A 72089-nucleotide genomic window follows, 5' to 3' on the forward strand; every position below is an offset into this window, starting at 1 on the left:
ACAGTTGCGCGTGAGGGTCACTCATTAAAAATACAACGCTCATCTAAAAATATATCGTTTATAGATCTTCGGTGCCAAACCGAACAAATCTATATCTTATATAGTTTTCGAGCTTATAAATAAACAAATGAGGTACTTAGTAGACTTTTCAGCCTTTGCCCAAAAATTTGACAATTACATTACAGTAGTCATTTGTTAATTCTTAAAAAAATTGGATATATACATACAGTCTTACCGCTAAATACTCAAAATTTAACGACTGAGATACAACTTACTTACTTTTAAGTCTTTTACTGTAACAGAAGTCTCCATCGTGGGACTTGCCCGTGACTGTATACTATGCAGTTTATTTCTTTTAGAATCGTAGCACATCGCTCCAATCAGTTTATTTTTTTATGTTTCAGCAACGAATAATGTCATAGTTAAGCAAACCACTTCATATAATTGAATACTTCGCAACGGTCAACTAACTTAATAGAAAGTTATTCCCCAATGATACATTAATAGCATAAGAGAAATTTGACATTATGTATCAGTCATTCCTTAAAAAATCATGGGCTTTTAATTATAAATAATAAAGGAAATATATTATGAAGAAATTGGTCGCATATAGGGAATATTATTAGCAAAATATTAGAGGCGGCCGCACTGACCTCATAACACTCATTCACAGTCTATGCGCTTCCAGCTCCAAAACTCTGGAAGACATACTATTTCCGATTTGCCATGCCCTGAAATAAATTTGGGTACATCAATAGGGGAGATAAACAATAATTTATTTGTTAAATTTTGAGTTTCTAACTGCAGAACTGTAGTAGATTCAGTTTTTCTCCATTTCCCACTTCAGTAGTCTTAAGCATATCATTTTCGGCCAATCTTTAGAACCTGTCTCCACAATCAACCTCGACCGATGTGCACTTTTAAATATTATTTATATATTGTATCTAGCGTTTACATTAGGACACAAGGACTCGAACCGTTGAACAAGTAACTGCCAGGTAAACACGCATTGGGTCAGCCAACCCCGCCATTTGTTGCCAAATTACTGTTCGAAATATTTGTTGCAAATCTCAACCGCAATTACGTTTATTCAAATAGATAAGAATGCACACAATCGATGACACATGGTTAGGTTGACATGTTCTGGATTTCCCTCGAAGTTTGATTCTTTCGTAGGATGAGTAAGACGAGTTAACCGAACAAAAAGGGCATAAATAGGGCATTTCTGTGAAGGCGTTTGCATCTCTACCAAATCCATTAAGTAAAACAGAAGTTATTAAACAAATTTCTTGGAATTGCAAAAGCACATGTCAAGTTACGCCAAGCGCACGCATTTTTCCTATGCATGTGCAGACACACATTCAAATCCGTGTATTCTTTTCAATTCGAAGAATCGAATTATCAGCTGCTACTTAAGTTCAAACTTGCAACTCTTTGTACAAGCAGTGCAGTGATGGTATAGGCAGAGGTTGTGCTCGTTCCCCAAAAGTTCTATGTTCGAAACTAGGCGGAGAAAGTACGTTTTATTTGAAGTATGAAGTGGAGGTGTTAGTAGAGTTGATGCGGGTGGCGTTAGGCATCGGTGCCGTTATGTCGGTTTTTATGTGTTTTTTTTTAATACTCGATACAAACTACTGAAAATATTAAAAAATTTTCGCCTTTTAGTACATTTGTCAAAAATCTTGCAGTCGCGGCAAAATGTTTGATAAAACGTGGAATTGCAGTTTTTTCCTAAGAATGACCTAGGTTCAAATAGAGTTTTTGGATCAGGGTACTCCTGAATGGCTTTTACATTTTCAGGATTCGTTTTTGCGCCACGCCTTACAACGAAACCAATTGAGTTTTTCCCTTGAGATTATCATGTTGGCCCCGCATAGACTCCTTACAGCCCAGTCTTTTGCATTTTGAGAAAATATAATGACGTCATCAACGAAAACAGCGTGTTTTACCGATTTGTTCCATAGCTCTTTGGAAGATGCGATCCGCAACCCGACCGGCAATCGTCAAAGTTCATACTTTCCTCCATTAACGGAGAACGGAGTTTTCTTTCTGCTTTTTTGCAAGAAAGATTTGATTTGACTTTATGTCTGAAGTCGGTGACGAGACGATTCTTATTGTATTTGTCCTCGTCATATCCCTTTTGTTTGGATTGTTATAAGGGAATTTTAAAGGGCTTATTATGTTATTCCGGAGTAGGTCTTTGATTTCTCCTTTCACGAAATGGGTATAACTTTGAATAGATTAGTTTGTTCGACGGTGCGAATCGTGGCTAGAACAGCAGTATTGAAAGATAATGCCTCGTTAGAGGTTGAAAGCGCATTTTTCTATTAAAGATCATACTCTTGAGGTCGGTTTTAACCGAATTTGGGACGATTATGTCACCTACATTGGTGAAGTTGACGTCGACGCAGTAATGGTATTTTAGCATCTTGGATGCATTTTTATAGTCGATTGAGTTTCACATTAATTTTACATTAATATTGTAACATTAACATTAAAAGTTGCTCCAACATGCAGGTCGAAACTTATAATGCCGTCGAATGGGGTCAACAAGTTTAACAAATAGAAAGTAAATGGCTTACCAAAAGTGCTCAAACAACATTTCTGGCTGATTTTGTCAGAACCATGGGTGGAATTGACGGTGAATGGGGATTTTACCGTCATTACATCTCCTTTACGGATTTGATGCAATTTTTTGCTCCACCCGTGACAATAAAAAATTGTAGTCTTTTACCAGCCAACCGTCGTTCGATGAACGGTAAAAAATGTTACAGGCTATCATACAGAGACTCAAGTTCGTCGTTAATTCCAACACTTTGTACTTGTGCTATCTTATCGTACTTGGGGGGGATCCCTTTGCACAGTATTATTCACCCGCAGGCACCTCTGACTTGATACAATTTTGGATGAACTCTGCCTTTTTTTGGCTTGTTGCTGAGATAACGCAGCTCTTTAGGATGGCCTATGTATCTCTGGATAAAGCCAGTAAGACGGCAGATCTGCTACAGATTTGATGAGCAGGAAGATCTAGAGGCTAAGGACTAAGACCTCTGACAAATACGTAAAACGCATCTTCTCTAACCTCCTCGTTCAATGAGGCGGCCTTGTCTACGTCGTACGATGCTGCGACCTTGTTGGTGATCAGTGTAAGCTTTCGCTGGAGGCTATCATAGAACTCCATTAGCATTTCATTGTATTGCTTAACTCTCTCTAGGTCCTGTCTTAGGATCCATAGATGTGTTCCATCCGCATATGTGTCGTCTAATCTATCTATCATGGGTCAAAGGTCAACGGTATCTGATAAGACACCAATAGCAATTTCGTTTCTCAGTACCACTGCATGTACGATTGTTGTGCTGCATTTCTCCATGCAGATACTCATGATCACTATTGATCTCTGGGACAGTGTTCATGTGATATTCTTAGTGTTGTCAAGCTCTGAACTGGCTCAAGAACTCAAGAACTGGCTAGCAAATACTTGCGATGATTGTAATATATTAATCGGCACAAGACTTGAACTCGCTCCTTTGGAAACACAGAACAAATGTCACGCAAAAAAATACACACAAAAAAATAACCAAAAGCACATGTCAGCAGCGCCACGCGCACCCATTTTTCCTATACGTGTGCGCACATACATTCAAATTCGTGTATTCTTTTCTATTCGAAGAATCGAAATTGCGATTGAATTGTGCTGAATTATAAGCTGCTACTTAACTTCAAATTTGCAACTCTTCTTGCAAGCGGCGCAGTGGCTTTGTTGGTAGAGGCGGTGCTCGTCAGCGTTTAATCCCTGGGCTCAATCCTCGCGAAGATGAGGCATATTTTATTGTTTTATTTTTTTTTAATTTTGAAGTGGCGGTGTTGGTAGAGCTGATGCGCGTTGCGTAAAAATTGTGGATTCGAATCTTTGCGTGGTAATGTCAGTTTTTATTTATATTTTTTATAATACTCGATACAAGCTATGGAAAATATTAAAAAACGCAGATAGGACTGGGATCAGGGTATCTCCTAGTCGGGCACCCCGACTAGAGTTTTCTCACTTGTTTTTTTCTAATACGCGATACAAGATATTGAAAATATTAAAAAACACATAAGATTGGGAGAAATGTATCTCCTAGTCGGGCAACCTGACTAGAGTTTTATTATTTGTTGAATGTTATTATTAGAATCATAACTGCGATTTAATTTTGTTGTAGATTTATGACCTTTACAAGATAATGTATGCAGTCTTAGAAATGCAATTTAGTTTCCTGGCAGAACCGATTTCGTTTCATAAAATAAAATATTTTTCGGTAGTAAACAGCTGTTGATTGTGAATATGCGAGCTGAAATCATAAGAAAAACTTTTATTCCGATTTTTTAAGATTACACTTTATATGCTTCACTACCTACATATATAACATGTATATGTATAAATAAATACTATGCAAAATGTTTTAAAGAGCAGCTCGGTCTAGTTCGGGCCCTACCGATTAGAGCTTACTCTTTAAGTTATAAATTCGTGTATTAACTCTTCAATTTAATTACAGAAATCCTGACTTGAACTTAATAATAACATAAATTGATTTAGTTTTTGATAGTCATGCACACTTTAAGTATTTTCCTTTAATATTTTTCATTTTTGGGTTTGTTTTGTTTAGAAATCATTAAATAACTTTAAATCTTTTTGGTCTATTGCAATGGTGGGCTTCCAGTCCATTTCGGAATAATCATCAAAATTGGTTGTATCCCCATCATGATGTACATCAGGTAAAATTGGAGGCTGTAATTGACATGTTCTATTTTGATTAAAATTAACTTCTAAATGATATGTGAACTGCTATTATTGAGAATCAGTTCTGCAAATTAATATTTTTGCAGTCTATCAAAAAAAATTCGAATTATTTTAATGGTATGTATTACTTACCATAAGTTTTTTATTATATACATCATTCCAATTCAAGTTCTTAAACCAGCGATGCCTCTTAACGTCATCAGCACCATTCTATGGGTATTATGAAGTAAAATATTAAATTATTTTCCAAAAAAAACGTCAAAAATATGAAATATATATGATCTACGTTTTTAAATGTGCTGTTTTTATTTGCAATCTGTCTTATACTAGACAATAAACTAATTTGTTAACAATAATATTACGTAACCGGATGGCTTGGGCTCCAATGAGATCAATCCATATATTTACCTACTCTACATATTTATATATTTCTGTGGGGCAGGTCTAAAACATGAAATCTTTTGAGTCGCCTGTGGTTGCTTAAGTCATCCAGTAGTCTTAGTGCGTGAGCATTATCGTGGTTATGTAGTTTATTCATGTATCTGGTTGCATATAGTTGTATTTCTTCTTTTACAAGGGGCAGTTTAACTCAATCAACTCTAAACAAGTAAGAAAACTCTAGTCGGGGTGCCCGACTAGGAGATACCCTGATCCCAGTCCTATCTACGTTTTAAAATATTTTTCATAGGTTGTATGTAGCATTAAAAAAAGAAGAAAACCTAATATTACAATAGGACACCAGGACTCTGACTTACGCGCATCACCTCAGCTGACTATTCAAACACTATTCAATCGCAATTTCGATTCTTCCAATAGAAAAGACTTAACACATTCGAATGTATATGTGCAGATGTATTGAAGTATCTGACAGTTTAGTGAAAATGCAGACTCTTTCACATAGTGGTCTTCGCGGCTTTATAGCGACATACCATTTTATAATTTTATAAAAATTTCAGGTCTCAAGCTCTTAAATGTACTGAGATCAACACGTTCATATATACGGGCAGGCGGAAGGACGGTCAAACAGTCAAACACATGGGCATGGCTAAGTCAACGTATGTCGTCGACCTAATCACCTTTTATAGGCTCTTATAGTTTGGCACGCTACCTATGGGCGTGGATATATATTCTATATTTAATATATAATGGATATAGCCATTGGTTGTAACTAAGCTACCTTCAATATACAAGGATGTCAATGATATCAGGGACTGGAAAATACTAGATGATATTACTGGCAGTGACCATGAGTATATCTAATAAGCTTTGATGAATAATAGTCAACAAGCCTCCCAGCGTACCTCTCAACGACATCCCATAGATGGGATATAAATAAATTAGACAGCAATTGCTCAATGAAATATAAAACTAATGACGGTAGAATTCAAAAGTTATCGAAACAGTATGTAATACTTCAACGCCAAAAACTATCACAAGTATAAGGGCAGACGGAAAGGGTGGTGGGACCATGATATCACGGAAAAGGATAGGTATGCATTCAGTGCTGACGAAGACTAACAAGAACACGACGCTCTGGAAATGTTAACAGAAGATACACTGCCGGAGACCCTGCAATTAAAAGCAATAATACAGCCTACTTTTCTTCGAAGAATGTATAACGCATGCCTATAGAAAATTAATTTCCAGAAGCGGAGAAAGAATAGATACTTATCCTCATTAGCAAACGCGACACTAACAAATTATCGGCATATCGACCATTGTTGAAAAAGTTGCCAAAGCTCATAAAACCCAAGCTGTTTGCTGCAGTAGATTTAGCCACGGATAGCACGGCTTAGAGTAGAATCATAAGCTACCTAATCTACGAAAAATAATCTCCTATAAATAGATAGCATGGTAAAACGTCTTTTTTTGACACAATTGCTTTCAGGACATGGTTATTTTCGAAATGACCAATGACGGACCTGATAGCACCTTTATAGACAAAAACAAATTCATCAGTACTAAAATGCCATTTTTCAGTAGATTCCCATCACAATTATATAAGTTTTTCTCCATTGCTTTTTGATGCTTCGTCTAAAAGTACAAACAGCAAATACCTTAACGGCATTAAGTGGACTCAAACAGATTATATAAATTGTAAATTGTAAGTTATAGGCTCACCGGACGTTGGAAATATTTACCGTCAAATTAAAACAAGTAAAAACGTTGCAGGGTGAAGATAAGTATATATTATATAATCTGTATATTATTAGATGAACGCTACCTATTGGAAGCACTGTGTTATATTTTGAACATTTTTGTTGAATGTTACTTGAAATATTTTTTTCGATATTTCACGTTCCAACTATATTTCCTCATCCCATTGAAAATGGGAAATCAGGCTATAATGGTTTTGAACAAATTTATGTAACAGGCAGAAGGAGTCGTGACACACCAGAAAAAGTATATATATTTTTGATCAGGACAAGCCGAATAGATGAGCAGTCAGAGGTTTGTGCGCCCGTCCGTCTATTCGTATGTGTGAACGCGTCGATCTCAGCATCTACGACAACTAGACTTGAAATTTGTTGTAGATCAGGTTTGTTTCAAGTAATCGATAACTATTCCTGTTTTATTGTTATCGATTAAAAACATGATCGAAATATAGTTATTAAATAATCTCATACGGCTTAATAGCCAGAACCTGCAAATTTTATATTTATGTATATTTTTTACAATATTTATTTTTGTTATATATTGAATACCGGCTCCAAATTTCTCAAAATTCTTTAAATTTAAGCTTAACATTCAGATGCTGGGATCGACGGGCAGACGGAATATATATATACTTTATTGGGTCTGCCACGCATCCTCCCGCCTATTTACACAAAAATTATATTTCCCATTTTCAATGGGATCAGGGTATGAACACAGATACCACTAACATATCTAACTGTAAATAAAGTAAATCCTGTAAACTGCAGTTTACGCATCGGCTGCGCTAATGGGATCTAATATGACCTTTATGGTTGAATAACTATTGTTCTAGTTGGATTTAATGGCATTTTGGGAATTTAGCGAAACCTCTGTAATCATTACATTACGAAACCAAGGCTCAAACCAATATTGCCTACGCATCGCGGATCAAGTGTACACACATCGCTTCATAATTTCATAATTAAAAAAAAAAAACTATCAAAAATAACATCCGTTCGGTGCCCGGGATCGAACCCAGCGATTGCCGGCAGCAAGCGCTTCCTCTCCCAACATACCTTAAGTGACAGTTTACAATTCCACAGTAAAACGACGCGTTCACACATACGGAGAGACAGACGGACAGGGTTGAATTGACTCGGCTTGTCGTCCAGGAAGAATGAGGCGTGGCAGACCCCATAAACTATATATATTTTTAATGGAAGAATTTTTAATCATATATATAGTTTATGGGGTCTGCCACGCCTCATTCTTCCTGTTACATACATTTGCACAAAACTCCTTTCCCATTTTCAATGAGAACAGGGTATAAAAATATGTATTCAAATTTAATTATATATATATATATATATATATAGAACTTTAGCTGATGCTTTATTACCAAGCCCGTCTGTAGAAGTTAAATGCTCATAAAATGATTTTACCCTTACCTTCATATTACCCAGTCTCTTTGTTCTATCATTCACCAATAATTTTTTTATTAAGTCTTTTGCAATGGGATCCATATGGCGTTCCCATTCAATTTTACCGCTTAATATCTTTTCATAGATGCCGAATGGCTGCTCATCATAAAATGGCGGATAGCCTACAAGCATTTCATAAATTAATACACCTATAGGCAGATTAATAAGATTATAATACTGTGAAATCTGTGTTAAATGCAACGTACCCAACGCCCACCAATCGACTGCCTTGTTGTGGCCTTTAGATTGTATTATTTCTGGTGCTATATATTCGGGCGTACCGCATAATGTCCATGTCCGATCACGGAGCTTCTTAGCAAAACCAAAGTCAGTTATCTTTATATGACCATCTCTATTTATTAACAAGTTTTCTGGTTTCAAGTCCCGATAGATAATTTGCAGTGAGTGTAGATAATCAAGAGCGCTCACAATTTCTGCTGCATAAAAGTTTGCTGGAAAGAAAAATTAATAGTTTTTGGGACTTTGAGAAATAATTATTCTTACAGGTTTGACTAGAAAACTTCCCCGCATTGCGCAGATATGTGAACAGCTCGCCCCCACAAACATAATCAAAGATCATGTATAAGTTGGACTCATCTTTAGTGGACCATTCTCTGTAAAGTTAAAGATTAGATTAGATTAGTCTGTCATATTGAAATAACCGCAAATGCGATCAAATTGTATTTGAGTTGGCAGCCGCTACTTTAGTTTATATTTACTGAATACCGTTCGAAAAGTGGCGGTGTTAGGAAGGGAAAGTCAGTCTTGCTGTCTGTCCAACTGTACATATGAACGCAAAACTAAAGCTAGCAAGCAAAAAATTTGGAGTAAGTACTTGTTGATAGTCTCGGAATTTATATACTAATATATATATATATATATACTATACCTCTATACATATATACTCGGAATACATATATTATACCCCATCTGGTAAACCCTTCAGATTTTGCCGATACGCCTACGAGGGGCGTGACATATCGAGATAAACTAAATATGCTATATGAGAAACGCAATTTGTTAAAGTACTAAATACTTACAATTTTAAACATATTCGCGTTGACAACCGCAGATTATATAGAGTATGCTTATGGTATGTGGCAAATCGGGTAAACCTGTATATCTCATAGTTTAAAGTTACAGTTATCTGTAAGATTCTATACAAATGAAAAATTAATTTTCCTCGCCAATAAGGGGCGGGAAAGTCTGATCTTTCCCTATATTTATACAAATTCTGCTAGGGACTTAACATTTTGGGTACATACTCGCTGTGTATAGAGCCCACATCTAAAATATATAGATTATTTATAAATGCTCATAGAAGCGTGATAAGCCGCAAAATTCTATATCTTCTTAAGTTTTAGAGCTCGATACTTTGACCCCCTATATAGATGTACAAAAAAATAATGGCATGTTGGAAATAAACCTGTCATTTCCAGAGTTTTGGAGCCTTAACGAAAACTCCTTCTAAGGGACGGCACAACGGATAAGATTGATATTTCGTGCGTAAGGCTCAGTAAGATTCTTTACTCAACATTCTTTACTCAGCATTGGTCATGAGTCGATCCTTAGCTTACCACTCTTACACAGATGGAACCAAAAAAGCATCAATACTATCCGAGGGTTGCAAGAAATGAGAAAAGTCGCTGTGGGATCACCCAAGACATGGTGCGCTATAGGACTCGGACTCAGTTTTTTGTTCGGTTCACTCATCTTACTCATCTAACGACTTAGAAAGAAGACAACTTCGTAGTAGTGGGGAGTAGTTAAAGAGTGCCTTTCGCGCAGAGCAATGACACTTTATTGACAACCTAAAAATGGGTCAGCGAATGCGCGCATTGTGCTGACACATCAGAATTTAGGTGGTCAGCGCCATGATAGCAACGGTCGGCGTCGGCAACATGATACCTTTCCTGTGTTGAAAGAGCAGCGTTATCGCTTGTGTGTTCTATTCTCTGTCGTTGTGGCTTCTAGATTTAAATTCAGTCTTGTACAAACCAATTAATGAGTGACAATAAAGCTACATGCACTCCGGCAACTAGCCGTTAAAGTTCATTTCATTTCATTATTGACATTATGTGGCTGAGCCACAAAGCCAATAAGTGAAAGAGGGCGAAACCAGGCCCTCACCAGAGTCTACATAAGAAGATCACTTCTATCACAACCCTGAGCACAAGCTAACGTCGCTGGTTAATAGTTTAACATCGCGGGAATACGCTTTTATACTATTTTATCGTACATCGCATACCGCGAGAAGAAACTTAAAAATAAATGATAGATAGATTAGACGACACATATGCGGATGGAACACATCTACGGATCCTAAGACAGGACCTAGAGAGAGTTAAGCAATACAATGAAATGCTAATGGAGTTCTATGATAGCCTCCAGCGAAAGCTTACACTGATCACCAACAAGGTCGCAGCATCGTACGACGTAGACAAGGCCGCCTCATTGAACGAGGAGGTTAGAGAAGATGCGTTTTACGTATTTGTCAGAGGTCTTAGTCCTTAGCCTCTAGATCTTCCTGCTCATCAAATCTGTAGCAGATCTGCCGTCTTACTGGCTTTATCCAGAGATACATAGGCCATCCTAAAGAGCTGCGTTATCTCAGCAACAAGCCAAAAAAAGGCAGAGTTCATCCAAAATTGTATCAAGTCAGAGGTGCCTGCGGATAATACTGTGCAAAGGGATCCCCCCCAAGTACGATAAGATAGCACAAGTACAAAGTGTTGGAATTAACGACGAACTTGAGTCTCTGTATGATAGCCTGTTACATTTTTTACCGTTCAGAGATGTAATAACGGTAGAATCCCCATTCACCGTCAATTCCACCCATGGTTCCGACAAAATCATCCAGAAATGTGGTTTAAACATTTTTGGTAAGCCATTTACTTTCTATTTGTTAAACTTGTTGACCCCATTCCACTTCATAATTCAAATATATTAAGAGAACAAAGAAAACGTACTTTCTCCGCCTAGTTTCGAACCTAGAACTTTTGGGGAACGAGCACAACCTCTGCCTATACCATCACTGCACTGCTTGTACAAAGAGTTGCAAGTTTGAACTTAAGATTCTTCGAATTGAAAAGAATACACGGATTTGAATGTGTGTCTGCACATGCATAGGAAAAATGCGTGCGCTTGGCGTAACTTGACATGTGCTTTTGCAATTCCAAGAAATTTGTTTAATAACTTCTGTTTTACTTAATGGATTTGGTAGAGATGCAAACGCCTGCACAGAAATGCCCTATTTCCAACTGAAGTTAAATTTTATGAATTTGGGGAAATTTGGAGCCGGTATCCAAAATATAACAAAAATCAAAATTTTAGAAAATATACACAAACATAATTAAACAATTTAATAACTGCATTTTGATTAGGTTTTTAATCGATAACTATAAATGGGGATAGATTCGAATATTTGAAACTAACTTGATATGCGCGTGCTGAAAACCAAAAAAATGGCAGATCTTATAGATGCCAATTCTCTAGCTCCTTATCACCAAAGACATGGAGCGCTATAGAACTTGGGCTAAGCTTTTTGTTCGGTTCACTCGTCTTACTCATCCTACGAAAGAAGCAAACTTCGAGGGAAATCCAGAACATGTCAACCTAACCATGTGTCAGCGATTGCGCGCATTATGCTGACACAGAGGAATATGTGAGCCTCATGATCGCAACGCTCAGCGTCGGTAACATGATCCCTTGCCTGTGTTAAGTTCAGTCTTTTACGAACCACCTGTTGAGTAACAGTATCTTTATTGCAATCCGGTAAATTACCGTTAAACTTATTTCAATATTGACATCAAATTGCTAAGGCACAAGGCCAATAAGTGAAAAAGAGCGAAGTCAAGCCCCACCAAAATCTTCATAAGAATATCAAGAATTCTATCATAATCCGGACTACGAGCTTACGCCGCAAGACAACAGCATAATTTATACATGTACATGTTCTTGTGATCTTTGTACTGCACTTTTTATTCCTTTTGGGTGCGTTTCCTTATTTTTTTGTGAGAGTTGGACATTGGGCTCTTTTGATATATATATGTACATATATGATTTTGCCACCACGCGCAGTTTTCAATCAGTTTTGTAGCGCTTGTTTGACCGTTTTTTTTCCTACCATTTATTTTTATTATATATTTTAAAATTTTTTATATAGCAAGTGTTATTTTTATTTAATATTCGCACATCAAGTTTGTTTCAAATAATTGATGACTATTCCTATTTTAATGTTGTCTTTTAAAAACTATATTGAAAATCAGTTAATAAACAAAATATTATACATTTCTGGAGCTAGCGGCTCCAAATTGCATGTAGGTGTACATGTATCTTAAAAAAGTCTTAATTATATTTTTTACACCGTCTATAAATTTCTACGAATCCTTTTAATTGAAGTAATATGTGAAGAGTTTTAATTCTTATAAATTTTGACAAATATTTTAATCGAATATGTAGACATGCGGAAAATTTCATTTAAATCCTTTAAGAAAAAAAGATGTTATTAAACAAGAGGATAGGCCAGTTAGCACGAGTCAAAAGCACAAAGCACAAAGACATTCATTCAATATGTGTATTCCTATCTATTTGAACAATCGCAATTACGCAATTTACCTCGTAGTTACATGTTCAACGGTTCGAGCTCTTGTGTACTAATGTAAACGCTAGACACAATCTATGGATAATTTTAAAAAAGCACATTGGACGAGGTTCAGTGTATCTCCCAATTAGGCCTTTCGTATTTGCTTGACATTAAGTTGCGTTAGTGGAGACACGTTCTACAGATTGGCCAAAAAATTATATGTCCACGCCCACTGGAAGCGCGGAAAATTGGGACAACCGTATATTCTAAAATTTAACTCACTATATAACACAATATAACTATACTTGTCCCAGAACTATTCCGAACTATGGCATCAAAATTACCCAAAAGTATATGTCGGGGTGTTAACTAATTGATCGCCTTCCATTAGAATTTAAGACGTTGCAGTTGGCCCAATAACGAATTCCCGGGTTGCTGGGTCTGACAATGACATGATATCCCACCGATACTATGTATATAATACTTACAAAGATATAGTAAATGGGTGACGTATTTCTCGCAATATATTTCGCTCGTTCTTCACGTGTTCAATTTGTTTAAGTCGTATGACTTCTGTCATTGCTAAAATTTTCATTGCACAATATTTGTTGGAAACCTTATCGCGACAGAGACACACACGTCCAAATGTACCGGTGCCTGAAATAAAAATATAAATTATGAATTGGAAAGAGTAATAATCAGTGACTTTATGTATGTACGCATGTACATAAAGTAATAACTATTTCTAACTAAAACTGAATTTGCTGGCTTATACCCTGAACTTCTGTGTGATATACAAGTAAGAAAGCTCTAGTAGGGGTATCTGACTTAGAGAGACCTAAAATTATATGGCTATATATTTTGAAACTTCAGTTGACTTGACGGACATGTCTAGATCGACTTCGCTCGTCATTCTGATGATCGTCCTGTTATAAACATTTTCACAAAACCATGATACTCTCAGTTTCCATTTCCATTGATTTCTTGAATTTTATGTGAATTTAATTTTAAAAACTACAAACCATGTGCATAACCATGTTATATTAATGTGCATTTGCTACGTGCCAATGTGAACGCGTCGGTGACCCTTGACCACGACGGCTTATTTTTTTTACGTTTTTTAATTTAATTTACCAATAATAGATACAAGCTATGGAGAATATTTAAAAACATAGATCGTTCGGACTTCCGACTAGAAAATTCTTACTTGCTTTTTTTTTATAACCTGATTCCATTGAAAATGGGAAATGAGAATTATAATGATTTTGATAAATGTATGTAGCACACAGAAAAAGACGTGGCAGACATGAAATTTTTTTCAAAAAATCAATAACTTAGTTTTATTGTTTTGAATTATAAACATTTCAATTATATGTCGAAAGGAGTGAGTCTCAGGTTTGGACTGAAAATATAAATAAAATTTTTGACTTAAGATGCAAAATGTACAGCCTTTATCAACTTAATAAAAATTTTTAATATACAAAAAATTATAATTATAATCAATTATAATCATAATCAATTATAATCAAATTATTGTCTTGATAGAATTTAAATTTTTATGGCTATTAAACAAACCAATTTTTTTCTCTTTCTCTTTAAATTCATTTTAAAATATTGAGACAATCATGTTGTCTTTATATATGCCAAACCAAATGGACGATTTTTAAATTTTAAACTCAACATGATGATTCTGCTTTCCAAGATAATTAATGCCTTGCGCTATAATCTTAATGGACCATTGATACAGTACAGAAATACTTTTATTTCGTCGAAAAATATGACATTTTCCCAATATTCTGCCAGCTGACAAATCATGATCACAGCAAAATTAAAGCTATTTTCTACATTTACCAATGAAAACAGCGTTTTCTTTAGTGCAACACTTGAAGAGTATCTATGCCGTATGATGACCTGGCGGACTGCTTCATGTGACACATTTAGTTACAGTCTTCTTTAAAGTCCTTGGCAAATGTCCGTACTGATCTTTTCGGACTTTGGTCAATCCTTCCTCTACTCCGGTCGACGTCGGGATAAAATTGATTATTTTAAAAATATAAAGTGACGTTATTGGTAGAGGTGAGGTTGGTTCGAGTCCTGGTGTCTTAATGTCGGGGTTTCTTCTATTTATACCCTGATCCCATTAAAAATGGGAAAACAGAATATAATGGTTTTATGGCATAAAGTATATATATATTCTTGATCAGGACGATAAGCCCAGTCGATTAAGCCCTGTAGGCCCTGTATAGCACGCGCAAATTAAGATTGTTGTATATATTCGATAACTATTCTCGTTTTATTGTTATCGAATAAAAACATGATCGAAATGCTTTTAATAAATTATATCTCGTACGTATTAAGACCTAGAGCTTCGAAACTATTTTTTGTTTTATGTATATTTTAAACAATTTTGGTTTTTGTTGGATTTTGGATACCGACTCTAAATTTTCCCAAATTCTTAAAATTTAAGTTCAGTGGGAAATAGGGCCATTATGTGAAGGCGTCTCTACCAAGCCAATAGAATATGTAGATCATACGCAGAAAATTTCATTATAATCTGTTAAGTAAAACGGAAGTTTTTAAACAAAACGCTTGGCCAATTGGCCATGGCAGCAGCAGCAGCCTTCAAATGCGTGTATTCTTTTCTATTCGAAGAATCGGAATTGCGATTGAACTGTGCTTGAATTATCAGCTGCTACTTAAGATAAAATTTGAGACTCCTTTTGCAAGCAGTACGGTGTTGGTAGAGGCGACGCTAGTAAACGGTTAGTCCTTGGGTTCCAACTTGGCGGCGATGGGACATTTTTAATTGTTTTATTTTTTAATTGTGAAGTGACGGTGTTGGTAGAGTTGATGCGTAGAAATTGTGGGTTCGAATTGTGGTGTCGAATTTTCGACTTTTATAGGTTTTTTTTTTTTTTTGAATACTCGATACTACAATACGATAATACAAACTGCGGGAAATATTAAAAAACGCAGATCAGCGCTAGACTAGAGCTTTCTTACTTGTTTAAATCTGTATTTTCCACATTTTCTGAACTAAGTCACTGAAGACGCTATCTTCAGATTGATTATAAAATTATAAAAAACGTATGTTATATCATGTAAATGTTGATGGTTGTGAAAAAGAATACATTACTCACCAACGGTTTTGATAATCTGAAAATGATCAAGATGATATTTACGCCCACCCTTTTCCGTTAGATTGCTACTACTCTCTCCGGATTCATTGTCAGTTTCCTCGTCATCTGTATCATTTCCGTCATCTTGTTCGCTCCTATCGGAGTCCTCAGTATTAGTGATGTCATCTGCATCATGACTTTCGTCCTTTTCACCATCTACGGTTTCATTATTCATGGATGTTGTTGTGACGCTGCTGATACTATGACTGTTGGCACTGACATGTGTGTTTTCCACCTGTTGCGCCTTTTCATCTTCGCTTTTCTCACTGTAATCAGATTCTACGGGATCTGAAGATTCACTAGAGTTCACACTAAGATCACCGCTCACGTCGCTGCCAGTTGTTCGTCCCAATTTAAATGTAAATGTTGCCTCTGTGTTTGTGTTATTTGTTGAAGTTCTTGTTGTTGGAATTTGTTTCTTGTTATGTAGCGCTGTCAATTTTATCATGTGTGTTTCGGTTCCTGCTATCAGTTTTGACGAGGAACCGTTTTTCGATGGTGGAAAATTTTTGCTCATACCTGTGAACGGTGTACAAAGTCGCGCAGAAGTTGTAGTCGACATAAAACATAAAAACAATCCTTTCTTTTAACGATTTATTCTATAACGAAACAAATTTAAGCTAATGTATATCTAATTAAATATAAGTATATAGATAAACCTGGCATTAGTATTTAGACAATGAAGTCTAAAGTATTCACAAATTTCTGTTTACTTTTGGATTTTTTTGAACACATGCAATTGTTAGCTTTTGTTGCAACAATTCGAACTATTTGAAAATGTATTAAAAAGAGTGAAAATTGAAAATAGCAAATTTAGCATCATTCCTTAATATGGTATACAAGAGGCACAAACATGTCGTTTACAAATTTTAGAAAATTTGAAGACGTTTTAAAATCTGTTTGTTAAAGAATATTATTGATCAGAACGACAAGCCGAGTCGATTGAGCCCTGTCCGTCTGTCTGCCCGTCTGTCCGTATGTGTGAACGCTTCGATCTCAGCATCTAAAAGATCTGACATTTTTTTGGTTTTCAGCACCCGCATATCAAGTTTGTTTCAGATATTCGAAAACTATTCCCGTTTTATTGTTATCGAATAAAAATATGATATAAATGCAGTTATTTAATTAAATCTCGTACGGCTTAAGAGCTAGAGCCTTCAAACTTTTAAGTATATTTTATGCAATTTTGATTTTTGTTGGATTTTGGATACCTGCTCCATATTCTCCCAAATTCTTTATATTTAAGAAATAGGGGAATAGGGACATTATGTGAAGGGATTGCATCTCTACCAAGCCAATAGAATATATAGATCATATGCTGAAAATTTCATTAAAAGCCATTTAGTAGAACAGAAGTTATTAAACAAAACGTTTGGCCAATTTGCTAAAACACACGTCAAACAGCGCCAAGCGCACGCATTTTTCCTATATGTGCACAAATGCATTCCTTTCAATTCGAAGAATCCCTGATTTTTATTTTTTTTGATAAGGAGTGACGGTATTGGTAGAGTTGATGTGCGTTGATAGAAATTGCGGGTTCGAATCTTTGTGACGTAGTGTCGATTTTTATTGGTTTTTTTAATACTCGATACAAACTATTGAAAATATTAAAAAAACGCAAATAGGACTGGAATCAGGGTATCTCCTAGCGGGCACCCCGACTAAAGCTTTCTTAATTGTTTGGATCTTTTTTTTAACGTGAGTTTGTATTCCAAATTTCAAGTCATTTATATTATAACTAATAGAATTGATATGTCAATAGGTATATTTTCTGATTTGTCAGTATATATTTTCAAAATTCCCAGTCTTACGGACGGATGAACAAACTTATTCTCCATTTCGATCCGTAATGGCGGTTATGTCTTAAAAACTTATTATTTACAACTAAGGACATGTATTAATTATTCATAATTTATTATTAATTTTAATAAATTGTGAACACCATTAAATTATGTTTTTAATATTACGGTTGTTTTACGATTTTGTAGACGATCCTATAACTGACTTATTTTTATCCATACAGAATTGGAAATTATTTGATCACTTTTCTAAAACTTCGAAATAAGATTAATTCTTAACAGATGACAATGAATAAAGTCAGTGTCTAAGCAATTTTACAAAAGTTCTATATATAATCGATACAATAAAAGTTAATAAATATACTTCAGTTTTCTAATACTTGCGATTTATATGCTGCGTTTTTTTTACCAATCCGTCAGCACAAGCAGTTTCAGATATGTACATATGCATGAAAGATACACAAAAAACGTACATGTATGTATATCTATAGATGAAAATCCATATACATACATATATGCTTATACGCAAATATAAGCCAGTTTGGAAAGTTTCTCTTAGTCATGCGCTTTCCATACATTCTTGTTACACATGGAAATATTGAACATTAACCACATCTACACGCATGCAATCATTATCGAACACATGCTCGTCCGATTAAGTGCGAACTAGTGCTGCAAATGTAATACTCTGTAGGAAAGTAAAATTAACACAGAAATTAATATACTTAGAGACACTAAACAAAAAAATCACAAATTTTAAATTTTCACCTAACTGACATTGTGTTAGTAATAAAGTATAGCGTAGCGAGAGATAGTGACTATTATTTGTTTTGGTTTTCTCAACGATCAGATTTATTTTTGCTATAAGTCGTCTCTCGGTATGGCGTATAGCTGACGGTACAGTTCAGAATTTTCTATACGTTGCGCTGGAACAAAATTTCAACGGTTGCGAAATGATTAAAAATAAATATGTTACTTTAGCGCGCACGATTTTGCTTTTGCATTTTTATTTTGTCTGGCAATTTTCTTTGCCCACGAACAAAAATAAACACGCGTTGTTTGGCTGACTGAGATACGTATGTAGGTGTTGGTTTACGAATATGTGTTTATAGGTATATGATTAATACCACTTAAAACTAACATTACAAGGTTCTTTTGAATTTTATTAATTTTTCGGTCACTTTTCACGTCTCTTTGCTGTGTACTTTTTTCCCATCCCGACGACAACATCAACAACTAAATATAATACTAAATTCCACGCATTGAGTCGTGCTTTCATGATAGTCGATGCAATTGCGATTGCAATTATAAAATGAAAATGATCAATTTTGTTTTATTTATTATTTATTTTTACCAATGTAATTTGTGTATCAATCTTATAAATATTGGAAAACAAAAGAGATTTAACCATCCGCTTCCACGATTTCCAAGAGACTGTAAAATAAAATTCCCAAATTGGCCGCTAACAGCCAACGTCGTCGTCGGTTGCGGAGACTGGCGTGGATGGCGAGGATGATGATGAGTTTAACTGAGGTGGTGCCTAAGATGCTGAAAGCTGGTATTTGCTCTTGGCCATGTGCGGCAACATGAATCTATTCGCGGGAGCAAGTTTTTCTTACTATCTGCCGCATGTCATTGTGTCTCTTTCTGTTGTGCAACAAGTTACTCTCTGGTTGGTTCATATGCGGTGTATAAAGTAAGGAGCACTTTCTTTCATGCATTACAACTACAAGAATTTTAATTTCAATAAATGGGAAATAATAAAATCAAATAAGATCATTGGACCCCACTACTAATCATAAAACTCACGGATGGGTACACACTTTTTCAACGCATAAAAATTGATCACTAGGTCCCATCAACTTCGTATTTTCTCGGGTCCCCTACTTTTAGGTTCGTTTAAGAATCCGAAATGGTCGATTCTCACATAAAGTCCAACTAAACTCATTTTTTACTTACGGTTCTCTGCTCTCTCAAATATAAATGTAAATGTATATATAAATATATATAATAGATATATATATATATATATATATATATATATATATATATTTATATTTATATGTATGCACAGGCAACAGTACACAAATTTTTTCAACAAGTCGCATTTTACTCGTCTGAAAGAAAAGTACACAGAAATCATGAACGAGTTTGTCATTATCATGAAAATTCTTATCGTTATTATTATTTGTGGAAATGGTAGGAAGGCGTTGATGAGCATCAATATAAATTTATTCTACAAGCTTTCACACACACTTATACCTTGTATTATCCAATAGATGAGCATTTATGTGCGTGTGTGCGATATTCCCGATATTCTAAAATAATTTGAACTGGGTCGGTCTCGTGGACTGCACACATAATAATATACATACATACATATATAAATTTTATGGGTGTTTGTAGGTTTGTCGCGAAAAAGTATATTTTATGCTCATCAACGCTCTCGTCCCCTTCCCACAAATAATAATGAAAATGTGCAGATTTTTTATTAACATGGCGAATTCTTTCTTAAATTTTCTTTACTTTTCTTTCAAAAGGGTAATATGGAAACTCTTGGTAAACAAATTTCAATTTTCGTGCACTACTGCTTGTGCATATATACATACATACATGTGTATATTTGCGAGCGGAAGGTAAGAATACAAATTGAGCTTATCGAGAAAATTTCGGTTAAGCGTTTCAATTGTACTGATGTTGACATACAATTTTTGTTGATCGAACCTAAAAGTACGCGACCCGAGGGAATACGAATTTTTGTTGGTATAACCACTGTTAAATTACTGTACGATACACGAGGAGCAGTTCAGTTAATTGTAATGTTAACTAACAGTTCAATTGTGACGCCACGGCACTAGAACAGCACAGAAAATGAAAGTAAAGTATTTTATTACGAATTCTAATAGCAATAAAATGTTAGAAAGAATTGTTAATAGGTGCATATAATTGAGTTATTGTCATGAGTAATGCTTATTTCAATCAATCCATCTAATAACATACATAGAATACATGTAAAAGGTACATCCATACATCTGTTGCTTATAGCGGTAGTTGTAGCATTAATAAAAAAAATACAAGATAATTACGTATGATAATCGGTAAAAGTCGTAAAACAAGGAAATTTAAATCTATAGATTATCGGCAATACTGACTGGTTTAACAGCATAATACACTATATATTGGGTAACAGTGTCAAATGAGTATTTTTGCAAATGTAGAGATGAGTAAATCATCGATTTGCCTTTCCATATCGCATTCTGATACATATCGTATATTGATATTATGTTAGATATGTGCGTCGATAATATAATTATATATTAAAAATATGAATTAACGAAATAAATTCTAATCGAAAAGTATGAGAACAATTATGATAAGTTCAAAATTTCTGCAGCAAGCATTTCAATTGAATATGTATTGTCGGTTGTTCCATCCAATTGCCTCCAATGTTCTACGCATTAACCGATATACATATATTTCATCAAAATTAAGAAAGTTTAAAATCTATTCTAAACATATCAGCCCTGAAAGTTATTCGGTCTTAATAGACGATTGAAAGAAACATTGTGCAAAGCTTGCAAAGTTCGGAGGCTTACATTAACAATATATGGTTGGAATTTAAATTTAACTTTACTCAAATTTCGTAAAATTTATCCACTGTACAACTTTGTCAGCTGTTTGGAACTTCAACAATGTTGACATATGGCAACGCCAGAATTTGATTTCATGCAAATAATGTCTTATTGACCAAACAATAATATACACATTGACTGCTTTTTACTTAATTTTTCCAAATACGATGTTTTCGTTAGAAAAAATTAATAATAAGTTACTGCGTGACATTAACAAATCTTTCAAATGTGAAACAAACCAACAGTAACGAAGCTACTATAATAAAAAGCTTTTAAAAGCTTACCACGCTAAAGTAAGTACGCTTCTTTTAGTTTCATTGGGTCGTTTGATGGTTGCTTTGATCTTTTCCTCATATTGTGCGTGAATATATGATTTTGGTGCTTGTTTCACAGCGACAACACAGTTTACGTACATAAATTCACCTAAGCATTTTCATATTTATATGATTAAAAGTACATTTACATGTATTTATTCATGTAAATAAGTAGATAAGTATACATATTTATATGAAGAAATTTACATACATACATGTGTATACATGTATGTAGTTTCTTTTATTTAACAGCAAGCCAAAGGTTAAATAACAAAAGACAACTTTAGATTTTATTGCTAATTTTTGTTGTTTATGTTTTATATAAACAAAATGTTTATATTGGCTAACTAAATTTTTTAGCTTTGAAAAGCCAAATCAAACAACATCCGAAACTGACTTAGTCATATATGAAACTCAATTTGATCAATGCACGCGCACAATTCGTGCTAATCACAAGTTTATTGGCTACAAGTGTGAAAACAATTCCAACAATAGCAACTACAACACTCAATACAAGCACACATTGGTTGCTATCAAACGTTGAGGATGACAACATTGAAGAACAATAACCTCCCAAATAATTGATTAAGTGAGCATTATTTATAGTCTATATATTATATAAATGTATATTTTAATATTTGTGTTCTTTTATCTGGAAACTCTGATTTCAATATGCATATGCTTATCAATATTAAATTCTCGTCATTAGAATATTGTTGACATACAAATAAATCACATATCTGCTATGACTTCTAGAGCATTAGCTTGCCGGTGTGGATTTAATTCTGATTAAAACGACTCTTGTTTGATTGAAAGAAAAGATTATCTTTAGCATGCCTGGAAACCTTTGATTTTTTCATACAAAAACATTATTTTCAACCGATAATTCAGTTTTGCGCACTGCCTTTAGCGAGCAACATATAGAAGGGAATAATCGGACAAGAATTCAAATAATGTTCTTTAAATATTGGTGTGCCTTTTATTTAACAATAATATAATTCGATAAGATAAGTTAAAACAACTATTTTTTTACTTAAACAAATTTATAAAATTTATAAAGAAGTCTGTCAATTCTACGTAAATTATACTTATTTCTGAAGTTGCATAACTTCTGTGTCTGTTTAACCAACCAAATGTTATGCTCTACATTGGTACATTCGTATACCTTGAACCCATGGGAAGTACGATTTTATAATGGTTTAAAAGATTGTAAAGGCATAGAGACAAGACAATTTAGCCATGTTCGTCGGACCGTGAAAGCTAAGCTACCTTGTTAACCACAAAGGCCAAAGACTTGAAAACAGTATGAGCTTATAATTTTTGTTCGATAATGCATCCCATTCCGTATCGTTTAATATCAAACATTTTAACGATTAGTCCATGGGCTCAATCCTCGCGGCGATGGGACATTTTTTATTATTTTATTTATGTGTTTTAATTATTATACTCGATACAAACGACGGAAAATATTAAAAAACGCAGATTAGACTGGGATCAGGGTATCTCCAAGTCGTATTGATCGCCTCTAGCCCACATAATTTTAATATATGTCAGACCTAACATTAGGACGAAAAGAAATTCTGTGATATAAATTAATCTACGCGTCTTTAAACGTAGAGGACTGTGAATACACTTGACTGTGGTGACGTTCAGTTATGTAATGATCCTTATTCCTTATTTCCACATTTTGCGAAATTCCTTGAACTTCCACGTTCCGTTTATTTCGGCGCAATTTTAACTGTTATGCGGCTTCTTCAGATATTAAGGTTTTTTGCGTGTCTCAATCTATAAGAGCTGCTCGTATTTTCCATACTTATTTTTAATCTGGATGAGCGCAGTTGCCAGCAACGTATCTTGCCCTTTATTTTCATTATGAAGCAATCTGTTGTGTGCTTTGATTGCAAGTCCAATTCTTTTTGCAATGTTCAATGCTACGGGTGCCAAGACATTTATACACAAACTCCTTGCGCTTATTAACAGGTTCAGCTCTATCCCTCTGACACTTGGTTATGTCATGTCCAGGTGTCCAGGCGCCTCATGTCCATCGACGTATGGACGACATTCATTTCCACTGAGTCTATAGTATATAGTTGCTCAATAAACTCGAGCACATTATCCAAGGACTGAATTTCTCTAGTCTTCTTTACATGTTGCTCGTAAAGTTGTAGGACTTCCGTAGAGAATCGTCGCAACAGAATCTGAGCACGTGAGTTTCATTACCAAATTAACCTTTTTCTTTGATGATGAAAATGCATTCTGTTGCTGTGTCCAACAACTTGCGGACACTGCCTTCATCATTGTTCTTCAGCAGTTCCATGTCCATTAGCAGGTTAACTGCGTTTGCAAATATTTTGCGCTTATTTTCGTAGCGCTTGCATATTAGTTCCCACGCTGCTTTGTAGTTAGCAGACGAGCCAATTAATAAATGGTCTACGACCATTTTGGCTCCTCCTTTGAGGCATGATTGCAGGTTGTTCAGCTTCCTTGTGTCGCTGATATCTTTCCTGTTGTGAATCACCTCAGAAAATAGTCCGAAGAACGTTGGCTACTCTTTGGGACTTCCATTAAAGTGAGGTAGAACGTTTTCTCTGGAACGTCTTCTTTTATGTTTGACAGGTCGCCCACTCTTCTGCTTAGTTGTCTTGTGAGTATGGTGACATTGCATTTCAGCTCATCGATATCAAAGGCAAATTTCTCTTATTTTGTCTCTAAATCCGTGAGCGTTGACTGGACTTTGTTCCACAGGAAAATCAACTTGTCATTATAGTCAAGGATTTCTTCCTGGCTGCTGTGCTCTAAATTGGCATACACTTCTTGCATGTGTTGCCATGCTTTTAGAGCTCGTCTGTCCACAAGGTCTACCATCACATCCATTGGGCTCGAGCTTTCCCGAGAAAATATTATTTCCCGCTTCCTGTGCTGTGCCTTGGATGTCTTTGTTCCTGATGTTCGTGATGTTTTCCATTATGCCATCATATATTTTATCCTTAAAATATTAATGGTCGACGACACCGATTTTAATCAGCGTTGGATGATTGGCAGTAAACTCTTCTGCCAATTTATCAATGAATGGTAACGCATCCTTGTTCGTGATGCTCTGCCGGATCTTGTAATAGATCTCTGATTGCTGAGCAATTCAAGAGTTCTTGCCGACAGCATTTTGTTTGTATTGTTTGTGAAAATTGGTTCTTGATTTAGTCTTTGGCTTGACCAGTTGGAGGTGTTTTTGTTTTGGTCGCCTGGTTGATCGTGCTGTACCTCTACTCACAGCTTGAACTGGCAAGCCAAAGAAAATTGCTTGAACAATTTTTCACTTCACTTTTACACTTATCACAAAACGTAGCCTTGCAGATTTTACTCGAAGGACCAATGTGAGTACACTTACTGTGATGTTATTTAGTCGTGTATTCTCCGGATCGAAGGACCAATGAGACTACTTTTGACTATGATGTTATTTAGTCTTGTATTCTCTGGCTCGAGAGACCAATGTGAAAACACTTGACTGTGGTGGCATCCAGTTATGTAATGATCTTTATTCATCTGAGCTAGAATATACCCAGGCACATGCGTATTTCATCTTTTAAATCTAGCTTATCAAGTGCTGACTGTGTCAGAGCTCGTATGGCTAACTTTAAAATCTAAGCATGTACTTTGATCTATTCCTATTGCACTCCCTGCAAGTGGTTGAGTGCGTACACGACATGCTTAGAATTCTTGAATATACTGTATGTTCATGCCTGAACAAAGACTCTACTGTTTTTTACAGCATTTAAATAAGAACAAATTTTTTTGTACTATGGCTTATATATATACAAATATATACTTATATTTGGAAAGGGTATACATTTGTTTTGCGTCTAGCATCTACCAACTAGTTTCTGACTCTAAGTCCAGCCTGTTGTCATAATCGTAATTTTGTGGGGAAGCAGCTAGCGAATTACAGCATAACCAGGAAAGCACAAGCTTTAATGTTGATATTCCGGCATATGTAAGGGGTCAGTTAACCGCCACTGACCATCGTAAACAACACCTGATGCCGAACTGTTACATTCATTGTGTCAGCACCAACCGACAAATGCGGCTGTGTGCGAGGGAGCTTCGTTAATTGTAACTTAACTATACACCTCTGTTGATGGAATCGTGACCTAATACTGTTATATAAGATTATTATAGACTAATAGACTTGTTTATATTACCCAAACTGTCAGGTAATATTCTAAGAACCTAGCTTTCTTTTAAAAACTGTAGAGGTACATAGAGTATTCGTCAGACTTACTGAATCATTTAGAATAGAGTGTCAAATCGAAAAACGCTCTGCCAATCAACAATCTATTATTTATTTTGTATACCCTGATTGATCCCATTGAAAATGGGAAATCAGGGTATAATTGTTTGGTACAAATGTATGTAACAGGCAGAAGGATGCGTGGCAGACCCCATAAAATATATATATATTCTTGGTCAGGACAACAAGTCGAGTCGATTGAGCCCTGTCCGTCTGTCTGTGTGTTCGTCCGTCCATTCGTCTGTCCGTATGTCCATATGTGTTAACACGTGGATCTCAGTATCTATAAGAGCTAGAGACATGAAATTTTTTTTTGTAGGTCCGTGTATAGCACGCGCATATCGAGTTTGTTTCAAATATTCGATAACTATTCGCATTTAATTGTTAACGAATAAAAACATGATTGAAATGCAGTTATTAAATTATATCTCGGACGTCTTTTGTATTTAGTTTTATGTATATTTTATGCAATTTTGATTTTTGATTTTTTCAAATATTTGATAACTATTCGCGTTTTATTGTTAGCGATCTAGAGTCGCCAAATGTTAGAATACCACACACAAGTATTAGCATAACTTTTTTGAATTATTATATTTATATATATATATTTCTATATTATGTATAAATTTAAATGATACATTTTCGAGCATTCGTATTTTTATTCATTTATTACTGTTTTTTCATCTCTTATAGAACACTTGACAGGAAATGTGTTCAATATAAGCTGTATGCTTTAAATCAGAGAGAAATATTACAGCTCAATTTTATGTTCCTTTGTAACGGCGGCAATTAGTGTTTTAAAATCCATACGGAATGTATAGAAATTCAACACATACAAAAACCAGGGATAAAAACTAACGAAGCTCTCTTCCATAATGCCCATTATTCGGGAAAATGCAGAGTAAGTTTTAATTAATCTACAATCACACGATTGAGCTAATATTCAGCTTTTATCAATTGATTTTAGAACTAAGCCTCTTAATATCAATGACAATAATAATGGAAGCGCTAAAAATAAACCCAAGATACATCCAAAATACAGTATACATAGAGATGTGCTTACTCACGAGGTAGTTATCCGGGAAACTGGGTATTCGGCAAGAGATAAGAGTATTCCCTCTTCTTTACGTAACTTCTGGAGTGGTTGGAACTTGCTATCAATATTTACCGGTCTTATACCCATTCTACAATGGTTGCCTCAGTATTCGCTCAAGCGGGACCTCGTTGGTGATATTATATCAGGATTTACAGTTGCTATTATGAATATACCTCATGGCATGGCCTATGGAATTCTGGCCGGTGTTTCTGCAGGGAATGGTCTCTATATGGCTGTCTTTCCAGTGATTGTCTATATGTTTTTAGGCACTTCCAAGCACATCTCTATTGGTACATTTGCTGTGGCCAGTATGATGACGCAAAAAGTGGTTCTAGCCTATGCAAATGTTGATTCTAACGATCTAATTGTTACGACAACGGCAGATAATAATGCAACGTTAACAACAGTGCTGCCTTTAGAGAATGTTATCACGCAGTTGGACGTGGTTACCTCACTTGCGTTAGCTGTTGGCATTGTAAATGTAAGTTAAAATCAGTCTTAAAAAGTAAGTGCTCTAGTCGGGACTGTCCGACTAGAATATATCCTGAATTCTGCGTTTATATTGCAATCATTTTTTTTACAATTTCATTTTTGAATAGCTTTTCTTTTCGATGGACTTTTTTATTCATATTTACAGACCGTAATAAGGACATTTATATGTGTATTGTTGAAACATATGTGTCTGGTATTTCAAAATAATATTTTTATAAGTTTATATGGAAGGTAGGAAGGTATCCACAACCAAAATAAACTAGATACTTGTATTCATTACAGAAACCTGCACGGTAACTCAAGCGACGCTTAAAAGTAATAATATAATAATAATGACGTGGAATGAGTAATCAAAAAAATTATAATCTTCTAATGCGTATTATATTAACAAGTATAAATTTAAAATTTCAAAGTTCTAGTTTTAGTGGCTTACGAGATCGCTGGGTTCATACGTCTTCCTGATCTAGGATATATACCTTATCGATTATACTCTGAGAACTAGAGTTGAATGAAAAAACTAGACGTTTTTATTATTATTATTATTCTTGTGATTAGATTAATTTTAGTAATAATTGTCATATGTCTATTTTGTAGTATTTTGCAATTGACAAAATTATTAAAATACATATAACAGGCCGAAAGTGTAGTGGCCGAACCTATAATGCATATATAATGTTGATAATAAATGTTCGTAATGTTTAAAAACTAAGTCATCCCTAGATTGCTTTAAACAGTTTTGCACAGGATTAAATATATCGGATAATCGAATACTTGTGACTATAGTAATTTATTTCCTTAAGTTAAAATAATTTATATATTCATTTTATCTATATTATCTTTCGTTTCAGTTGCTTATGTCCTTTTTTAGGCTGGGTACACTTGCTTCCTTGCTCAGTGAACCACTAGTTAGTGGTTTCACAACAGCAGCAGCCTGTCATGTGGTCACCGCACAGCTCAAAGACGTTGTAGGAATAAGAGTTGACCGTCATAAGGGAGCTTTTAAAATTATTTACACTCTGATCGATGTTATAAAAGGTCTGTCAAATACAAACCTTGTTAGCTTCGGCTTCTGCATGGGAGTCATTATTTTTATGACCATTTGCAATGAGTGCATAAAACCGTATTTAAATAAACGATGCCACTTCCCTATGCCCGGAGAGCTTATAGTTGTGATTGGTGGAACATTGATCTCAAAATTTTGTCACCTATACAAAGAGTTTAATGTACAGTTGGTTGGTATAATCCCAAAAGGGCTGCCAAGTGCTTCATTACCACGCCTCGATCTGGTCCCCTTGGTTGCCGTCGATTCTATAGCTATAGCAATAGTGACATATTCTATTATTATGTCCATGGGCTTGACGTTTGCTAAGAAGCATGGCTATGAGGTTCGCGCCAATCAGGAACTCTTTGCTATGGGTGTGGGTAATGCTGTCGGCAGCTGTTTTTCTTGCATACCCTTAGCCTGCTCTTTGTCGCGTTCAGTTATACAGGACCAAACAGGCGGAGTCTCTCAAATAGCTTCTTTGGTGTCTGCCACACTTGTAGTTGTTACATTGCTTTGGGTCGGACCTTTCTTCAGCGATTTGCCAAGGGTATCTATATTAAATCTTAATCAACTCGCAGCTTATTATTAAATATAACTATCTCTTGCAGTGCGTTTTGGCTGGCGTTATTATCGTGGCATTAAAACCTATGTTTATGCAGATAAAACAGTTAAAAAAGTTCTCTAAGCAAGGCAAACTCGAAATGTTCACCTGGATATCTACATTCTTATGTGTAGTGCTCATTGACATTGATATTGGGTATGTAGCATCGAAATACACACATATATACTATTTATTTATATTATTCTTTTTTAGTCTTCTTATTGGAGTTTGCGTGTCTTTATTAGCATTGTATATTAAGGGATTGAAGCCTTATTATTGCCTGCTGGGCTATATGCCAGAAGCGCCTGGAATCTATATGGACATGAATCAACATCGCAATGTAATGCAAGTCTCAGAAACGCGTATCTTTCGGTATTGCGGATCCCTCAATTTTGCCACAAGTCTGTTTTTTCGTCGTGCTCTTTATACAGCAATAGGTCTTGATAAAATCAACCAAAAAACCACCCGAAATAGCAAAGCAACTACAAATTACGTCCTTGTAGCTGAAAATGGTGGCAAGCTAACAAAAAGTGAAATAGATGACAATACGTTTCAATTTCTAATACTGGATCTTTCCATGCTGGGCCACATCGATGTTGCCGGTTGCAGCACATTAAGTGATGTTAGCAAGCAGTTGAAATTACGTAGTGCTCGTCTGCTATTGGCTAGCCCCATGGACCGCGTCTACGACTCGTTAGTACACAGCATGGCTCTGAGCGAAGGTCCATTTGAAATTTTTCCAACATTGCACGATGCTGTAGAGTATGCGATTGCGTTTCGTACAGCGTAAAATCCTAAGCTGACTGTGAAATAGTCTACTAATTTAAGAAGCGTGCAGTAGCTTTTTTTAAACTGAGACTTTTCTAAAGTGCCTTAGCCTAAGTATCAATGTTACCTATTATGCTAATGCCAAATACAAAACTTTTTTGTACTTAATGTCCTAGAGGAAAGGGTTAGCTGGTCAGTAACAATAAATGCAATGAATACCTCCGAGCAACACAGCTGTATTTGAATATGTCGTATGAAATGTATATAAAATTGATCCATTTTACTAATTCCTCATATAAAACAGGTAAGAAAGCTCTAGTCGGGGTGTATCAAGTATTAAAAAAAAAACAAATAACAATCGACATTACGAGAACAGGATTCGAACCCAGATTGTTTACGCAACGTGCACCAACTCTACCAACACCGCCACTTCATAATTAAAAAATAAACAACTAAGAAAAATCTACCCACAACGCGTACGTAACGCGCATCAACTCTACCAACACCGCCACTTCATAGTTATAAAAGAAAATAAAACAATAAAAAATGTCCCATCGCCGCGAGGATCGAACTCAGGGACTAATCGCTAACAAGCGCCATCTTTGCTTTTGCAAATTGCTTTTGCAAATTGGCCAAACGTTATGTTTAAGAACTTCTGTTCATGAAATTTACAGCATATGCTTCACATAATGGCCCTATTTCCAACTAAACTTCAATTTTAAGAATTTGGGGAAATTTGGAGCAGGTTTCTAAGATTAAACAAAAATCAAAATTGCAGAAAATATACATAAAACTAAATACAAAATTTGGAAACTATAGGTCTTAAGACGTACGAGATATAAATTATGAACTGCATTTCGATCATTTTTTATTCGATAACTATTAAATGAGAATAGTTATCGAATATATTAAACAAACTTGATATGCGCGAGATTGCCACGTTCACACATACTGACAGACGGACAGGGTTCAATCGACTTAGCGAAAATGCTTTATGAAATAAATAGTGCAACTTCACATGATTTTTTACATAGTGCTGGAATGATCGAATATGCATATAAATTGGTTTATTCGAATTTACTAAAATCAATAAAGAAACCTGCCATAAGATTCGTACCATTTATCAGACTTGTCTTCGTCGCCAATGTGACTGACAAAATATAGCGTTTACATTACTAGGATATACAAACTGACTCCGACAAACTCAGTCAATTTTATACTGTTGTAATTGTAAGAAATAGAGATACAATTTAATGAATTCCAATATTACTTATTCAATAAGTTGAAAGGGGTACACCCTAAGAAAATCAGCAATGCTTATACACGAACTAAGAAAACTTGCACATCATCCAGCACAACAATAAAAAGTTGTATTAAGGTATAAAAATATTATAATGTGGAAAATCGTAATGATTTGGATGTAATGGTCCATTGCGGATTCTTTGGTTTATACATTATTTCCAATTTAACTATCTTGATTTAAAATGTTTTTTGTGAACTTTCAACATAACTTTATTGTATGCTTACATCAACACAAAAATTCGATATACAGTCATCGATTTAAAAGTTGCTGAACAAACTACTACCTATTAAGTACGCTCTCTGAGAATGCATTCATTTAAACTCTATCGTCACGTTCAATCAACGCTCTGACAAAGTGCAATTAACTGCTGAGTAATGACAAAGGTTAATTCAACATTATTAGTCATTGGGTCCAATTTGTTTTTAGACCCTGAACTAGTTAGGAAAGGGAAGTCAGACTATAATATTCTTCAAAAATGATATGTAACAGAAAGAAGGAGGCATGGCACACCCCATAAAGAACATATTCTCGATCAGGACGACGGGCTGAGTCAATCTAAGCATGTGTGAAATTATAAATATATATGTCTACCATATACCGAACACCCTACTACCAAACGGAGTTTGTAATTTGTTAGTTTATCATTTTTTTGTATAATCCATTTATTTTATTATTATTATATGGATACTGCTGTGATAAAAATTTTGCTTTTTACTACTTTTTTTTAAATACAACGTGCTTCCGATTTACGTAGCTGATAGTTGTACAAATGGATACAAATAGTATAATTACAAAAATGAGCGGCTTACAGGAAAATAAATAAATAAATGGTTAAGTTCATTTTTAAATCCATTATATTGATCCAGATATAGTTGATTGGGTTCAGACTTATTTGAGGTATATGTTGACATTGATGTGACAAATGATCAAATGCACATGCATTAAATTACTTGCGAAATACCTTGAATGACTTATTTTTGATTATGTCTTAACTCTTAATAGGTAAATTAATTAGATTAAAATATTGAATGTATCTCTTAAATAAAAGCATAATATTCCATTTACTCACTTTTACATACTCACATACCTATTAAAGGAGAGTTTTTTAAATGAAATCAACACGTTATGATACTTTTATTGAAATATACTAATATCCTATTTAGCCTTGTTCCAGTCGCAGAAACTATTTATGCATGACATATATCACGATTGACTTTTGGTTTGGGTTATTTACTTGAACATGGCGTCAACTTAATCTCAATTAAATATATTCGAAAAGAAAAGAATGCACGCAATTGAATATACGTGCGCTTGATGCCGCTTGCTTCGCGCTTTAGCTAAATGTTTGGTTTAATAACATTGGTATTATTTAAAGCATTTTATTAAAAATTTCAGCAAATGATCTTTGTTTAGAAAAAGTGGAAACTCTTTCGTATATTGGCGCCATTTCCAATTGAACTTAAACTGAAAGAATTATGCAAATTTGGAGACGGTATCCAAAACAAAACAATAATTAAAAATATATAAAATATATATAATATATATTTGGAAGCTCTCGATAACAATAAAACGGGTAGAGCAATTGATCATTTGAAACATATTTGATATGCGCGTGTTCAAGTCAAGTCTTTAGATCTTATAAATTCTGAGATCGACGCGTTTACACCTACAGACAGCCAGACAGGAGTAACCAAAATGCCCCCTCAAAAAGAAGATATAGGAGATAGTTATTTTTTCTATTTGACAGGAAATATACGAAAATAATTTTTGGTGAATCAATAGATGAGATCAACAGTATCAAAAATAGTTTAAATTTCAAACTGTAAAACTGTCGAATATAGCACCCACGCCCCCCAGTAGGTGTGGTTATACAAATTTGGGCCAAAATGAAGCAGTCTACAGAAATCGACATTAGCTTAATAATCCAATTTTTAATCTTCAATTCAATTTTGGGTCTTGAGACACCAATAGTGTTCAAAATTTGTAACGGAAAATTTACAAAACACTATAGGATCTTAACTTAGATGACAGCTTTTAAGGCTTTGGCTTTAACACTTGCGGAGTATATGGGTTTACCCGGAGTACTGTGGTACGGTGTAAATATATCCAATACATCTTTTGGATGTTGAATTCTCCGCGTGATTATATGTTCCAAATTTCAAGTCCCTAGTACTTTAATAAATAGCGCTCACATGAAATTTCGAATTGCACGTCTCCAGTAGACGGGTAGAAAAGCAGGCATTACACGAAACCAATATACTCTTTCACTTCGTGAATGACTACGAAAATTGTACTTTGTACGTTTTGGTAGGTACCACATTTAACTTGGTTATTAACATTCCACTTTCGGCGGCAATGCTAATCTGTGCGTTCGTATGCTTACGTTTGTTTGTACATACATTGACACGTATAAAAGTTAGTGCAAATTTTGGAAGGATCAGATAGTAAATTGTATAATATATTCTATTCAGTATATCTGCGTAAAATATGTAAGCAATTTTATGGTTTTGTAAGCACTAAGTGGGTTGCTTCATCTAATTATCATCAAGACAGTTTATTTCAAGTAACAAGTAAAACATTTATGTATATACAAATGCAAATAAAATCGCTTTGTAATTTTATATACTCGTTCACGGAGTGAAAATACTATATTGGATTTTTGTGATTCTATGAACGCAAACCATTTCGACAGTAATATAGCTGGAGACTTGAAATTTACAATATATACTCATTAGTACCGTTGTCCTTGAACATTATTGTTGCTCTTTCTCCGGAAGCTCTTCCTACGGAAGCGCAGGAGTGAATTGAAAAAAAAAATTATGTATTCCACCTCCCCTCCACTGATAGATTCAGACTTGGAATTTAGAATACATACTCGGGCTTCGCCTAGCCTTATCAAATGTTCAGATTTTCCTGCTATAGAATTGAAATTTGAAATTTGGCACTTGTTTGTTTACACCGATTGTGGCTGTGTATCTTCCCAGTTTTAGATACCTTAAAAGTTAGCGTGTTTGTAACTATTACAAACAAATTAAAAATGATTGAGCTAATGTTGACCTATGTACTGTATGAGTGTACCAACATTTTTATTTTGCAGTTAGCAACGCTTAGACTATGAATGCGTATTATGCAGTCGAAAATGCCTTACTTCAACATTCTAACTTTAACGCGCAAGGTGTTCGCTTAATTGTGTTCATCAAAAGTACCAACACACACAATGTTTACATTGTGTTAGTTAGTATCTTAGCATTCACGTGTAATGAAATGGGCGCATGATATTCAATGACATACAAATCAAGATTTCTCGTGTCCATCATCACACATTTACGTGACACAAAATTATCTAACTTGTCTTAAAAAATCGCATTTATATATTGTGGACAAAATTCATATTGGTGTTTTTATACATTTATACAAAGTGAAAAAATATGTTTGTCAAAATTGAACAGCTACAATAAAATTACAGCAAAATAGTTACTTTTAAACTTAGCATATTTTGTACGTTTAAGACTATGACAGAATAAATTAAAACCGAGTCTAAGAAGCCGTTTGACATATAGGTACAATGTCTTGCTTATGCGCTTTTGAGTATCCACCATTGGGATCGCTTTGTTTTTTTGTATTAACGTAAACTTGTAAAAGTTTATAGGTCAGCGCTCATACTACGCACAGATCTTATTCACTGTAAATCATCGATAACTTTCCGTATCCATGAAACCGAAAAAAAATATATATATTATTTCCATATCAAAGCCAATTCCACCCGCAGCGTTAACTGTTCATTAGGCACAGTCGCTCTTATGCGTGTGTGTATATATTTGTAATTGTTGGTACATGTGCTGTCTTTGTAATGCAAGTGGTGATATGTACATGTATCACCTCTTCGCATGTTATGACTTACTTGTTTTATTTATTTTCTTTGAGCACTGGATGTTTGAAGAAATATTGACGACAGTAAAGTAAATATTTCTTAATTTTAGTTTTAGCATATATAACAACTTTATTACAATTGCCAACACAGTTTAATATTGTATACATTAATACATATTGTATATTTCTGTTTATAGTATAAGGCATAGCACTGAAAAAAATTCTTCTCAGCTAATGTAATATTTGTAACTGTTCAGTTTGGTAATACAAAAAGCTTCAATTGAATTGAAGTAATAAAATGGTAATTTTCAATTTTCATGTGCGAGCTGTGCAAAAGTTACATAAAATCAGACAAAGACTGTGGCTATATTAAAAGGCTGAACCAAAAACATGTTTTGTTTACTCTACACATTTTCACATGGTGAACCGAGATAAAAATTAACAAATACTAAGACAGTCAAAAGTATTTGCGGTTTGTAAGTGAAGCCGAGCTTAGCTCTCTAGTTTGAAGTCTCCCAGGTTGATTGTCTGTCTCATTTGCACCTGCAATGTTCCAATGAGCATTGTTTTGATTGTGCTCTAAGACAACAAGCAAGCCACAATACAACAACGAAGCTCATTGTCAAAGAAACTAATAAAAAACCGAGCTTACAAACTGTTCTCATAACCAGTTCCAAGCGAGTGCTCGTGCGGTGAATACGTTCAAAAACATTTTCTGGTCCGACGTCATTGAACGCCTACTTTTTGCAAAATTTATGTGAACAAATCAGTATATTATAAAAGATAAAGTGAGTTTTAGTTTTTAGTCCCGACGTTGTACAAATAAGATAATTTTGATTTAAATAGATAAGGACAAAATACCAGGAAATAATCTATGAACAATGGTGTTATCGATATCAAAATTGAAAATAGCAAAAAACAAAAACCAATATAATAGCTGCAAAATGGCAAAAAATAAATAACATTCTAAAAAACGCATACTAAAAATGTATTTACAATAACGAAACAGCAGTCGGACACATTAAATGGTTAAAAACTGAAAATTATAATAATTTTGTTATTTATATAAGGTTATGTCCTTAGTTTGTTAGTATGTATTATAAATTTTAATTCCGCAGTTCCAATGAACAGTAAAAATATCTTATATTTCATAAAAATTTGTAATGGAATAGTGCTTAGCACCTAATCAAGTAATAGCTGAATACTATTTAAATTGTTGATTACCTTGTGGTGGTGTAGAGTTGTGTTATATGTACATATGTATGTACCAATACCCTATTCAATGCTTAATAAAAATAGGGTTACAATTATGTACGTACATATTTATAAAAATATATAATATACGAAAATATGTATATATAAATACATAGTTATATTTAACTATATACATTTAAATATATATACATATGTGTATGTATATAAGTATGCATATACTTGTACATACGTTTATCAATCAAATATGATTGTAAAGCACGCAACCCAATCCAAATCTTATAATATCTTGTACATACAATATTTTTTCTAGAGGCTTTTATTTGATTTGACGTAATTTTTTAATGCTTAACTGTTTAATAATAGGTATTGACTTAAATTTATAACAAAAATTAAAAAGTGTAAAATAAGTCACAAAATAAACAACAAAAACTAGTCAAGAAATTGCATAAAATAGTTTCATTATTTTAAACTTAAACAACAAAATTTACTAATTTCAAAACTAAGTTTGACATTCCATAGCATTTAACACATGATTGTTGTGAATATACACTTGACTGTGGTGTTGTTTGCTTTGCCTTTGTCTTTAGCTTTAGTTCTGATTTGAATCAAGACAGCACAAGGCCAGCGATTGGAATTATTTTCGGAACATAATCTTCTCTGAAGTCCACCATCCACTGGAGGAAACTCAAGGGACGCAGGACATCAGAAAGGAACAAATAGCTTGTATTCTTATCTATTCCTAATGCACTACCTGCTAGTTGTTGAGTGCGTAGACGGCATTTTTAGAGTCCTCGAATGTCTAGTATGTTTATGCCTGAACACCAACTGTGTTTGGTATTTAAAAAGGATCTTTTGCCAAATTTCTAGGATTAAAACTTTCCGTCCCATAAATGTTCAATGGTGTACCAATCAATTAATTTTACGCATAGGATCATTGTGCTGATAGAGAGAAATTAAAGCAAAAAAGAATTCGAAAATATAATGTGAAGAAAATCCTTTTTCTTGAAAATGGGAAATCAGGGTATAATGGCTTTATGCAAATAAAGTATATATATTCTTAATCAAGACGACAAGCTTCGATCTTAGCATCTATAAGACCCAAAGGATTGAAAGTTTGTTTTAAATATTCGATAATTATAACCGTTTTATTGTTATCGATTAAAAACGTCTTAAGGGCTAGAGCCTCAACACTCTGTATTTAGTTTTATGTATATGCTATTCAATTTTGATTTATTGATATATTTTCGGGAACCTCGACTAGAGCTTTCTTGTTATACCCTGATCCCATTGAAAATGGTAAATCAGGGTATAATGGTTTTGTGCAAATGTATGTAACAGGCAGAAGGAGGCGTGGCAGAACCCATAAAGTATATATATTCTTGATCAGGACGACAAGCCGAGTCGTCTGTCTGTCCGTCCGTCTGTCCGTGTGTGTGAACGCGTGGATCTCAGCATCTATAATAGCTAGAGGCTACATTTTTTTAAAAGTCCGTGTATAGCACGCGCAGGTCAAGTTTATTTCAAATATTCGATAACTATTCGCATTTAATTGTTATCGAATAAAAACATTATTGAAATGCAGTAAATAAATTATATCTCGAACGTCTTAAGAGCTAGAGCCAAAATTTGTAATTAGTTTTATGTATATTTTATGCAATTTTGATTTTTGTTGGATTTTGGATACCGGCTCCAAATTCCCCCAAATTCTTAAAATTTAAGTTTAGTTGGAACTAGGGTCATTATGTGAAATCGTTTGCATCTCAACCAAGCTAATAGGATATGTAGATCATATGCTGAAAATTTCATTAAAATCCATTAAGTAAAACAGAAGTTATTAAACAAAACGTTTGGCCAATTTGCAACAGCACATGTCAGCAGCGCCACGCGCACGCATTTTTCCTATGCGTGTGCACACATACATTTAAAAGCGTGTAGTCTTTTCTATTCCAAGAATTGAAATTGCGCTTGAATTGTGCTGAATTATTAGCTGCTACTTAACTTTAAATTTACAACTACTCGCGTAAGCAAAGCAGTGGCTGCGTTGGTAGAGGCGGCGCTCGTATTCAGCTCGGTCGGGGTTCATTTTTTTTTTTAATTATGAAGTGGCGGTGTTGGTAGAGTTGGTGCACATTGCGCAAAAAATCCGGGTTCGAAACCTAGTCTCGCAATGTCGATTTTTATTTGTTTTTTTTTTTTTTTTTTTTTTGATTACTCGATACAAACTACGGAAAATTAAAAAAAAAAACTCAGAGGACTGGGATCAGACTAGAGCTTTCTTACTTGTTTTAGTTTTGGGTTTTTTATTTGTGCCTCATTTTTAGTTTTGTTATCTATTTTTACAATTTAAATCAATAGTGTTTAAGTGTCTCTATGGAATATGTAACTCATTTAAGAAAATTCTATTACTTTTTTCCAATATTTAGATAGCTTAGCGCGTGCAGTGGCAGCATCAAGCAAGCATTAGTTTAGATTTTACGCTGAGGCTCAATCGTTCAATTTATTACAAATCGGAATAAGTTTTATTTATATAAAAACATATGAATCTTTGATGGTATGTTTTTAATAGGTTCACTAGTAGTATTTTATTATTAAATAAAAGAGACAATTCTGTATTTGATTTGAACTTATGTATGCATGCATGTGAAAATACTTAGGAAGAAACACCGGTTGTGAAGATACACTACATTATAATATTCATTAACTATTGATTTTTATTGCAGTGTAGTCGAAAACGCCTTGCAAACTATAATCAAGTGCAGCAAAATCTTGTTTATCGTAAATTTAATAAATATCGCCAAAATTGGGTACTTAACAAAAACTTCGTTTGTAATAACGGAGGGCAACAGAGTAAGTAATAAGTATTTTAATTGATTGATTCAAGTTATACATCCCAATAGTTACATCAAAGTTATACATCTAAATTGGGATTTTCTTGTATGTATAATTAAGTCAACTGATATTTACCTTTAGTGAGTTAGTTAACTGTTTATTCATATAATTTTTTTTGATAGAATATTATACTCATAAATGGAAAATTTCATATTGCAAATATATATAAAAAAATTAAAATGTTAAATGGCTAAAAATAAATTAATTTCGAAGTTTATAAGCTGTGTAATATTATATCTATTAGAAATTATAAATCTTGTTACAATCTTTTAATTATATAATTTTTCTATGTATGCAACAGGGCGACGACATGGGGTTTGGTTCGCGCATGGACTGCTGCGGGCAGTTTGTGAAATACAGTCTATTCATAGCGAACTTTGTTATGTTTGTAAGTTTCATCAGTATTATCGGAAAAGACTTACAAATTTAATAATTCAAGTATTTGTTTTTAAGGTAGGAGGTGCTATTGTTTTCAGTCTAACACTCTGGACCCTGGTTGATCGCAGCTTTGTCAATGAATTACTGGGGACAAATCTTTTCTCCGGTGCTGTCTATGTTCTGTTAGTCACCTCTGTCATTATTTGTTTGGTTTCATTTCTTGGTTGTATAGGCGCTGGAAAGGAAGTTAAGTGCTTGCTCTTATCGGTAAGTTTTGAAGGAATGCAAATAGATTAATCTCTCACATCATTAAATGAGTATCTGTCACATTCCCTACTCTCTATAAATTTGTAGTGGTATTGACATAAATGTGTAAACAAAGATTTGAATATATTGAATATTGCGAGTTTATGTTTGTCTTCATTGATATATATATCTGAATGATGAATCCTTGAACCATTGAACTGTATAAATAACAGTCATTTTGCTGTGCTTACACACACCTTTAGACTATGCAACAATGAATGTCAGACAATGCACCTATCAGACAATTTCGAATTAAATACGTATTTTGCATAAGCAAAAGACAATCAGGGTACATTGGTTTTGTTAAAATGTATGTAAGAGACAGAATGAAGCGTAACAGATCCCATAAAGAATATATATGCTTGAGCAGGACAACAATGCGAATCGATTCAGCTCTATCCATCTGTCCGTATGTGTAAGCGCGTCGATCTGGGCATCTTTAAAAGCTAGAGACTTGAAATTTTTTAAATGAAATTTATTTCAAATAAATAAAAGCATGATGAAAATGCAGTTACTAAATTATATTCCGTACTGCTCAAGACCTAGGCTCCAAATTTTGTATTAAGTTTGATGTGTATTTTCTTCAATTTTGACTTAATTTGTTAAGTTCAGTTGAAAATAGGGCCAACAAGTAAAGCTAGCAAACACTCTAATCGAATATATAGATCATATGCTGAACATTTCATTAAAATCCATTAAGTAAAACAGCAGTTGTTAAATAATTTACATAAGCACGTGAAAAGCAGCGTCAAGCGGACACATTCTTCATACAAATGTTCACCCATCCATTCAAATGTGTGTATTTTTATACCCTGATCCCATTGAAAATGGGAAATCAGGGTATAATGGTTGTATGCAAATGTATGTAACAGGCAGAAGGAGGCGTGGCAGACCCCATAAAGTATATATATTCTTGATCAGGATGCCTGTCTGTCCATCCGTCTGCGCGTGGATCTCAGCATCTATAAGAGCTAGAGACTTGACATTTTGTAGGTCCGTGTATAGCACGCGCAGGTCAAGTTTGTTTCAAATATTGAAATGCCGTTAATAAATTATATCTCGGACAGAGCTAGAGCCTCCAAATGTATTTAGTTTTATTTATATTTTACGCAATTTTGATTTTTGTTGGATTTTGAATACCGGCTCAAAATTCACCCAAATTCTTAAAATTTAAGTTTAGTTGGAACTTGAGCCATTATGTGAAAGCGTTTGCATCTCAACTAAGCCAATAGGATATGTAGATCATATGCTGAAAATTTCATTAAAATCCATTAAGTAAAACAAAACGTTTGACCTATTAGCAAAAGCACATGTCAGCAGCGCCACGCGCACTTATTTTTCCTATGCGTGTGCACACATGCATTCAAAAGCGTGTATTCTTTTCTATTCGAAGAATGGAAAGTGCGCTTGAATTGTGCTGAATTATTAGCTGCTACTTATATTCAAATTTGCAACTCTTGAGGAAAGCAGTGCAGTGGCTGCGTTGGAGGAGGCGGCGATCGTATGCGGCTAGGTCCGAGGTTCGATACCGGTGGAGATGAGACATTTTTTATCGTTTTTTTTAATTATGACGTGCCGGTGTATTAGAGTTGGTCCACGTTGCGTTAATAACCCGGGTTCGAAACCTGGTCTCGCAATGTGTTTTTTTTTATTTGTTTTCTTTTTATTTTTTTTGAATACTCGATACATTCATTTAATAACTTTAATGTATATAATATGGCACATTAACGGATTATTTGGTTTAGTATTTCATCATCGTTGCTTTGGTTTTCGTTACCATGCTAATTGGCGGCGTTTTGGGCTATGTATTTCGTGAACGAGTGCAGCAAACTATGCGACAGGTAAAGAGAATGATTTGATATTCACAAAAGGTATAAACTTCGCCTTCAATTAGGAAATGCGTTCCACAATGGCCTTATATGGTAGTCGACGTGAGATCACACAGGCTTGGGACTTAACACAGGAGCGCTTACAATGCTGCGGCGTTGATACTTGGCACGACTGGAATCGATATGGACCTGTGCCGGAGTCATGCTGTCAGGAACTGTTTGGGGGACAACGCAAAGAGTGCACCATCTTTCCCACAATTACGAATCTATATAATCAAGGCTGCTTGCATGTGGCTACAAATTTCATACGAGACCATGCTGCAGTAATTGGAGGCACGTCTATAGCTGTGGCTATACTCATGGTATGCATTTTCAACTATGTACATATATACTTATGAATATTCTCATCTATTTATATAAATTTATTTACAGATATTTGGTATGATTTTCTCTTGTTTGTTATTCAATATGATTGAATAGCATCCGTTTACACATTGTCATAGTCAAGTCATTACAAGTGTGTTACATAATATTCACATAAAGTATTATCCAAGTGTATGATATGTAAGATTTATTACGCAAAAATTGTTCGTTTTTGTACTGTGTTTATATTCTTATATATAATACCTAATTAAGTATGCAAATTTTTTAATTGCCTAGTGGTTTTGTCGATTTGTTATTTCCTGTTACATAATATTGTATAAATTTTGTTTTAATAATGTAATACCTATAATTAAAATAATAATAAGCGTTCTTTAATTATAATTTGTAGAAAACAAACTAGTGTTCTACAACGCTTGGGTAGATGTCTGCAAAACCATCAATAGATTCATTTTTCCCAAAAAGCTGTGTTTGGTTTTTTGTAAGTAGATAAAGAAAAGCAAAACTAAAATTTTTTATATATTACAAAATTGATAGAAAAACTAAAAATATGATCTTTTCATTACTAATAAATATTTTTTCCTATTGAACCGATTTTGCTGGAACCCAAAAATATTTGTTTATACAATTCAGAAATGCAACCAATATCACATGTATAATAACAAAGTTAACTATTATTACATTCCAATACAACCCAAAACTACTTACAAGCCTTGTTTCTGTTATCTGATAAGTAAGACGATATGTCAACATCGAACAAAATCTATCGGAAAAATTATTGTCGACCGATAGTATCGTTGGCGCCCTGCAGTGTGGGAAATACTATGGAAGGTTTATTTTCGAATAATATTTCTTTAAGATGGACTTTATTAATCCAATTCAAGGCGCAATATGTGCCTGTATGTATATTATTTATATGCTTGTTAATAAATTGTAGCCTTAGAGTTCTGCTATTTAGGATTTGGCATTATCTAATCGTTATTCGCTCACTTCATGCATAAAACAACCTGTCCAGTAATAAAATCGTTCCAATATCTGAATATACTGTCATCTCAAAAAACTACCAATTTGAGTTTTGGATTATTTGATGTAACAAAGTTTTTTTCTTTTCTCCGTCTTGAATTGTTAACTTCGGACGGTATTGGCTATATTAATTCAGTGACCTACTTATTGTGTATAGTGTCCGATTATTTCTTGTGTAGGCGCACCACGTAGACTGAATAATTGACCATTAAAGAATATTTGTTTTTAAATTTAGATCTATCAGTCTCTGAATGCTGCTTTATTGTTATAATGAATGTTTTTTTTGAGGATTGATATATTTATTACAATGATAAATTATATCATCTACGTCTTTGGAGCTTATCTCCGGATATTGCATATACATATATAAAGTTCGGAAAACTTTCAGTGATGGTCTGGGGGTGTATTTCTAGTAAAGAAGTTGGAGAACTATGCTTTATAGAAAATACAATGGATGCCAAAAAATATTTGGAGATTTTGCGCACGCATCTAGTGTCCAGTGCCTGAAAGTTTGCATTTTTTAGGGATGGTAAACCAACAATCAGATTTTACCAAGACAATGATCCCAAACATAAAGCCAACACAGTCAGGTGTTGGCTTCTTTACAATTGTGCAAAGGTGTTGGATACTCCTGCACAAAGCCCCGACCTTAATCCCATAGAGAATCTGTGGGCTGATCTTAAAAAAAGGACAGCCAAGCGAGGTCCAACAAATAAAACGGATTTTAAGTCTTATATATTGGAGGAATGGGAGAAGACAATGGTGGAATATGTTCAAAACGTAATATATTCCATGAATAGACGGTTTGAAGCGATCATTGAAGCCAACGGGGGTCATACCAAATACTAATTTTAATAGTTAATTAAGTTAATATTGCCTTATTTTTGAAAAGTATTTGTGTGCAAACACTTTCGTGTCACTTGAATTTGGATATGTTTTTAGTTGTTGTTGTTTTTTTATGCCTGTTAATAGTTTTTTAATTTTTAATAAATATTTTGTAAGACAATAATTTGAAAAAACATAATATAATTTAAAAAAATTTTGAAGTCTCATACTTAGTATATTTTTTTATGTTAATGAACAAAAATATAATTTTTTTCCCATGTGAAAACACTTTCGTGTCAAACTGTAGTTTCATCTAGATTTGGTACAAATTCGATTTTTTTTATTTTAAAAAGCGATTGAAAATTTATCGAAATTCCTGAAATTAATTTCTTATGCAAATACAACAAATATTGTTGATTTGGTTTTTTTTTTAAATACACTAAAAAATACATTGTCATTATACATGCAAAAATAATGTGGATAACATGCGCTGATCCCAGTCCTATCTGCGTTTTTTAATATTTTCCGAAGTTTGTTTCGAGTATTCAAAAAAAAAAAAAAACAAATAAACATCAACAGTACGACACTAGGATTCGAAACCACTATTTTTACGCAACACGCATCAACTCTACTTCCGCCACTTCATAATTAATTACAAATTGGCCAAGCGTTTTGTTTAATTACTTCTTTTTTACTTAATGAATTTATAAAGAAATTTTCAGCATATGATCTACATGTTTTATTGGTTTGGTTGAGATTCAAACGCCTTCACATAATGGCTCTATTTCAAACTACATTTAAAATGTAAGTATTTGGGGAATTTGGAGCCGGTATCCAAAATCCAACAAAAACCAAAATTGCATAAAATATGCAAAACACAAACAAGATACGCACGCACGCATAAGCATGTATTCAGCTTACTGCATAGTTTACGCAGCCCCTGCGCTTGGGCTTTTTACTATGAGATATTAATTGTTGAATAACTTTTGTTTTTGATTGGCTTACTTAATGAAACTTTTTGGGTATAATTAAGGATGCTTGTCTGTGAATTTTTGGGGAGAGGGGAGCAAACGGAGATAGATCGTCCTGATCAAGAATGTATGTCTTCTTCCACCTGATACATTTTCACAAAACCATTACACCCGGAATGCGTGTAGCTCAGGCTACGTTCGTTAGGATTGGACTGGAAGGTTTATGTATGTATTTATGGGTCATTGAAAAGCTATGCCAGATGGAATCATGTACATCTAAGAGTAATTTTTAACTCATTTAGATAGCATGAATAGAAGTTTGATGTAGTCCACACCTGCCTCCACATTAGGAAACTGATTTTGATTTTATTTCCAGTGAACTACCTGCAAAATTTGAGCCAGCATCAATGAAGTTGAAAACTTTTATTCAGCGCGAACACGGCAACAGGCCAAATCCAATGCGAAATGATTGCGTTTGCTGTCAAGTCAAACTTGTTCTCAAATTTCAGATTCCACTGCAATCATCACGCAGACGATTATCGGCAATCATCCTGGAATCTAAGTAGCACTTTATAGCTTATAGCTTCCTTATCCTTTGCAACAAAAGGTTAGTTAGTCAAACTCGTTCTCAAATTTCAGATATAAGACTATTCCATTGCAATCATCACCCAGACGATTACCGACAATCATCCTGGAATCTAAGTAACCCCTTATAGTTGGAAAATATCCTCGAGCTTACAGCTTGCTTATCCTTAGTCCTATTAGTCACATTAAATGATTTTCTTATATGACTATTCAAGATACTTTTTTTAACTTATGTTTTCGCCAATTTTTCGTTGATCCAACTGGTAACATTGTTAAAATGTATAAGAGTCTAAGAATTTCAATGCCTGATTCCATGATATAGGGAGACTCGCTGGACTATGATATTCAAGTTATCAAATTGAACACCATCATCTATGGGACCAAGCCCACTTCGTTGTTGGCTATGAGAAAAATTCATAAACATGCTTTCTGTATGTCGTCGTCATTCCAATTTTCGAAAACCATTCTACAAGATTTCTACATGTACGATGTAGACTCAGGATGTTATTGAGATAGAAACCATCAAGCAAGTTCAATGATGGCACCGATGTAAGCACTATTTGTGTGTCCCTTCAAAATAGTATTGGGAAATATCAAAAGCGAACTGTGATTTCAACTATTGCGCGATTGTACGATCTCCTAACTTTCATCGAGCGTATGTTAATCAGAGCAAAAATGAACTTGCAACGGCTAAAAATATGAGTTTACCAGAGCCCCTTCGAACAGTTTACATTGAAATTTATAAGAACGTTTGTCATGTTGCATCCCGCAACAGCGAAGGTCGAACTACATGCCGTTTTGCGTATAAAAAACATAGCAAGCATATACATTTGCATGTGCGGGCTTATTCTTGTCTATTCGATATCATTGTCAGTTACAACTTAATTTTAAAACAAGTAAGAAAGCTTAGTCGGGGTGCCCGACTAGGAGATACCCTGATCCCAGTCCTCTGAGTTTTTTAATATTTTCCGTAGTTTGTATCGAGTATTCAAAAAAAAAGCAATTGCAAATTTGAACATAAGTAGCAGCTAATAATTCAGCACAATTCCAGCGCAATTTCGATTCTTGGAATAGAAAAGAATACACGCATTTGAATGTATGTGTGCACACGCATAGGAAAAATGAGTGCGCGTGGCGCTGCTGACATGTGCTTTTGCAAATTGACCAAACATTTTGTTTAATAACTTCTGTTTTACTTAATGGATTTTAATGAAATTTTCAGCATATGATCTACATATCCCATTGACTTGGTTGAGATGCAAACGATTTCACACAATGGCCCTAGTTCCAACTAAACTTAAATATTAAGAATTTATGGAAATTTGGAGCCGGTATCCAAAATCCAACAAAAATCAAAATTGCGTAAAATATAAATAAAACTAAATACAAAATTTGGAGGCTCTAGCTCTTCAGACGTTCGAGATATAATTTATTTACTGCACTTCAATAATGTTTTTATTCGATAACAATTAAATGCGAATAGTTATCAAATATTTGAAACAAACTGGACCTGCGCGTGCTATACACGGACCTACAAAAAATTTCAAGTCTCTAGCTCTTTTAGATGCTGAGATCCACGTGATCACACATACGGACAGACGGACGGACAGACGGACGGACGGACAGATGGACAGACAGACAGACTTACAGACAGACAGACGGACAGGGCTCAATCGACTCGGCTTGTCGTCCTGATCAAGAATGCCACGACTCCTTCTGCCTGTTACATACATTTGCACATAACCATTATACCCTGATTTCCCATTTTCAATGGGATCAGGGTATAAAAACGTAAATAGGGATGGGATCAGAGTATCTCCTAATCGAGCACTCCGACGAGATCTATCTTACTTGCTTTCAATCAGCTTAGTTTTCTGAAAAACAATATACTAAATATTCGTATTATCTGTGTTTGTTTACTTTAGTAAATAATATTTATGGTCCTACTGTTTTTTTGGACGAGATATTGAACAGTCGTTAGTGTTCGACTGACATATTCCCACTTATTTTACGTAGAGAAATTTCATTTAAAATAGAGGCAAAACATAAGTTTCAAGAGACAAAAAAATATAATAAGGGAAACTGTAGTGAAACACTGTGTTCCTTAAAAACACAACTAGGGATATTAGGGACAGACAGACGGATAGCGTTCTATCGACTCGGCTTGTTGTCCTGATCCAGAATATATATACTTTACATACATTATACTCTAATTTCCCATTTTCGATGGGATCAAAGTATAAAAATTAGCAATAAGGTTTGAAGAATCATGATTATTACTACTTTTATCCAAAACAAAGTAAAATGCAGATGCAATACAGGGCACTTCTCATATCATGTCACCCTAATTCGATCAGTCAACAATCGAATAAGATTTTATGTATTTAAAAAAATTTCATTTAATATTTATATTCGAAAAAGTCTTTGGAAGACTTAAACCAACCCACTTATTTCGAATGGTGTTTAAAGTTTTATTAAAGAAACTAAATGCAAAATTAATATCAACCGAGGCATTTAAAGAGACCAATCAGTATCATTAACAATGCCAATAATCAGTGCTATGCTAATTAACTTTGTAATTTAAGTGCAGGAATTCTTTAGATATATTAGCTTGTATGAGATTATATTTGCAATCGGCTTAACCATAGTTAACCTTCGGTCGATTAGTGCAGAAGCCCTGCCAAATCGACTAGATAGACGATATTATTATGCATATATTAACTGATAAAAGTTATTAATTTTAAATACAAGAATAAGTAAGGAATTCAGATGATTTGAAATTAAATTTATCTGAAACAGAGAATTTGAAAAATTCATCAGCAAGAACATGATGCATAGACGGAATACTGTAATCAAATATGTGCTTGGAGACCAAGCTGTATTGGGTAAATTAAACTCTACACTAAAAGTAAATCATTGTCATGCACATAGCAATAAACGTCATTAATACAAGTTATATAGTAAATATAGTAAATACGTTTTATTTGATAACTTGAGTTTTACTTAATGGATTTTAATGAAATATTCAGCATATATATATATTATTATATTATTATTATATTATATATTATATTATATTATTATAATGTCAAGGAATTACAGCTAGCGCAAGAACAAGGCGACAACCTCCAGAAAAGACAACAATATCAGATGCGGGGGCGGTGTACACGATGATCGCCTACTTAATTTAATTTAATTTCACCATATACCGCTCACAGTCTTTGTAGCTGTGGTCAATTTTCTCATGCGGTGCTCCTCGATACTGGCCGCAAATTTAAAGAGTCTATCCTCAGATAAAATAAAATTAGACAGTGATATGGTGAACAAAGAAATGGCGATCTTTAGACAATGCGGGAAGTGGAAACACTTAAAAGCGCTCGACATGAGCAATTAGACATGCCATGCTCTGTTGAATAGAAAAAAACGTTTGGAAACAAACGAGAAATTCTATCTTAAAGTCAAAAAGTACCTTGGGTTACTTAAAGAATTAATCAGTGACGGAAACAATAAAGTTGTCAAGATATAAATAAATATTGGCTTTCCAATCAAATAATAAAAAATTTTAAGAACGAATTTATAAAACATCAAATGAAACAAATAAACATCAAATGAAAATTAATTAATTTAATCATTAATTAATCATTAATCAAATTTTAAAAATAATGAAAACAAAATAAAATTAATTTGAAAGAAAAAACATGAACATTATTTATATTTTCGATGAATTCTTAAACTGCAACGGAATTTGTTAACAAACGAACCAACAGTGTGAACATACGATATATATCGTTAGGGATTTGTGGTGGTCGGCTCGCCAAGTTTGAAAGTTGTCGAAACAAAACAAAAAGAACACAAAACCATTCGATTAGTTTATTACATTTTTTTTAGTTTTGTTTTTTATATGTATTTATATTTATGTATATTGGTTTTATATTCTTATTTATGGTGCTTTTTTGTTTAAGCTGTACAATAGCTTTTGGACCTTTAACGGCATTAATTCTCTTGCATGTGTGTGAGGAATGTTACAACAGCTGTATACACTATTAGTACATATATAAATGTATATAATATGTATACGGATAAAAATCATATAAATATGTTACAAACACAAATAGATTGATTAAATCAATAAAAGAGATTTTTATATTCTCTAAAAAATGCTTAGATTTGATGTTTGACGATTTGATGTGACGATTTTCAGACATTGCCGACATTTGAGCAGTGAATATAATATAAAGCGAAAATTGCTCTATTGTAATATAACACAGTGTACTTAAAATTTGTATACAAGGAATTGTATACTAAGAATTGAATTTTTTATGACAATTGGTTCAGTCGCGGCTCAGATATAGTGATTAAGCATTTATTTTTTTATTTAATTACTGTTTTATTTTCTGAGAAACGAACTAGTATCTCAACTCAATATTGATCCTTTAGACAACCAAGTGATTTATGTTCACTACACAACAGTGTTTACGTCTGGAATTGCATCTCTTTTGATACCTGCAAATCATATTCTATGGTATCTGTTGTCATATGACTATTGACAGCAATCAAGCCAGGTCTGTTTCAAAGTGCCTAAATGTTAAAATCTGACAGCATGGCCGAAGCAACTTTTATCACCACATACATTCAAGGCTTTGCTCTATTCCTTGAACATCATTAAACGATTTAGTGTCTATCAACGTCTTACTTACTTAAATTAGACTTTCTTCAACAAAACAGGATCTACCAAAATATTCCACATCTTATTACTAGCGCAAAGGCTAGTGAATCGTCATTGGGAACAGACTATGATGGATTTACGGACTCTTCTGATTGACTACTATAACATATGCATCCCGCTGCGGACGCTGATCGACCGAATCATCAAGACCTAATATCGTGGATCTAATCGCTTTCGATGTAAAATATTTAAGAAAAATCTGATGAAATAACTGAGGTAAAGAAGATAATACACTAATATACGCTCATCTAGTGAATTAGAGTATAGAAACGGTTATGTCTTGATCAACTACCAACTGAAGTACTGATTCTTCTGAAAACTGCAAACATGAGTATAGTTTTAGGTTTAGAAATGTTCTAGTAATGTTAATCAATAATCTCTAACTACAGTAATCGATACAGAATTTAGTGCAAATTGAATGAAATCCAGCTGAGGTCGTAAAACATATCACAAACAGACTAGTATAAAAACTATTATAGGTCAAAAACATCTTAGTGAGTACATCAATTGTATAATAATTGATTTATTCGATGCTCAACCATTTTTGCTATTTATGATCTATTGTGTGGAAATCATTTATTGATTGAATGTGTGAAGCGAAAATTTATTATCAATCAAAAACAGTCACTGAATAAAATATCGTTCAAAATCCTAGAAACATTCCCAATGACTTACGAGCTGGTGAGATCGACCAAAATCTCAAAATTTTATTCTACAATGAATGCAGAATTGTGTAATTCTAATTCAGCTAAACCCAGACAAAGGTTAATCTATAAACAAATATCAGATTCACAAAATCCAAGAAGACATAAAGGCATTTTTTGAACTATTCTGGCCAGACTAGATTTTCGTAGAGTTTGTCTTAATGACCGATGCTAGCGATTATGCTACAGGTGGCATACTTCCTCAGACTAAGAAGCCAATATGTTTTGACATGTGTACCCTTAATGAACACGAAAACAATTACTTAACTTTGTAGAAAGGATTTCTAGCTATGGTATATAGTATAGTATAGTATAGTAGCTATAGTATGAGCAACAACAAATTTTAGATCATATCTTTATGGCCGACATTTTAAGATCTATATTGATCATAAACCATTGCAATGGCTTTATTCGGTAAAAGATGAATATGACGTTACCACGATATAAAATAAATCTTAATGAATACAACTCTGATATAAACAAGTAAGAAAGCTCTAGTCAGGGTGCCCGACTAGGAGATACCCTGATCCCAGACCTCTGAGTTTTTTTTAAATATTCCGTAGTTTGTATCGAGTATTCAAAAAAAAAAAAAAAAAAATAAAATAAAAACATTGCGAGACTAGGTTTCGAACCCGGATATTTGCGCAACGTGCACCAACTCTACCAACACCGCCACTAGATTATAAAAAAAAAAAAATAAAACAAAAAATGTTTCATCTCCACTGGGCTCGAACCCCGGACCGAGCCGCATACGAGCGCCGCCTCAGTCGACTCGGCTTGTCGTTCTGATCAAGAATATATATACTTTATGGGGTAATAATATAAAAATATAATAAATAATATAACCTATAATTTAATAGATTTTCAGTATGTATCTCACTCATATCCTGTAGTTGTTTCACAATGATTTCAGTACGGTGCTGATATTGCATCAGCTTTTGTAAGGACTGTGATTGGCTGATCGCTACTATAAAGTACCGTTTTAGTGAGGCGACAGCGCGGTAACGCTATCGCCGTGTTTGATTCAGTGTGAAACACAAGAAAGAGCTGTGCATGAGCTGCATGATCGAAACTCGCTTCGCTAATACAATGTCGCAAGATAATATTAGAGTTCCGATATATTTATATTTATGTCAATTTTGGTAAATCAATAGAGGAAGTCAACAGAAATTTTTTATTTAGTTCAATCGTTTAGTTGACTTTCTAACTATAATGCTTTAGAATATCCAGTATTTCTACAATCTGGCCCATCTATTATTACGTTTTTGCTTTTCAAAAACTGCGGAAATTACAGGGTATTTATACATATGTGTATGCCGCACACCCAAAGCGATGTATAATTTTTTTCCTGCATAGATAGAGGAGGTTAATATAGCTCAATGATCAACATGATCGTAGAGCTAGAGCCTCAAAATTTTGTATTTAGTTTTATGTATATTTTATTCAATTTTGATTTTAGTTGGATTTTGGTTACCGGTTTTAAATTTCCCCAAACTCTTTAAATTTAACATCAGTTGGTAATAGGTCTAATATGTAAATGAGTGCATTTTTACTAAACTGACGGTGACTCCAATCGAATATGTAGATCATATGCTGAGCATTTCATTAAAATTCATTGAGTAAAACAGAAGTTTGGCTAATTTGAAAATTACAAATTCGAAGAACTTATATTCCGATTGAATTGTGCCTGAATTGTCAGCTGCTACTTAAATTTGTAACTAATTGCTTAAGCAATTTTTTTATTTAGTTTTGTCTATTTTATATTTTGATTTTTACATTTCCTAGAATTCTTAAAATTTAAGCTCAGTTGGAAATAGGGCCAATAAATAAAGGTGTTTGCATTTTTACAAAGCGAATAGAATATGTAGATCATATGCTGAAGATTTCATTAAAATCTATTAAGTAAAACAGAAGTTATTAAACAAAACGTTTGGCGCCAACCGCACGAATTTTTCCACACACATACACTTAAACATATACTTTTACTTTTTTTTTTATACATATACTTTTCTATTCAAAGAATCGAAATTGCGATTCAATTGTTCTTGAATTGTTAACTTCTCTTGAAATTTTCAAATTTTTAGGGACGAGTTTTTTTTTTTTTTTTTTTTTTTTTTTTTTTTTTTTTTTTTGGTAGAGTATATGTTTGTTGCGTAGGCAATGAAGGTTTGAATCTTGGTGTCGTAATGTCGTTTTTTATTTGTTTTTTTTTTTTTAATTAATTCTAATACTCCTAGTCGGACACCCCGACTAAAGCTTTCTTACTTGTTTATTGTATGACTTCACTCACAATGTAAACTGTTGAAATGTGATGACTTGTGCATGAGATCAATAGTTGCAACCCAAAAAACAAGGACAGTTAGAAACAGGTTTATGCTCGTAAATCTTAGATATCAAAAGTTTGATTGTTATTTTAAATATTTACTGTATTATTTAATAAATGTATAATGTTCAAATCATATATAAAATTCTCACTGTATTGCTTATTCATATGAAAAAGAAAACATTTTAAATTAATGACTTATAAAGTGAAATGTTTGCTAACAAACACGTTGCGATTTAGAATATAGAGAATATGAATTGAAATCTTTTTGGTTGAGTCACTTAAAAATTGAAACTGTACCCGTTATTAAAAAAAAGATACAATTTTGTCAAATATTTACAACATTTCATTTTAAATTCACAGCTCCATTGGTAACCTTTTCAGTCACTGTATCATTCCACCACTCCCAGTAGTCTCCATGAAGAGCGGGATTTGCCCGCAAATCGGGTATCGGGATTCGAGAACTTTTGATAGCACTTAATCTGAAGTTATTTACTTTATTTTCTAGTAACTGTAATTTTGATGGATACAGATTTGCCAGATTATACCGTTCGCATGGATCATTATCCAAATCAAAGTAACATGGGGCTTTAAGCGGTTGACACCGATAAATAGATTGCTTGTGGTCCTCCTTGTTGCTGGGACAGCTATTAGTTGCAAGTCCACGGAGGTACTGGATGCGACCTTCAGTCAAAGTGTCAGTGTCCAACACCTGATTCACATCAGAGGAAATAACCAGCTTCTCGTAGTCTGCAACAAGTGGATCATCTTCGCCGGCATACAAATCTCCCAGCCAACTGTCAAAACGCCCTTCAAAACGGCTGCCATTGACGTACTTCAGATTATCTTGCATAAATGAAGAATAACCAAAGACATCATCTAGGACGTGCAGGAGTGATCTAGATTGAGGCTCTAAATTGTCCTTAAGCGTGGGCCACATATTAACACCATCCAAATGAAGATTTTTTGGTAGCACTATACCAGCAGCAGCTGCCAATGTCGGTAACCAATCTATTGCGTGAATAATCTGGTTTGAAACGTAATTACGATTTTTTAATAGTGGACTCCATATAGCCCCTGCCGATCGTAGGCCACCCTCCCACGGAGATTCTTTTTGCTGTTAAAGAAAGAATTCAAAATTATTATCACATTCTCTCAAAGAACTATTTACACCGCTATTTTTTCAGATGAAATATAATTTCCGTCATGCATCAATAACAAGTAAGAGTGCTCTAGTAACATCCAGGAGACTTCCCTTTAAGACTCCCTGAGCTAAGAGTTATTATTCAAGTGTTTATTTTTTGTATTTAATGAGATCACGGAAGCTGAAGGATATGGTTAAATGGAATTTTAATCCTCATAAAGAATATATATACCTTCAGGGATAGTGCATTCATATATAAATATAAGCTAAGATATATAAAAATTTTACTGCGCTCCCTACTTTAATCTTTCATTCTTTTTCTTTTTGTTCAAAACTGTTTTAAACTTCTAGTGCTGATCAAGTGCATGCAGCTTTGGGTACTGTCTTAAAGCTCAAAAGTAATGCTATGTCGACAGTGGGGCGACCATGGGACGATTTGGACATTGAAAAACAAACAAAATTTGTTTCCATTTCTATAGATATCCCATCCAAATTTGAATTACCGTTAGTAAAATTGAATCCACAAAGAAACAATTCAATCGTCATTAAGGCAGCTAAAGTTGTTGGAATTCTGCAGAATTTGGAGTGGGATAGTTAATTTTGATTCACCTGGATAACTAGTTATACAGAAAACTCATATGATCTGGATTGTTTTTGGCTGTGGATGGAAAGAGAATCGGACAACGCTTTAAGGGGAGGACGTCTTCGAGATAAACGCTAGAACATGTAGGAATTTACTTACAGGTAATATTGGGAAAATCTATGTGTATGCTTGATTCTTCAATGCATTTTACGACGAGACTCAACTAGCTATGGATGAGTTGTTGTCATATCAATTTTGGTCCAAAACCATGAATGATGTGACAACAAAAGGCGATTCAGTTGAAGAAATGCTTGAGATATTACAAGCATCAAATCTTTAAGCTGTTGTATTCTATTTCCAAACCAAACTGAGAAGTTATGTAATTTTCGAGAACGGCAGTGATGTGTCCCAAATTCGTGGACTCATAATGACGATTATGTCTTTTTTCAAGCCTATCGAAGATAATCGAAGAACGTACATTAAAAGGGATATTTGCTGTCTTAAGGATAATACTAAGCTAATGAAACTAAATAAAGCAGTGCCGGCGAGACCATGTTGCCAAAGCCGTCCAGTATTAAAACAAGACTCTGGTCAGCGACAAAGCAACAACCACTTTTACTTTCTGCTACAAGCACTAAATGAACCAATAAACAAGTAAAAAAAGATCTCGTCGGGGTGCCCGACTAGGAGATACCGTGATCCCAGTCCTATCTGTACTTTTTAATATTTTCCATAGATTGTATCGAGTATTTAACAATAAAAAACAAATAAGAACTGACATTACGACAGCGAGGTTCGAACCAACATTGTCACTGCTTACACAAGAAGTTGTAAATTTGAAAGATAAGTTGTTCAGGCATGAACATACTGTAGTATATTTAATAACATATTAATAAGACCCGAAGCAATGTAGAGTATTCTACATATAAATGCGTCATATGCCTAACGTATGATAGTGTATACTAAATACGCATATAGTGACATTTGTCCCTAAGCATAAACATAGGGCGAGCGCTAAGATAAACAATGGGAATATGATCAGCCACTTAAGTGTGGTCTGACCAGCAGCGTGGGAGATGCCGCGTACGCACTTTGCCTAAGGTCTATGCCGCTTGCCTAATGTTTATGCCATATGCATATAAGTATATACAAGCTATATATAAAAAGCTACATAGCGGGAGATCATAGTACGTCTCCCGCTTGGAGCTCCACTCAACCGCAGAACTCATTACATAATGTACTTAGGCTAAGAGATGAAATACGCATGAGCCAGGGTATAAGAACTATTGCTCAGACGAATAAATCATTACACAACTGAACATCACCACAGTTATTTGTATTCACATTTTTTGGTCCTTCGAGTCGGATCCACAAGGCTACGTTTGTGATGTGTACACACTTTTTGGTCCTTCGAGTCGGATCCACAAGGCTACGTTTGTGATGTGTACACACTTTTTGGTCCTTCGAGCCGAATCCACAAGGCTTCGTTTGTGATGGGTACACATTTTTTGGTCCTTCAAGCCGGAGCCACAAGGCTACGTTTGTGATTTTTTGGTCCTTTGAGTAAACTCCACAAGGCTTCGTTTGTGACATTTTGATCTACAAGGTTACGTTTGGAAGACAAGTGTGAGCCGTCTTTTGCACATACGAGGGAGCATCAGTGAGACAATCGGCGACGACCAGCTGATGTAACAAGGAAATTCTTCCGAGACGAACAAAAATTTTATTTAAATATAATTAAAATATTGTTAAACCGAACGGAACCTTTTCTGCCCGATAGTAGTGTGGCCCGTAAAGCCGTACAACGAATAGGTAGGAAGATCACCGCGATGATCGAATAGGGAAAATAGACGTAATAACAATACATACTACAAAATACCTTTTGGCTTGCCAATTCAAGCTGTGAGTAGAGACAGAGCACGATCAACCAGGCGATCAAAACAAAAACACCTCCAACTGGTCAAGCCAAAGGGTAAATTAAGATCAAATTTTCTCACGGAAAAGACACAATCAAAATGCTGTCGGCAAAAACTCTGGAGTTGCTCAAAAAGCAATCAGAGATCTATGACAAGATCCGGCAGAGCATCACAAACAAGGATGCGTTACCAGCCATTGATAGATTGGCAGCAGAGTTTACTGCCAATCATTTAATATTGGTCAAAATCGGTGTCATCGATCACCGCCATAGACACCGACGAAACAGCATCCATCCAACCAAAGACATCCAAGGCACAACACAGGCAGCAGGAAATAATATTTTCCCAACGAAGCTCGAGCCCAATGGATGTGGTGGTTGACCTTGTGGACAAACGAGCTCTAAAAGTAAGGCAACACATGCAAGAAGTGTATGCCAATCTAGAGCTCAGCAGCCAGGAAAAAATCCTTGACTATAAAGACAAGTTGATTTTCCTGGGGAACAAAGTCCAGTCAACGCTCACGGATTTAGAGGCAAAATACGAAAAATTTGTCTTCGACATCGATGAGATAGATGAGCTGGAATGCAATGTCAGCATACTCACAAAAAAAAACTAAACAGAAGAGTAGCTGACTTGCAAAATACACAAGAAGACGTTCCACAGCTACCGAAAGTGGATCTTCCTCACTTCAATGGAAGTCCCAAAGAGTGGCCGACGTTCTTCGAGTTATTCTCTGCGGTGATTCACAACAGGAGAGATATCAGCGACACAAGGAAGCTGAATTACCTGAAGTCATGCCTTAAGGGAGAAGCCAAAATGGTCGTAGGCCATTTATTAATAATTGCCTAAGGTCTATGCCGCTTGCCTAATGCTTATGCCATATGCATATAAGTATATACAAGCTATATATATGAAGCTATATAGCGGGAGAGCATAGTATGTCCCCCGCTTGGAGCTCCACTCAACCGCAGAACTCATTACATAATGTACTTAGGTTAAGAGATGAAATACGCATGAGCCAGGGTATAAGAACTCTTGCTCAGACGAATAAAGATCATTACACAACTGAACACCACCACAGTTATTTGTATTCACAGTTTTTGGTTTGTGATGTATTCACATTTTTTGGTTCTTCGAGCCGGATCAACAAGGTTACGTTTGTGATGTGTACACACATAAGTAGCAGCTGATAATTCAAGCACAATTCAATGGCAATTTCGATTCTTCGAATAGATATGAATACACGCATTTGAATGTACGTGTGCATACGTAAAGAAAAAAAGCGTGCACATGGCGCTGTTTGACATGTGCTTTTGCAAACTGGTCAAACGTTTTGTTTAATAACTTCTGTTTTACTTAATGGATTTTAATTAAATTTTCAGCACATGATTTATATATTCTTTTGGTATTTGGGGAATTTATTTACTGCATTTCAATAATGTTTTTATTCGATAACAATTAAATGCGAATAGGTATCGAATATTTGAAACAAACTTGACTTGCGCGTGTTATACACGGACCTATAAAAAAAATTTCAAGTCTCTAGTTCTTATAGATGCTGAGATCCACGCGTTCACACATACGGACAGACATACGGACAGACAAACGGACAGGGCTCAATCAACTCGGCTTGTCGTCCTGATCAAGAATATATATACTTTATGGGGCTTCTCACCCCTTATTCTGCCTGTTACATACATTTGCACAAAACCATTATACCCTGATTTCCCATTTTCAATGGAATCAGGGTATAAAAATATGTCGCTCCGGTTTCCGGGCAGCCTGTCGCTGTACTACAACATTACGAGTCCGGGCTGACAACATACCTTAATAGGGGCGTAATTTTATAAGTGGCGTAATTTTATAGGTGGCGCTCCTTTGCGGACACTTTGAAGTGTTTTGGGTGCTGATAACCGCTCTTCATTTGCTTGCAGCTATCTTGGATAATTTATAAAACGGCTTGCTCCTCGGTTCCCACTCGCTCTTATGTCGCATATATTGTCTTCGTACTTCGCAGCACTTCTGCCGACCGTTTTGAAAGGATCAGCTCCTCATAAATGTTAGCATCTTCTCTGTTCCATCAAAACGAAACCCATTATTGCACTTGTTTGGCGACATTCGAGTACTTGGGAGGCGAGCTGCTTAGTCCACGTGTTCTTGCTTCCGGTTGTGGGGTGCCGTCTACATATACTCCATTAAATGTTTTCAATTACAGCAGACATCTATTTTTCCTAGGCCGGTAAACGGCCTACATGATGACTAATTTCGCCGACCCAGAGAGTACAGAATCCTACCCTCATTAATTGTTATCTACTCGACAAGCTATATCATTCACCCACGCTCATTTAATTTTTGACTTAATATTATCTTTAGTATGCTCATAAATTTTGCTAAAGCTGATATATATTCTTGACGCTTAGCTTATATGAACAGTACAATTTTTCTATGCTGTAAAAGTATATTATCTGAGGTTTTCGTACTATACGCAAGAGTTTGCCTCATAATTGTAATCCTATGTTCTAATTAAGCAACTTTTCGACAGGGTATGCACTGTAATCTTCAGCGGTACGCTTGGGTTTGCGTCTTTAAAAGATTTCAGGGCTTCTTCTTAGCTGGTGCCAGCTGTTGATCTTGGATCTTTGATCTTTGAGTTCTTGGTATTTCCTTATAGACGTCCGGGATGTGCAAAAGTGATGAACAAATGATCACTTTTTCTGTTATATCTTATATCTTATGTACACTTTCAGTTTTATTATTTTCCACGAGACGTTTAGCGAGTACTTTTTGCTGAGTCGCAGGGCCCTGCATAACGGTGGAAAAGAGCTTGCTTGCTTGCTGTTCAAAGTATGCTGTCGGATCACCCCAGCATTGTTTCCCACGGGATCGACTGCACACGATCACGTTACTTAATCTATAGGAATATATATATATATTCATACCTAACAATAGTAAAGCCCAAGACATTTTAATTTATTAGGCTGCCTTATTAAAGCTATATTAAGAATACTTACACCGCGAAAAGGATGGTTCGATCCCGCGTTGGAGTGAATGCCCAACGTGGGTGCACCATTGTCTGAGTAGAGCAGTACAATGGAGTTGTTTAACATACTCCTAACTGAAAGAGCACGTATTGTCTGACCCACACTCTTGTCCAGACTGGAAACCATGCCTTGAATGTATTTTATAAATTTATAATATTAGTGTATATGTATAAAAAAAATTTTTTAGCTCACGTAACCCACCAGCATAAGTGCGTCGTTTCGTATTAATTATGTGTGGAAATTTGTTCACTTCTTCGAGTGGAGCTTGCATTGGGTTATTTTCGTTACCAGTGTGCACAGCTAAATGACTTAAAATCATGAAAAGCGGACGCTCAGTATCATGATGTTCTATAACACGAACAGCTTCTGCGGTAAAAGCTTCCGTTGCGTAAGTACCGTTTTCCAAGTAACCGCGTTTTAAGTCTTGACGAAAGTCAACTCCTGCAGTATAGTTCTTGCTCATCATATAATGTGTGTGATCATAATAATCGATGTAACCATTATAATATCCATAGTGGTGGTCGAATCCGCGCAATGTAGGCGTTTGATCCTTGCGCCAAAATCCCAAATGCCATTTGCCAATCAGTTGCGTAGAGTATCCTGCATCACGAAAGAGCTGGGGCATAAGACGGTGACCTAGTGGCAAGCCCCAGGGCTCGTCTGGTATTTGCACAAAATGTTGCATGCCTTTGCAAAAAACCAGATCAAACGTTTTATTTGAATATAAGTGATGTTTATGTTCTTGTTTACCCGTATGTATTGGGTATTTTCCGGTAAGCAATGCAGCTCTCGAGGGTGTGCATAAATTGGGTACATAATAGCGATTGAGTATTACTCCATTATAAGCAAATGCATCAATATTTGGCGTTAAGATTTGATTGGAGCCGTGAAAACTTACATCATTGAAACCCTTAAAAAAATGTCTCGTGTAAAATATTATATAATCAACTTATACATCCCCTTACCAAATCATCTATAAGTATTATGATTATATTTGGATTGGTTGGATGCGTTAATCCTGTAACATGGCTAAACGACAGAATTATACTCAGAAACGCACTAAGGTGCCACAAACTCATTATTCGGTTTCTTCACAGTCTGAAACAAAAGAAAAATGAATCTGGGAGAAATTCTTTGTGTATATCCACATAAGCTAAATTAACTGGAACCAAGTTCTCAAATTTCATTTTTTATTCAACATGGTTTTATTCATGCGTTGCATAATTGCCTTTGATAGAGCAGTTGAACTCCGTGAGGAAGGTTTTTCAAATCATTCACCATTATTTTATAGATCCACTATTAGCAACCTATGCAAGTTAATTGTTTCCCCTGTGTCTCCTCCAGTGGTTGGCGGACTTCAGGGAAGCTTATGTTGAGAATTCATTTCAATCACTGGTCTTGCGGCTTAGTGATATATTAATATATATATTTAGGGTAGCCGATACTACCGAGCCTGGGTGACGCCTGAGTATGGGTTTTTGTATTTTTGTACAGGGACCCATTTACATAGAATGTCCTCATCAAAAGTCAGCAAGTATGTGCCATGGATGACCAATTTGTAATATTTTTGCTAGCAACGTTGTTATTTCCAGCGAAGTTAAGTATTGTTTCATTACATGGCTATTTTCTTACATATTACGCTAGGTTAATTTAATTATGATCTAACAAGTCTTTTATGTAAGCTATTTTGATTAGTCTGTTATGGTGAGATCTGTGGAGTGCTCATTTAAAATTTAGCTTAGTTCATTAAAGTCAAAGATTGCTGGGTTTGTAATTTGGATCTTTATAAGAGTAATGAACAACATTAATGTTTCAATTTCAGAAATTATAATTCCATTCTGCAAGTGGAATCCAAGACCTAGTGGAAGAGTACTTGAGAGGATAGTTTATTTTAGATCCTTATGGACTTCCCTCCCCTTAATTAGGACTGTCGATACCAGGTCAGCTTCTACCGTAACTTTATATAAGGGCGTAAGCTTGTTACCCAATCTTTTGCTTAATTTAATAAACAATTTCGCTTACTTGGAGGGTTCTGTCCTTTTTGTCTGCGCTATGTCTTTGTAATAGACGTGTTTGAGCTCTATTAATTTTGTCTCTTATCTTTGCTTCTGGTGAGAATGAATGTTATATTGTATTGCTGTTATATTGTATTGTTGCTTGTAGTATTATTTCGACTGTGTCGCTTATTTGTTTGTCTAGCATGTAGCAATTTCCGTACATCCGTCTTTTTGTCTGTCCGTTTGTCTTTACACCTCTGTCTGTAGCTCTATTTGTTCGTTCCGTCTGTCTGTCAATCTGTTTGATCAGCTTTTTTTTATGCGTCCATATGTCCGTAGTTCTACTCGCTTATGCATCTGTTCGTCTATCTGGCTTTCCGTCCGTCTATCTTCTCCTCTTTCCGTCCGTCTCCACAACTCTCTCTCTCTCTTTCATACATTTGTCCTTATCGATTTGTCCTTCCTCCTGTTGGCTTGCTGGTTTCTCCGTATTTACGTCCGTTTTCTCTTCTGTTCATCTGCTTATGCCATTCACGTTCACTCATAAGATATGTTTTATATATCTTAATGTTGTGTTTGTTGTATTCAAAACTATGGTTTTCAATATTGCTGCGTCTTGTCCTCCGCCTTTCTGTCCGTTTTCTGTCCGACTTTCTATCCAACTTTCTGTCCTGCTGCAAGTCCAATGATGTCGACCCAACGATGTTGCGTTCTTGCTTTTGGATTGGGCGAGTAGGTTATGTTGAGAATTAATTCCAATCACTGGCCTTGTGGCTCAGTGAAATATTAATATATTAAATAAAAAGTGGCGGTGGAGCCGGAGAAAAGTTTGTATTTCAATCAGTACTGAAAGCTAGATTACAAAATCGATACTGAAATCTAAAAAAACAAAATGATCATATCTATATTAACCCGGCCTTCCCCACGCCTACTGAGTTATCGATATTCTTCTGCTTACTGTGTTTGCGCTTGGCCTGCATGGAATAACACTTCTTCTCTGGATGTTGATCGATAATAAGAAAATGGAATGAGCTATGGAAAATAATTGATATATTGTATACATTAGAAATTTCAAGCCTCTATTTTTTCCGCATAAAGAGTTCGCTGCGTTCACACAAACTAAATAAAATAACTTTATTGTATATTCTGGTAAGAATTGTTTTATAACGATGTCTGGACTAATTTTCATTTGTTTTAACCTAAAGGAAAGATAACAAGTAAAAAAAAACATAAAAAGCGACTTGACGACACTGATATTAGAGCCCTCATTATCTACGCAATGCGCATCAACTTTATCAACATAATTAAAATAATCAAAAAAATGTCCCTTCGCCGCCTTTACCAACAAGAACGAAATCGCAAATCTAAACTTAACAAGCAATCGCAATTTCAATTCTTGGAACGGAAAAGAATATACGCATTTGAATGTATGTGTGCTTCCCATATGCTTTTGTAAATTGGCCAAACTTCTGTTTTTCTTGACGGATTTGAATGAAATTTTCAGTATATGATCTACGTATTATATTGAATTCATAGAATTGCAAACTCTTTCACCTATTGACTCTATTTCCAACTGAATTTAAATTTATAGAATTTGGAGAGATTTGGAGCCAGTATATAAAGCCGGGATAAAATTCGAAATATAAAATTAAGAGGCTCTAGCTCTTAAGCCGTACAGGATCTAATTTAATAACTAAATTTCGATTACATTTTTAATCGATAACAATACACGCGAATATTTGTATATATATTGAATATATTTATCGAATATTTGAAATATATTGATATGCTCAAATCGACGAGTTCACACATACGGACAAAACTTTTATACCCTGATTTACCATTGTCAATGGGATCAGTGTATAAAAATATATCAGCCTGATACTTTCTAATACTGTATCACCCTGCCTGATATTTTTTTGTCTTGTGCAGAAATATTCTCTGTATTTTGGCAAAAATGTAACTATGCAATATATCAATAACCAACAATTTTATTAAGAAGGAGGATTCCATTTAAAGTAACCGTGGGCGCAGGATTGTCTATGTATCTATCAAAAGTTTCTGGATATTGGAAATTATACTATTGAGGTTAAATGCATGATGTTGAATGCTGGACACAAAACGAATATATAATTCAATTCTTTAATTCTTTCTATTTGTCACTTAAAAAAATAAATTTTTAGAATTTTGCAGGTTGATAGACAGATCTATTTTAAATACATTTTGGGATTTCATGTTCGCCTGAATTCATTTATTAATAAATTGATTTAAATATGATTGTTTTTATGATTATATGGACGGACACCCAGATGGACGTTGCACAATGTAAATTAGAGTAAAAATTGACGTACAAAAGTAATTTCAAGCTTGATAAAATACACTCCTTATAGTATAACCGGACGATTCGTGAAAGAATTGTGCTAAATATTTTGGTATCTTAAATTTGTTATAGTTGCTTAGTTAGTAATAAGTAAATTTTAATTGTGGCAAATCGGGAATTACTATATTTTTATTTATAATAAGCTTTGAAAATTCAGGTGCTGTTAAAGCTAGATAAAATTTAAATGATATACTGAGCTAAAATTGTATATATGTATAAATAAATATTGTGTAATTTATATATATTTTTGTATAAAATCGTGGTTAACTTCTTCTTCCTCATTTTAGAAGAACAACAATAAAAACAAGCAAAAAAGTTATATTTGGGGTGCCCCCGACTAGGAGATTCCCTGATCCCAGTCCTCTGCGTTTTTTTTAAATTTCCATGTTTTGTATCAAGTATTAAGCAACAAAAAAAAAACCGACATTACGACAGCAAGATTCGAACCCACATTGTCTACGCAACGTGCACCAATTCTACCTACACCGCCACTTCATAATTGCAAAATAAGGAAAAAAAACCTAATTTAATGTCCCTTAAGTAGCAGCTGATAATTTAAGCACAATTAAATCGCAGTTTCGATTGTTGGAATAAAAAGGAATACACGCACTTGAATGTATGTGTGCACATTAAAGGAAAATTTGTGCGTTTGGCGCTGTATGACATGTATTTCTGCAAATTGGCCTAACGTTTTGTATAATACTTCCGTTTTACTTAATGGATTTCAATAACATTTTCGGCCCTTTTGCCAATTAAACTTAAATTTTAAGAATTTGGGGAAATTTGGAGCCAGTATCCAAAATCCAACAAAAATCAGAATTGCATAAAATATACATAAAACTAAATACAAAATTTGGAGGCTCTAGCTCTTATGACGTCCGAGATATAATTTATTAACTGCACTTCAATAATGCTTTTATTCGAGAACAATTAAATGCGAATAGTTATCGAATATTTTAAACTTGAAATTTGAAACAGACCTACAAAAATTCAAGTCTCTAGCTCTTATAGATGCTGAGATCCACGCGTTCACACATACGGACAGACGGACGGACAGAATGACGGTCAGGGCTCAATCGACTCGGGTTGTCGTCCTGATTAAGAATATATATACCTTATGGAGTCTGCCACGAATCCTTCTGCCTGTTACATACAATTGCATACAAACATTATACCCTGATTTCCCATTTTCAATGGGATCGGGGTATAAACAAGTAAGAAAGCTCTAGTCGGGGTGCCCGACTACCAGATACCCTGATCCCAGTCCTATGAGTTTTTTTATATTTTCCGTAGTTTGTATCGAGTATTCGAAAAAAAAAGAAAACAAATAAAAAACGACATTGCGAGAGAAGGTTTCGAACCCGGACTGTTTGCGCAACGTGCACCAACTCTACCAACACCGCCACTTATAATTAAAAAAGAAACCATAAAAAATGTCTCATCGCTGCGCGGATTGAACCCGAGACTAGCCGCTTACGAGCGCCGCCTCTACCAGCGCAGCTACTGCAAATTTGAAGTTGAGTAGCAGCTGCTAATTCAAGGAGTGTTCAATTTCGATTCTTGGAATAGAAAAGAATACACGCATTTGAATGTGTGTGTGCACAAGCATTGGAAAAATGCGTGCGCGTGGCACTGCTGACATGTGCTTTTGCTAATTGGCCAAACGTTTTCTTTAATAACTTCTGTTCTACTTAATAGATTTCAATGAAATTTTCTGCATTCGATCTATTGGCTTGGTTGAGATGCAAACGCCTTCAGATAATGGCCCTAGTTTCATCTGAACTTAAATTTTAAGAATTTGGGGAAATTTGGAGCCGGTATCCAAAATCCACCAAAAATCGAAATTGGAGGCTCTGGCTCTTAATACGTACGAGTTATAATTTAATAACTGCATTTCAATCATGTTTTCATTCGATAACAATTAAATGCACATAGTTATCGAATATTTACAACAAACTTGACCTGCGCGTGCTATACACGGACCTACAAAAAATTTCAAGTCTCTAGCTCTTATAGTTGCTGAGATCGACGCGTTCACACATACGGACAGACGGACGGACAGACAAACGGACAGGGCTCAATTGACTCGGCTTGTCGTCCTGATCAAGAATATATATATTTATGGTGTCTGCCACGCCTCCTTCCCATTTCCCATTTTCAATGGGATCGGGGTATAAACAAATCAAATCGATGTTGATCGATAGTAAGAAAATGGAATGAGCTATGGAAAATAATAGTATACATTGAAAATTTCAAGCCTCTAGATTTTGCGGCTAAAGAGCTCGCTGCGTTCATACAATCTAAATCTGATATCTTTATTGTATAATCTGATAATAGTTGTTTTATAACGATGTCTGGACAAATTTTCATTTGTTATAACCTAACAGAAAGACAACAAGTAAAAAACAAAAAACAATAAAAAAATCAAGTTGAAACCCACATTATCTACGCAATGCGCATCAACTTTATCATCATAATTATAATAATCAAAACAAGTAAGAAAGCTCTAGTCGGGGTGCCCGACTAGGAGATACCCTGATCCCAGTCCTATCCGTAGTTTGTATCGAGTATTCGAACCCGAATTGTTTGCGCATAATAAAAAAAAAACAATAATAAAAATCACGTAAGAAGTTGCAAATTTGAAGTTCAAAATATACATAAAACTAAATACAAAGTTTGGAGGCTCTAGCTCTTAAGATGTACGAGTTATAATTTATCAACTGCATTTCAATCATGTTTTTATTCGATAATAATTAAATGCGAATAGTTATCGAATATTTGAAACAAACTTGATATGCCCGTGCTATACATGGACCTACAAAAAAAGTCAAGTATTTAGCTTTTATAGATGCTGAGATCGACGCGTTCACACATACGGACAGACAGACAGACGAACAGGGCTCGATCGACTTTGCCGCCTCTACCAACACCATCAGTGCACTACTTAAGAAAGAAATCGCAAATCTCAATTTATCAAGCAATAGCAATTTCGATTCTTGGAATAGAAAAGAATATACGCATTTGAATGTATGTGTGCAAATTTATAAAATTCGAAATATAAAATTAAGAGGCTCTAGCTCTTAAGCCGTACAGGATCTAGTTTAATAATTAAATTTCGATTATGTTTTTAATCGGTAACAATACACGCGAATATTTGTATATATATTGAATATATATATCGAATATTTGAAATATATTGATATGCTCAAATCGACGAGTTCACACATACGGACAAAACTTTTATACCCTGATTTACCATTGTCAATGGGATCAGTGTATAAAAATATATCAGCCTGATACTTTCTAATACTGTATCACCCTGCCTGATATTTTTTTGTCTTGTGCAGAAATATTCTCTGTATTTTGGCAAAAATGTAACTATGCAATATATCAATAACCAACAATTTTAATAAGAAGGAGGATTCCATTTAAAGTAACCGTGGGCGCAGGTTTGTCTATCTAACTATCAAACGTTTCTGGATATTGGAAACTATTGAGGTTAAATGCATGATGTTGAATGCTGGACACAAAACGAATATATAATTCAATTCTTAAATTCTTTCTATTTGTCACTTAAAAAAATAATTTTTTAGAATTTTGCAGGTTGATAGACAGATCTATTTTAAATACATTTTGGGATTTCATGTTCGCCTGAATTCATTTATTAATAAATTGATTTAAATATGATTGTTTTTATGTTTATATGGACGGGCACCCAGATGGACATTTCACAATGTAAATTAGAGTAAAAATTGACGTACAAAAGTAATTTCAAGCTTGATAAAATACACTCCTTATAGTATAACCGGACGATTCGTGAAAGAATTGTGCTAAATATTTTGGTATCTTAAATTTGTTATAGTTGTATAGTTAGTCATATATAAATTTTAATATTCCCACTATTAAGATGAAACGACACGCTTATAATTTCACGAAACACAACTTTTTATTTCAGTTCAATTTAACGTATTAACGAATTATATTATTTCAATTTGATCTTCACACCTTCATCTGTTCAATTCGAATAAGCACAACAGTCGCTGGTAGTAAATCTAATTACATAACGTTTAAAGCTTTTGAGAAGGCCAACGGTTATAAAAATGTTGATATGAATATACATATGACTTGTACGATTGTGAAAGACAGCTTCTGTTGCAATCAACTGAGGAACATTTATTCGTAAAACCAGTTAATATGTGTCATCTGTTAATATATTTTAACGGGTCTGGTTGGTTTGAATGTTTATGTGAACTCAAAACATTTCGCCGCTATTGACATTAAAGATTTAAAATTATGAAAATAAAACACTTGTCAGCCTACTCATCATAAAAAATGTTTAGTTTATTCAATAAATGGGGCCGTGGCAAATCGTGAATTACTATATTTTTATTTACAATAAGCTTTGAAAATTAAGCTGCTGTTAAAGCTATATATATATTTATGTATATATATATATATATATATATATTTATGTATAAAATCGTGCCCGACTAGGAGATACCCTGATCGCAGTCTTCTTTGACTTTTTTTATAGTTTCCGTAGTTTTTATAGAGTATTCAAAAAAAAACAGAAAACAAATAAAAAACGACATTGCGAGACCAGATTACGAACCCGGACTGTTTGCGAAACGTGCACCAACTCTACTAACACCGCCACTTCATAATTAATTAAAATAAAAATAATAATTAAAATAAAACAATAAAAAAATATTGTCGCCGCGAGGATTGAACCCGAGACCAAACGCTAACGAGCGCCGCCTCTACCAACGCAGCCAGTGCACCTCTTGCAAGAAGAGTTGCAAATTTGAAATTGAGTAGCAGTTAATAATTCAGCACAATGCAATCGCAATATCGATTCTTCGAATAGAAAAGAATACTCGCATTTGAATGAATGTGTGCACACGCATAGGAAAAATGCGTGCGCGTGGCGCTGCTGACATGTGCTTTTGCTAATTGGTCAAACGTTTTGTTTAATAACTTCTGTTTTACTTAATGGATTTTAATGAAATTTTTAGCATATGATCTACATATCCTATTGGCTTGGTTGAGATGCTTTCAGATAATGGCCCTAGTTTCAACTGAGCTTCAATTTTAAGAATTTGGGGAAATTTGGAGCCGGTTTCCAAAATTCAACAAAAATCAAAATTGCATAAAATATACATAAAACTAAATACAAAATTTGGAGGCTCTAGCTCTTAAGACGTAGGAGTTATAATTTATTAACTGCATTTCAATCAATTTTTCATTCGATAACTATTAAATGCGAATAGTTATCGAATATTTGAAACAAACTTGACCTGCGCGTGCTATACACGGACCTACAAAAACATTTCAAGACTCTAGCTCTTATAGATGCTGAGATCCACGCGTTCACACATACGGCAGACGGACGGACAGGGCTCAATCGAATCGGCTTGTCGTCCTGATCAAGAATATATATACTTTATGGAGTCTGCCACGCCTCCTTCTGCCTGTTACAAAAAAAAAAAAAAACAATTATACCCTGAATTCCCATTTTCAATGGGATCAGGGTATAAAAAAAAGCGCCTGCAAATGGGCTGCTTTTAAGCAGCGAAATGATGTCCTTAGGAGAATTTGGTGAAAGCAATCATTTTGCGTGGCAAAATGTACAAACAACTCCACTCTCAATTAAACGGAAAAATGAAGACTCTCCATCTGTGAGAAGGAAAAGTCTCTACACTGGCCCTTCTACATCTCGACAGGCTAATCTCTTTGCCCAATTGGCAGATAAGGAAGATGAATAGACTAATAAAGCAACAAATGCAACAACAACTGATGAAGTGGAAATGAATATAGCGAAAAATGAAAAACGATCTCCAATGTTTTTTCCCAATGGGAGTGACATGGATTTCTTTAATTCCTCAACCCCTACATTGACCCCACTGAATTCACATATAAGACACAGCGAGACGGACATATTCGCATTCTGGTAAAAACTATTGAAAAATATAGGAGCTTAGTTAAACTACTAATGCCTAAAAGAGTTGACTACAGGAAAGGGCATTTAGAGTTGTAGTTAAAAACTCGCTTCACTCGACACCCATCGATGCAATAAAGCGTGCAGTAGAAAAGTAAGGTCACGCAGTCATAACATCAAGATTCGTATTACCAAGGAGCCACTTCCCATGTTTTTCGTAGATCTGGAACCAAATAAAAACAAAGTGGAGATCTACAAAATAAATCATATTGAGAATGCCATAGCACAATCGAAGCTGCAAAGGAAAGTGAGCTACATGATACAATGCTTTCGATGCCAAGAATTCGGGCACACAAAGGCATATTGCAACAAACATATTACAAACAATTCGTCAATTGTACTAAATCGAAAGATGCACCTGTGCCATTTGCCTTGAGAGCTATGCTGCTAGCTACAAAGGATGCAGAGTCTATCAAAAACAGATATATCAATAACAAAACAGCAATGGCTAATCAACGACCAAGATTGACAACAAACATTCCAACAAGTACTGCTAATCAATTTTCAAATAATTCAAGTTATGCGCAAGTACTACGAGGTGACCCTGTCATACAAGAAAACTCTTCTGTAGAAAGTATTGAAAAACTACAATCTGAACTAACAAATAATTTACTTAATATGATAATCTTAATTGTTAATAAGTTATGCAATTAGATCTCCGCATAGACATATGGGTTGCTTTCCAATCATCGTAATGAAATAACCTTATTTATTAAAGTCAACAAAATTGATATATTACTTATTTCAGGCCACAAGGTGGAAGTGCAGTTATTGTAAAAAAATACTTTAAAATACAAAGCATTAGACTTTATCAGCACAAATATTATGCAATTTTCTGCGATTCAATGCACAATGTACAATGTATGCACTCCACTTTATATATTGCCAAGATATGCATGCCAAGAAGACAATTTCAATTCACGGTTTCAATGACTTGGTGAAGCATTATTGCTGGTGCTGAATTATACAAATGTGTCACCTCCAACAAATACTCAACTTTATCGATAGGTAAGGTACTGGCCAACTAATCCACATAGATCCCAGATATGTTGGATTTTATTGTTTAATGTCAGCTACCTCAAAATAATTTTAAAATAGAAGAGAACTTTGATCTGAGCTCTGACCACTCACCGATTATAGAAACCTATGGAATTACAGTGTGATATAAGGAGAAGTCCTATAGAATCATTAATGAAAAAACCAACATAAACGGATTTAAAAACTGGCTAGAAGACCAAACATGTTTCAAGTCAGATGATGAAGTTGAAATGGCAATTGAAGCACTCACAAGCTCGATTCATGCTGCTGGATACATGTTCACACCACCACCAAAAGAATGTAAATAGGCAAGCTTAGTTGCCACTAGAACTTAGAGCAAAAAACACTGAAAAAGAAACTGAAAAAAAACAAACAACGAGAAGCTCAGTCGACAAAAGAAAATTCAACAAGGCAGTCAAGGACTTTAACAGTAGACTATGGGAAATAAAAAATGAAGCTACATCAGAATATTTA

General features: G+C 34.6%; 4 protein-coding genes across 22 annotated transcripts; 2 read left to right on the top strand and 2 right to left on the bottom strand.

Annotated features, from left to right (window-relative positions):
- Positions 1–4307: 4307 nt before the first annotated feature.
- LOC111593541 (cAMP-dependent protein kinase catalytic subunit 3) lies at positions 4308–35489 on the bottom strand. 9 transcript variants are annotated; one of them, XM_023306359.2, is made up of 9 exons: positions 20604–20617; positions 19917–19922; positions 16120–16677; positions 13468–13636; positions 8899–9008; positions 8601–8846; positions 8362–8543; positions 4910–4987; positions 4311–4765 (listed from the first exon to the last, which is right to left on the bottom strand). In XM_023306359.2, exons 3-9 carry the CDS (start codon positions 16673–16675, stop codon positions 4640–4642), a joined length of 1467 nt encoding a protein of 488 aa, XP_023162127.1. In that variant the 5' UTR covers positions 16676–16677; positions 19917–19922; positions 20604–20617; the 3' UTR covers positions 4311–4639. The 9 variants fall into 9 exon arrangements, with proteins under 9 accessions (XP_023162129.1, XP_023162125.2, XP_023162126.1 ...); XM_023306356.2 differs by lacking the exons at positions 19917–19922; positions 20604–20617 and adding exons at positions 19312–19683; positions 19767–19890 and having other exon boundaries at positions 4312–4765; XM_023306354.2 differs by lacking the exons at positions 19917–19922; positions 20604–20617 and adding exons at positions 19312–19683; positions 19767–19890 and having other exon boundaries at positions 4312–4765; positions 16120–16757.
- Positions 21724–30416, top strand: LOC111593540 (prestin). Of its 6 annotated transcripts, none has more exons than XM_023306347.2 (7): positions 21890–21946; positions 22264–22492; positions 26882–27089; positions 27156–27765; positions 28625–29368; positions 29430–29578; positions 29636–30416. In XM_023306347.2, the coding sequence occupies exons 3-7, from the start codon at positions 27064–27066 to the stop codon at positions 30210–30212; spliced, it is 2106 nt and encodes a 701-aa protein (XP_023162115.1). In that variant the 5' UTR covers positions 21890–21946; positions 22264–22492; positions 26882–27063; the 3' UTR covers positions 30213–30416. The 6 variants fall into 6 exon arrangements, with proteins under 6 accessions (XP_023162119.1, XP_023162115.1, XP_023162120.1 ...); XM_023306348.2 differs by having other exon boundaries at positions 21936–21998; XM_023306349.2 differs by lacking the exon at positions 21890–21946 and adding an exon at positions 22156–22165.
- Positions 35490–36022: 533 nt separating the features above from the next.
- LOC111593543 (CD151 antigen) lies at positions 36023–42491 on the top strand. 2 transcript variants are annotated; one of them, XM_023306363.2, is made up of 7 exons: positions 36023–36151; positions 39299–39425; positions 39769–39855; positions 39921–40112; positions 41897–41992; positions 42046–42342; positions 42413–42491. In XM_023306363.2, the coding sequence occupies exons 3-7, from the start codon at positions 39778–39780 to the stop codon at positions 42458–42460; spliced, it is 711 nt and encodes a 236-aa protein (XP_023162131.1). In that variant the 5' UTR covers positions 36023–36151; positions 39299–39425; positions 39769–39777; the 3' UTR covers positions 42461–42491. The 2 variants fall into 2 exon arrangements, with proteins under 2 accessions (XP_023162131.1, XP_023162132.1); XM_023306364.2 differs by having other exon boundaries at positions 39304–39425.
- Positions 42492–53730: 11239 nt separating this feature from the next.
- LOC111593520 (arylsulfatase B) lies at positions 53731–68499 on the bottom strand. 5 transcript variants are annotated; one of them, XM_023306309.2, is made up of 6 exons: positions 68480–68499; positions 61168–61300; positions 60953–61112; positions 60404–60889; positions 60173–60330; positions 53731–54635 (listed from the first exon to the last, which is right to left on the bottom strand). In XM_023306309.2, exons 2-6 carry the CDS (start codon positions 61279–61281, stop codon positions 53865–53867), a joined length of 1689 nt encoding a protein of 562 aa, XP_023162077.1. In that variant the 5' UTR covers positions 61282–61300; positions 68480–68499; the 3' UTR covers positions 53731–53864. The 5 variants fall into 5 exon arrangements, 3 of the variants coding, with proteins under 3 accessions (XP_023162077.1, XP_023162078.1, XP_023162076.1); XM_023306310.2 differs by lacking the exon at positions 68480–68499 and adding an exon at positions 68341–68355; XM_023306308.2 differs by lacking the exon at positions 68480–68499 and adding an exon at positions 64551–64637.
- Positions 68500–72089: the final 3590 nt, after the last annotated feature.

The sequence above is a fragment of the Drosophila hydei genome, unplaced genomic scaffold, assembly GCF_003285905.1.
Source record: "Drosophila hydei strain 15085-1641.00,03,60 unplaced genomic scaffold, DhydRS2 tig00000001-arrow-pilon, whole genome shotgun sequence".
Lineage (NCBI taxonomy): Eukaryota > Metazoa > Arthropoda > Insecta > Diptera > Drosophilidae > Drosophila > Drosophila hydei.

What these genes read in the sequence shown, in the direction of transcription:
- LOC111593541 (XM_023306357.2), bottom strand. Translation starts at nt 35,482, where the DNA reads ATGCTAAAACTAAAATTAAGAAATATTTACTTTACTGTCGTCAATATT. An exon ending in TCAGATTATCAAAACCGTTG is followed by an intron (nt 13,637 to 16,119) that starts GTGAGTAATGTA and finishes TTTTTATTTCAG; the next exon opens with GCACCGGTACATTTGGACGT. An exon ending in TATATAATAAAAAACTTATG is followed by an intron (nt 4,766 to 4,909) that starts GTAAGTAATACA and finishes TGTCAATTACAG; the next exon opens with CCTCCAATTTTACCTGATGT.
- LOC111593520 (XM_023306309.2), bottom strand. Translation starts at nt 61,281, where the DNA reads ATGAGTTTGTGGCACCTTAGTGCGTTTCTGAGTATAATTCTGTCGTTT. An exon ending in GAAACGACGCACTTATGCTG is followed by an intron (nt 60,331 to 60,403) that starts GTGGGTTACGTG and finishes AATACATTCAAG; the next exon opens with GCATGGTTTCCAGTCTGGAC. An exon ending in CGAACCATCCTTTTCGCGGT is followed by an intron (nt 54,636 to 60,172) that starts GTAAGTATTCTT and finishes TTTCTTTAACAG; the next exon opens with CAAAAAGAATCTCCGTGGGA.
- LOC111593540 (XM_023306351.2), top strand. Translation starts at nt 27,064, where the DNA reads ATGCCCATTATTCGGGAAAATGCAGA. An exon ending in ATTATTCGGGAAAATGCAGA is followed by an intron (nt 27,090 to 27,155) that starts GTAAGTTTTAAT and finishes AATTGATTTTAG; the next exon opens with AACTAAGCCTCTTAATATCA. An exon ending in CTCATTGACATTGATATTGG is followed by an intron (nt 29,579 to 29,635) that starts GTATGTAGCATC and finishes ATTCTTTTTTAG; the next exon opens with TCTTCTTATTGGAGTTTGCG.
- LOC111593543 (XM_023306363.2), top strand. Translation starts at nt 39,778, where the DNA reads ATGGGGTTTGGTTCGCGCATGGACTGCTGCGGGCAGTTTGTGAAATAC. An exon ending in TAGCGAACTTTGTTATGTTT is followed by an intron (nt 39,856 to 39,920) that starts GTAAGTTTCATC and finishes TTTGTTTTTAAG; the next exon opens with GTAGGAGGTGCTATTGTTTT. An exon ending in TGCAGCAAACTATGCGACAG is followed by an intron (nt 41,993 to 42,045) that starts GTAAAGAGAATG and finishes GCCTTCAATTAG; the next exon opens with GAAATGCGTTCCACAATGGC.